Genomic DNA, 72,089 nt, shown 5'->3' on the forward strand with positions numbered 1-72,089 from the left:
TTTGATTGAAACCTAAAAATCCATCTAGCAAAGAGATTCTAGATGACCCCACTACTCTTTGTAGAATGTGGTCCATTTTTGGCAATGGGTAGTGGTCTTTTAGGGAGACTTGGTTTAAGTTTCTTAGTTCCACACATAGCCTAATCTCACCTATCTTCTTTCTTGTGGGAACAAGATTCGACACCCATTCAGAAAATCTAATGGGTGCTATGATGCCTGCTTCAAACATCCTCTTGACTTCCTTCTCAACCAAGGGAAGGAGCATGGGATTGATTCTTCTAAGTTTTTGTTTGAAGGGCTTTTGGTTTGGTTTTAAGGGGATGGTGTGTTGGATCACTGAGGTGTCATAAGACTTCAAGTCCTCATAACTCTAAGAAAATAAATATTGGAATTCTTTGAATAAATCAACATATTTGGGCTTTTGATCGGGTGGCAAAGATTGAGATAATTTGATCCTTTTGGGCTTCTGTGCTGTCCCAATGTTGTGTTATTCTATACTAGCATTTAAGGGCTACAATTTTGGCTTTTTAGGAACATCATTAGCATCAAACATATCTTCTAATGGAGTGAGGCCAACAGGCAGAAAGTTGTCCTTTAAATCAATGATCTCGGCCTCTGTTTTGGCTATTTCCTCCAAATGCATCTGTTTCAGCTCTTCTATGTTTGCATTGTCAAAAACAGTTGGGTTTAGCACTTGTTTGGCTGTTACAGCTGTTACAGCCTGCTGATTTTCATTTGTTTGCTATTGTTCATCCGTCATAGCATCCATGTCAATGTTAATATTTGAAAACTCATGCTCAAGAGTGAGGAAATTGTTAATCTGGGCATCATTTTCGAACACTTGCCAATCTTTAACATTATTTGGGACAACAGGCCTATGTTTTATCTCAGCAGTGAAATGGTGATTTGGCTCAAAGGGAAGCTTGCATGTACTAGAAAAAGTGGCTAGGATGTGTGCATGAATGTTATGATTTCTTGAAATATTGGCAAGCTTGGATTCAGTGAATGCATTGAGTATATTAGTGGCAGCAGTCCTATAGGCCCTCATTCTATTGTCATTAGTAACAAAGTTGCCTTTCATTTGTTGTATGATTAAATCGGAGTCACCTAGAATGGATACTTTTGCAGCTCCTAGAGCTTTGAGCAATTTAAGGCCTAAAAGGAGAGCCTCATACTCTGCCATGTTGTTGGTGCATTTGAAGTTCAGTCTGTAGGCATGGCCTTCCGCATGATTGTTATGTGTATTGTGAATCCATACACCTGCCCCTGCTCCTAACTTGTTAACAGAGCCATCAAACTCTAAATACCATGTGATTTCTTGCTTGTGGTTAGTATTAAGAGTTTCAGTCATTTTAGGGTTGGGGGGACCTGAGTCTTGTGTTTCGGGAGGTTCTTCTTGTGTGCTCGTTGCACTGGCTGTTGTGACAGTCTCATGGGTATGTGCAACCGATTCTTCATTGATGTGTGCTTGTTGTTCTAGAGCCAAAGGCTTGACATCAGTTAAAGGGTAGCTATCATCATTAAACAAAATAAATGAATCCATATCAGTATGGATTGAGTAGATGGGGAAGTTTTGTGGCTTATCCTCGCTACTCACCATATATTTCATGAGTGTTTCTCTATATAGTCTTTTTGGTTGCCCAAAGACTGATATAGTGGCGTAAGAGAGGTTTAATTGGAGGGATCCTTGGAGTTTTGCACCCCAAGACCTTGATAGGAGCATGCCATACTTTGGTGGGATGTCAGCAACCACCACATCCATGAGGATTGTCTTGTTAGGATATTGGACTAAAGACACACATAAGTCTTTGATAAGGCCTAAACACTTGACTTGACTTGAGTCAAAGGAGAATAGATCTTTGTATGGCCTAGTGACATCAAGGTTTAGCCTTTCCATCACAGCTTTGGGCATAAGATTGTGTGAGGCACCTGAATCGAACATAGCATTGTGCAACACTTTATCATGTATGTGCAAACTGACATAAAAGGGTAGAACAGATCCATATGTTGATTTTCCGTTAACTTCTGGACCGAACAACAGCTCAGGCTGATCATCAAGAACATTCACATCGTCCTTATTCTCTGGGATTTGAAGTGATCTTTGAATTTGTTGCCTATACACATCATGTTTAGCAAGTTCAGATAAAGGGACGGATATCTTAAGTTTGCCAATCTCTGCTTCTAAGTTAAATGGTTTCTCCAATGGAGTCTTTGTGTTGGCAGTAGCAGATTTCCCCTTTTCAAGTGTATTTTCTGCGTTTTCCTTTTGATTATCAGCGTTATGGTGAGTGATACCTTGCGGTATTTCTGTTTTGGGAAGGCTTTTAGGAGTGCTGTTCAAATCTTCTTTTGAGGAAGAAGGTGGTAGAGGCTGATCAATAGAAGGTTGCATGTCTGTTATGTCCTCTACAGTCACTTGATGCGGGTTTGGGATAGTTATATCAGCTGGTTCAGTTATAATAGCCTTGCCTTTAATCTTGTTGGGCTGTTTGCCCTCCTTTGGTTTGCTAGGTTCAGGAATATCAATGGTCCTAGTTCTCAGCTTATATTGTTTGTGGACCTCATACACAGCAGAATCGTAGCCTTGTTTAAAGTCAAAAGACTCTCCGGTTTGGGTTTGGAAATGATTGGTATCATCACTGTTTTGGTCTTCTTTGGATAAGAAAACATGTTGCTCGTTCTTCAAACCCATTAGGTTTATGTGAGTGTCTTCTATGGGCTCACTAGAAGTGGATGCTTCTGTGTAGTTTTCTTGGAAAGGAGGTCTTATATCACGGTCTGGGCTAGACCTACCAGCATTTGGATTTTGAGTTTTCCTGAAATTTGGGTTCCTTATGGTATTGGGCTGTTGTCCTTCCCATGATGATTTCCTCTCAACGCTTTCCACTCTATCTCCCAGCCTGTGCATGCCACTGATAATAGCATCCAGCTTCTGGTCTAAGGCTGAGGGTTCTTCCTTGAAGGTGGTTCTTCTCTCAGTTCTAGCTCTGTTTCTTTTGGCAATTAGGTTTGCCTCCACACTAACAGCAACATTTTTCATGTCTGCAAGGCTTTGAGGGGCTCTTTCCCTTAACTGATAAGCCATATCAGTATCAAAACCATCAGGGAATTTATACAAAGCAAGGTCAGGTGGAGGTCTTAAGTTCTGTGGTATTGCATTATAAACATTATTAAATCTCGCACAATAGTCTAAGACAGACTCTTGAGGGCCTCTTTTGATGGTGTTGTACTCAGATAATATGTGCAAGGGGTCTTTCTTTTTCTCCCATCTGTTAAGAAATGTTTGGTAAAGGGCCTCTGGGTTAGCTATGGAATTTGCAGCAAGGCCTCTAAACCAGGGCCTTACATCTCCTGTTAAGCTTTGGACAAAGATCTTCATTCTCACGCTATCATCATCTATCTCGTAGTTCTCAAAATAGTCTTGCATCTTCTTGGTATGCTGAAGGGCTGTGCAAGAACCAGTACCATCGAAATATGTGATTTTAGTTTGGTAATCCTGAGGCATAGCCCCAGGATTAGCAGGCAGTTGTAAGGGTGCATATCTATTAGCCATATTAACAGGTATAAGTGGAACAGCAGGGATAAATGGAACAACTGGAACAGTGGCAACAACAGTAGTGGTAGTGGTAGTATGTGCCGTGAACGGAGGTGTGGAAGGAGTGCTTTGAGAGGTGGATGATGAACTAGGGGAAGCAGGGGTTGAACGAAATAAAACTTTGACAGGGGTTGGAACACAGCTTGGCTGAACTGTTTCAGGACTAGAATCAGCAAAATCTTCTTGTTTTTGTTTGCTAAGGTTTCTAGAGATTAAATTGGGATTTTCAAAAACAGCTGGTGGATTCGGGTCTGGATTTGACCTAGTATAACGAGTTTTCTTCTTTGGAGCCAGCTTCCGAATTTGTTTTTGGTATTTTCTAAAAAAAATTTGGAATTAGAAAGGAAATAATCAAATTTTTGGAACAACTATCTGTAGCTTTAAAACCAGCATGAAGATTGACTGAAGCAGCTTTTATTTACTCCTGTAGATGCAAAGCAAGAACAGTTTCAAAGGCTTCCTAGCTGACATTCAGGCTTCATCTGTAGTTTTAAGGAATAGACAACAATTTGAAAAATTCGTTCTGTCCCCAGTGGAGTCGCCAGTATGTTAACACTCAGGTTGTCCCTAAAGCTCCTTAAAGGGATACGGCCGAGGTAACCACAAACCAATCTTTGGACTGCAGGTTCTAGCCCACCTGCAATCAGAGAGGGCTCTCTCTTTAGGATTTAGCTTTGTTTTGTGAGTTTTTAGGCTAGTTATGATATACAGAGTTTTGTTTTGAATTTTGGTTTGGTTGGGTGATGTCTTCTAACAGAGGTGGTGTAGTATTCAGAAAGTTTTAGTCCATTGGGCATTGGAGTTAGTGATTTTGTGCTGCTGAAAGCGCTTACTGAAAATAGTGATACTATAGAGCCAGACAGGCATCCATGAACAAATTTTTAAATTTGAAAGGTGATGGAATGAAACCAAGCAGTGGAAGGTAGTTAAGGATTTTCCATTATGCCGACAGAGGGGAAAAGTGGGAACAATACCTAGGAGCAATTAAGAATTCCTAGATAGTATTCACCATAGAAGAATCAGTGTAAACATGAGCAATTAAGAGTTTCTGTTATGAAACCAACTCAAGAAAAGATAGAAAATATAGATCAACGCCTTAGAATTCAGCCTCTTCGAGGGGGAAACCTCCTTTACATTACATAAATGAACAATTCTTGGATGATACAAATGACAAAACCTCCTTTCTATATATAGGAGTCTAAGGAGTCACAATATAATCCAGCCGACCTAACAATAATAATATAAAGCCACAAAAATAACAATAGAGGGATTCTATGGGGCACAGAAATAACAATATGGGGGTAATAGGGGCACAACAATATAAATAAGGGGTATAACTACAATAGTAATGGGGTAATCACTAGTATTATAGGGACCCAACATGCCCCTCTCCTTCAAAAAAGTGTTGTCCTCAACGCTTGAGTAGTTCTGGATACTTCTGCATAAAATTCTCATCCTCCCATGTGGAATCTTCAGCGGATAAGTTCTTCCACTTGATAAGATACTCTGAAATTGATCGATTTCGTAGCTGTCGAGTTCTTGTTTCTGTGACTGCTTCTGGTTCCAATATAATTTTTCCTTCCTCGTCAAGTTCTGGCAATATTGTTTGAATTGGGAGCTTGTCACCTATAACCTTCTTTAAACATGAAACATGGAAAACTGGGTGCAATCGAGAAGCTGCAGGAAGCTCCAATTTGTATGCCATAGTACCAATCTTTTGCAACACCTTGTACGGACCATAATACTTTGGTGATAATTTATTATCCTTCTTAGCTTGCTTTAGGGACATTTGCTTATATGGTTGTAGCCGTAGGAATACCCAATCACCTACATCAAAACTTCTTTCACTGCGATGTTGATCTGCCTGTTGTTTCATTCTATTTTGTGCCAACACGAGGTTATCCTTTAAGAGTTGGAGGACTTGTTGTTGATGTTCGATGTGATGTTCCACTGCCTGAACCTTAGAATTTTCTCTTAAATATGATGTGATGGATGGTGGTTGATACCCATAAAGTGCCATAAATGGGGTCATTTTTGTTGCTGTATGGAAGGAAGTGTTATACCACCATTCAGCCAGAGGCAACCATTTGACCCATTGTGTCTGTTTATCAGATACAAAGCAACGAAGATATCCTTCCAAACATTTGTTTACTATCTCAGTTTTCCCATCAGATTGAGGATGATAAGATGAGCTATGAGCTAACTGAGTACCAAGACAAGAAAATAATTCTGTCCAAAAATTTCCAGTGAAAATGGGATCTCTGTCACTTACAATAATCTTTGGGTTTCCATGTAGCTTTTGAACTGTTTCCATAAATGCAGTAGAAACTGTACTGGCTTTAAATGGATGTGATAATGCACAAAAGTGTGCATACTTGGTAAGTCTGTCAACTACCACCATGATGACACTCTTTCCCTCAGACTTGGGTAAACCTGTGATAAAATCCATTGAAACCTCCTCCCAACGTTGGCTTGGAATGGATAAAGGTTGTAATAGACCCGGTGTCTTAATTGTTTCAACTTTATTTTGTTGGCAAACCAAACATTCCGCCACAAACTTTTGAATATCTGATTTAAGGCCATCCCAAAAAAATTCCTTCTTAACCCTGTGGTAAGTTTTTAAAAATCCTGAGTGCCCTCCTAAGGGAGAAGTGTGCAATTCCATAAGAATCTTTTGTTTTAGCTGGGAATTCTTACAGAGGTATAAGCGATCTTTGTACCATAACGAATCATTTTTCCAGCTAAATGTATCAGAAGTACTGGAATCTTGTTGTAGCTTTCGAATAAGTGCCCACACTTCTTCGTCATTCTTCCATTCCTCCCTTGCTTCGTTTATCCAATCTGGTTGGATAATAGAAATGGCACACAACAATGCTTCCACATCCTCATCCTTTCTTGAGAGTGCATCTGCCACCACATTTTGCTTCCCTTTTTTGTAGATGATTTCAAAGTCATAACCCAACATCTTTGTGACCCACTTTTGTTGCTCTTCAGAGGATAATCTTTGTTCTAAAAAGTATTTAAGGCTATCATGATCCGTTTTTACCTTGAAGTGTCTTCCCATTAGGTAGGGTCGCCATTTCTTAAGTGCATGGAGTATTGCCAACATTTCCTTCTCATAAATAGCTTTGCTTAAAAACTTTCCCTTGATTGGACGACTTTCAAAAGCAATGGGTCTTTCATCTTGCATTAGAACAGCACCAATTCCATTTCCTGAAGCATCACATTCCACAATAAAGGTTTTTGTGAAGTCCGGTGTAGCTAAGACCGGTGCTTGGCACATTGCCTCTTTAAGATGTTCAAAGGCCTTTGTTGCTTCCGGAGTCCATGAAAATGAATCTTTCTTCAATAATGTTGTTAGAGGTGCTGCTATTCTCCCATAATTCTTAACAAACTTGCGATAATACCCTGTCAACCCAAGAAATCCTCGCAGATGCTTTATGGATGTGGGGATTTTCCATTCCTTAATGGCTTTAATTTTGCTAGGGTCTACCTTAACTCCTTCATGAGATACAATATGACCCAAATATTCCACCTCCTGGACTCCAAAGAAACATTTGGATCTTTTTGCATATAATTGTTTCTCCTCCAATAGTTGTAGCACCCTGTCAACATGTTCAACATGATCCTTCCAAGACTTGCTGTAGATTAGTATATCATCAAAAAATACTAACACAAATTTTCTAAGGAATGGTTTGAAAATTGAATTCATCAAACCTTGAAATGTTGAAGGTGCATTGGTAAGGCCAAAAGGCATGACCAAAAATTCATAATGACCCTCATGAGTTCTAAATGCCGTTTTCGGAATGTCTTCAATCTTCATTCTGATTTGATGATATCCCGAACGAAGATCCAACTTGGTGAAGTAAATTGATCCATGCAATTCATCCAGTAATTCATCAATAACAGGAATGGGGAACTTATCTTTAATAGTGAGCTTGTTGAGCTCCCTATAATCCGGACACATGCGCCATGATCCATCCTTCTTGTGCACCAATACTACTGGAGCTGAGAAAGAACTTTGACTCGGTTGAATTATACCAGCCTCTAGCATTTCTGCAACCATACGTTCAATTTCACTCTTTTGGACATAGGGATATCTGTACGGCCTGATGTTTGGAGGAACACTTCCTGGAATCAGATGAATAGCATGATCATGATCACGCATAGGTGGGAGACCTTTGGGAGTCTCAAATACCTTGGAATGATTGTCCAGGACTTTTTGGAGATCTGGAGAAATAGATGATTCCAATGTGGAAACATCTAGCGAACATAATTGTGCAATTACACCTCTTTGCTCCTTTTTTAGAAGCTTTGTCATGCCATTAGAGCTGATTATCTTTCCTGGTTTCCCTGCAATACCCCTTAATTCAACTTCCTTTCCTTCCGTAGAAAATTTGATGAAAAGTTCTTGAAAATTAAAAGCTATTGTACCCAAGGATTGTAGCCATTGGACTCCTAGTACAACATCAGCACCTCCCATTGGAATGGAAAGCATTGGGCTAGTCAATACATATTCTCCCATGGATAGCTTGATATTATGGCACTTTCCAGAGCAATTTATTGTTCCTCCATTTGCAATCATCACTTGACACTCTGGTGCTGGATATAGGAAGCAATTCAATTCTTTTGCTACCCTACAATGAATAAAATTGTGGGTGCTTCCTGAATCAATCAACACTATTACCTTTTTCTTCTTGATTTGTCCTTCTATCTTGATGGTTTGAGGAGTGGTAATTCCCGCCAATGCATTACAAGATATGGTCGGATTTATTTTTTCTTCATCTAGGCTTTGTTCCTGGAGTATATCTTCTTCTTTTGACCTTTCTTGCTCCTTTTCTTCTTCCTCTTCACAATCTATGTAGAATAATTTCTTCTCAGCACACTTATGACCTTTAGTGTATTTGCTATCACAACTGTAACAAAGCCCTTTTGCTCTTTTTTCTTCCAATTGTTGTGGTGTCAACCTTATAGGTTGTGGAAGACTAGGGGCAACAACACTTCCGTCTTTATAGTTGTGAGTGGTATGCTTCCTGGTTGCCATAATTTTGCTTTCCATTTTTCTTGCTAACCTGAATGCCTTCTCTAATGAATCAGGTTCCCAAAGGCGAACATCATGTTGGATATTATCCTTTAAAGACCCTATGAACACATCAATCCTATGCTCCTCTGGAATATCTTTTACCCTTATGTTCAATTTTTGGAACTCCTCAATGTGCTCCATTATTGAACCCTTTTGTTTGAGACTTATCAATTGGCTAAAAAAAGTGTTGCTTTTTGTATCTTCATAATGTGCTATCAATTCTTCCGTAAAAATTGCCCAAGTGATAAATTGTTTACGAGAGCAAAGCCATTGATACCATACAAACTGATTTGGTTCCAAATATACAGTTGCCATACGTACCTTTTGTGTGTTTTGCACATTATTGAGATCGAAGAATTGCTCCATCTGTAATATCCATGTGGCGGGATCCTTGCCATCAAACTTCCTCATATCGATTTTTGGAATATGGTGATTCTTCGATCCAACATTAGCATCTATGGAATCATGATTAACATTTCTTTTGTTCTCATCATGAGTTTCCTTTACTACCTTTTCACCATTAGTGACCCTTTCTTGTAGCAACTTCTTCAATTCTTCCATGTCTGTCTTCAAATCTGTGATGTATCTCTTCAAATCTGTCTTCGAATCATCCATCTTAGCTTCCATGCCCTTTATCTTAGATTCCACGCCACTTATCTTAGCTTCTGTTAGCTTTTGTGAGCGTGACATTTGTTGCACTTGTTCTTGTAATTTTGATATATCATGTAGCATTTCTTCCTCTTCTTCATGAGTCATGCTAGAGCTTTCAGGTTCCTTACTAGGTGTTTGCATTTTCTTTCCTCGGGGCATCAGTTACCGATAATAATGCTTTACTATGCCCTTTGAATTCCGTTAAACCAAGTTTACACAAAAATTTAAAAAAAAACTACACACCTTTTTTCACTTTATAGAAGCCTGATATTGAATCTGATTTATCTCTGTAATTTCGGATCATATAGTTCTAAAATTGCTACTTGTAGTAGCCTTTTACGTCCTCTTTCCAATGCCACAAGTCTGAGCCAAATTGGATTCTCCAAGGAAGAGTTATGTGAAATCTCCCACAGTGACTTGCTTTTAGACTAGTTCAGTAGAGCGAACTTGTACGACGTGCCACGAGTCACTGTTTCAACCTTTGAATCTAAAACACACACACAAGAAACTACAGTCCGTCCTCTTTCTGTACCTTCTTACGAAATTTCAATCCGATCCCCAGAGAGAAAGTTATGACGATTTTCCCCAGGTCACCTGTTTTGAATGTAATTCAGGAGTCTGCAAAAAGACCAACTTCCTCAGATCATATCTCCGCAAATATCACGCGAAAAGCTCTGAAATTGGACCCAAGTTTCAGTACGATTTCTTCTCAAATGGGTTTTTTTTGCGACTTCTGAAACGTCACAGAAAAAAATTTATAGCGAAAATTCCACGATGACCTGTTTGGAGCAGCGAAACCCTAGAATCCAAAGCTCTGATACCAAATGTTATGAAACCAGCTCAAGAAAAGATAGAAAAGATAGATCAACGCCTTAGAATTCAGCCTCTTCGAGGGGGCAACCTCCTTTACATTACATAAATGAACAATTCTTGGATGATACAAATGACAAAACCTCCTTTCTATATATAGGAGTCTAAGGAGTCACAATATAATCCAGCCGACCTAACAATAATAATATAAAGCCACAAAAATAACAATAGAGGGATTCTATGGGGCACAGAAATAAAAATATGGGGGTAATAGGGGCACAACAATATAAATAAGGGGTATAACTACAATAGTAATGGGGTAATCACTAGTATTATAGGGACCCAACAGTTTCACATTCATAACTAATCCTGAAGAAAACATAATTAGTGATAGAGATTGAGCTTAGGGTGTACTTAAACAAAATCTGAGCTATTCCTTTTCTCTATTGCTAATACCATGAAACATATATCATATGCGAATTCTGTAAGCGAAGAAAATAAAAACATAGTTTAGGAAAACTTATTGTAGCATGAAATGACACAGGAATTCTGTAGCAGCAAGCAATCTTATCAAATTTGATCTAGACAAGCAGAAATCAGGAACTCCAACAGCTCTTTGCATTAAAGTCTGAAAGTTTACAACGCAGCTCTTCAGAGAGAATCATCAACCAACCCCAAATACATTCTATGGGGCGGTATATATACAAAAACAAGATACAAAATATCTAGATGATGAGTTATTGACTCATAAATTCTTTCACCAACTCCTAAGGAGTGGCTGATGAAGAAGTAAATTCTGTAGTAAAGATAAATATAATAGTTGTTCTTTCTGTCAAAGAAATTTGACTTTTGAGCCCAATTGAGTCGGTTGGGGCTGCGCTTCCAAAAATCTGCGCTTTTTGGGCTTGTTGTCCCAGCCCTTTGCTTTGTCATTGATCTGACCTGCTCTACCTGTTGTTTCTCTGCTTTATCCGGTGCTTGGGATTCAAACTTGCTGACCTGTAGCTGACATGAAATTTGAAAATTGAAAAAAGGAGCGAAAGGACTGATATCACCTGGGAAAAATGGCCAGCATTGCCTGCCACCAATCCTCAGGAGGAAGTTGATGCCTTTGTATCTTGATGAGTGTCTCATCAGCCTCTGTATACTTGTAATATTTGGGTGGCATTTCAAACAGATGGTTAACTTCATGTTCCATGTAAAATAAGTTTTCCAGCTTGTCATAGAGAATCTGTCCTGAAGGAGGTCCTGCTTGTGCACCTTCCAGCACTGGTCAATAGGCTGGGCAATCCTTTAGTCTGTAGTGCTGCAAGCTTTATTTCAAAATTGTCTACATCCTTTTGGATTTCCCAACATCTTGCTTCTAGAGTTTGCACAAAGCCTCTTAATGTGAGCGCCTTCTTTGCTGTCAATATGGCATCTGTTCTATTCATGATCTGCAGTGCTGCCAGCTCTTCCTTAGTCTGATGATTTAAAAAGTTGATCATTTTGTTGGCCTGCTCAGGCATGTTTCCCAATGCTTCTTTGGCTCTTTGAATTTCAAATTGAGCTAGGCCAATTAGTTCTACCTGTTCATACATAGCCTGAATTGACCTCCATTGGCCAGTGATTGACTGATTAATCTTGGCCCACAGAATCTTCTTTATTTCAGCCAGGGTTTTGTCCAAAGACAACTCTTTCTCCAAGGCTTTAATTTTGTCATTCAAGGCCTTAATTTCCCTTGTTTTTTCAGCTACTGTCATTTTGGACTTATCATATTTTCCTTCTAGGTTGGCCAAATTTTCTTTGGCCTCTTTTAACTTTGTTGCTTGAAGCTCTAGTTCCTTGATAGCTTTTATCATTTCATCCATGCTCATGCTTGATTCAGGTGTTGTTGTTGTTGCTGCTGTAGCATCTGTAGTTGTTGGGATGACTGCTGGCTGTGTAGGAGGAACAGGGACATTAGCTGGAACTGCTAGAGACGGCTGGGAGGTCGACTCTCCCTGCTTGCTCTGGGCTGCTCTTTCTAATTCTTCCTCCATTTGTATAATTCTTTGGTTCATTTGCATAAGCAAATCCAATGTATCCTCAGCTTCTTTCTATTGTACTAGCTCTGCAGTTTGAGGGTGTTCAGTAGGAAGCAACCTCAATCGTTTTTTTAATGCAGCAATATCATCATCCTTCTTTTTCATAAGTGCCCTCACACCTTTAGGATCCTTAGGATCATGTCCTAAGTCAACAATAATGTCCTCCAATGTTTTTATTCTGTTATCTTTAGCTGAGGAGGACATTCTTTCCAAATCTAACTGAGTGTTAGTGTTCTTCAATGATTACTTCAATTCATGGGCCAATGTGGCCTTGTCTGCCAGTGTGGCATAGACAATTTCCCCTGTTTGCTTGTGTAACTCTATTTGATCCATGGGGTGAATGTCCTTGGCCAGGACCTCTAATCTTGTCTTGACATAGTCTGCAGCTGACTGTGGCTGCTGAACCTTGGGCTTGAAGTGGGTGAGAATCATCCTTTCTTCTTTAATATCATATGCTGCCATCAATCTTTCCTGCTTGGCAGGTGTTGCCTTTAGGAATTGGTCATACAATTGCACTCTTAGTAGCTCATTTTGAGCTTTGATATATTTAGAAGTGGCTTTGATGCTAGCTGGTCTCTTGCTTTGTTGTGTGGAGGAAGACACCTCCATGGCATGCTGTCTGTCTTGCTCTTGCTGAAAAGAGCTTGTAGGTGTATGCTGGCTCACTTCCCTTCTCGGGCTTTCTATGACTTCTTCACTGACTTCCTCCTCAAATGGAGGATCAACTCTTTGCTTTTTAGATTCAGGCTGCTGCGTAGATCCACCAGCAGGTGTGGAGTCTTCTTGGTCTCATTTTCTGCCTATTTCATCATGGGCAGGAGTTTTGTAAAACTGGCATTTGGGGTGCCTCTGTTTGCTGTGGAGGAGCCTGTTCTTGGGAGTGTTCCATTGAAGTGGAAAGTTGTTCTGTGATCACCTGTTCTGTATCCATTGCCTCTTTTCCTTTAGCTATACCTATTGCTGATGTAGATGCTCCTTGGGCAGCTTGTGAAGCTGCAGCTCTAGATGTACTCTCCTCAACTTGGTATGGCAGCTTGAAAGTTACCTGGTCAGCAAAATCCAAGTCAAAAGTTTTTTCAAGATCTTTAGCATTGTGCTCCAGAATTTCCTCGAGAGTGAATTCTTCAACTAATGTGCCTTGTGTCCACGCATCTTGATTAGCATATTTTTCAATGTGTTGGATTTTGCAGTGTTCATGGGGTGTCAATCTATATTTGACTCTTCTGGCACTAATAAAGCCAAGTGGGTCATAAGGGACCCACTAGAAACTTCTTTTCAACTTAAGTTGTTTCTTCAGTATGAGGTCAGCATCTTGCCAACCTTCCTTCTTGTTCATGATAAAGGGGCCTAGGTGGTCTTTAAATTTCAGGTGAGCCTTCTTCTTGGTGTTGTGAAAATGAGTTAGATCTGAATTGATAAGCTGCCTATATTATTCCAAGGGTAAACAGCCTCATTGGTACATATCTTGGGAGCCTATAAGGACAAAGCTCACAGCCATAGATTCTTATGACAGTGTGATCCTGGTGTAGGTACCAATCACCTAATTTGTAGCTCTTAGATAGCTGCAATATCTTCTGCATCTCATAAGCTATTCTGGGAGGGGGGGCTTTCATTAAGAGGCAGAAGACTGGATAAACAAACTGGTCAATGAACTCATAGTAAGAGTAAGGAGAATGTTGGACTTGATGGAATACTGATGACCAGAAGACAACAAATCTTCTTTCTCCCTTTGAATCTAGTTTCTTGATGGGACATTGGAAGCTTTCAGACTGATAATACATGAATAAATGATAGATGTATGAGGAATATTTGAAGACTCCCTCCCTATCTAGCTTTATGAGCTGATCATGAATCTTGTTTGCTATGAACTTGGCATAATTATACTTGATAGCAGGAGGCTGTCCTTGGCTGAATGAAGACAACAGAACCAGCACTGTCCCATCCACATGTTCACTTGTTTTGAAGCCTAACACATAGGATATCATGTCTACAAGTAGCTTGCCCACCTCATTGAAATGGACATATAGGAATGGAGGTGGCTCCTTAGGTTGGCAATCTGCCCTCATAAATGTCTTAGCAATTCTTTCAATCTTGGGGCCGGGGAGCCAGGAGGCTTCTTCCAGTAAATGCTTCATGGAGAAGGGAAATAGTAGTTGAGTTTGTTTGAAATTTAACATCTTGTTGATGGAGTCAGGAGTGATATAAAAAAGTATGCTCCCAGATGGAGACTTGACAACTCTCTGATTTGGCTCATAGTTTTCAGCACATAGGTGAATAATCTCAGGAAAAATATTGACAGAGGGGAGGAAATAATGTGGCAAATTGGACTCCCATATGCCATACATGTCAGAGTTGTTTATAAAGTTGTTTCTTAGCTGGCAGTAGGTATGCAAATGATTCCTGTCCCCAACTAGGTCTTGAATAAGATAATCTGTGTCAGCCAAGGCCATTGACTCAAGCTCTTTGCTTGGTGGATTCATGGGAGTGATGTTTAGAGCTAATGGAGTGGCCATTACGCAACTTTTCAATGTTTGAGCTTGGAAGGAAGATCAAGGCAACAGCTGGCTAAACAAACTTGTTTGTGAGGACTAGCAGAGGAACCTGGGACTGAATTCAAATGTAACAATAGCTTTGACTGTTTGGCACTATGATGAAAAAGGCAATCTTTGCAGAGTTTTTAGGTCAACTTCCCTTCTCCTTAGCGAATTCTCTGGATTTAGGGACTGTGGGGAAAAATGCAGAGGGGAAAGGGATAATTGCAACTTAAAGGACTGACATTTCCAATGGGATGAGGCGGAATTGGGCAATGCCGGGCTGTTACAAGATTTTGTCTGGAGGCCGAGCTTTAAAAGGAGTTTTTGACGGTGAAATTGTAAACGGGCGTGGGTTTACAGGGTTTCTTTTGAGGTGAAGGCTTATCAGTGGATTTTGGGGAAGTGTTAGGTGTAGTAGAGTTGCTAATTGAGGAATTTTGCAGGTTTACAGCATGTAAAACAGAGAAAAAAGGGAAAAACAGGGGCGAAGAGGGGAAATTCGGCAAATACCTGGTTAAAACGGCGCCGAGGGTGGACGAGCTAGTACAATGGCAAGCTATGGAGTCGAATTGTAGGCTGCAATGGCTTGGTTGGTCGAATCTGAGCTTTGGGAGTGAAAACGGTAAAAACAGCGAACCAGAGCTTTACAAATTGACCAATGAAAATGACCCAAAATGGTCGTTTGCGCGCTTTTTATACAAAAAATGACATTTTGGTGCTTTTTGCGTTTTTTTTGGATGTCGTCAGCATGACATCATCGGTGGGTCCTGGGTACAGACGTGTGACATGGTAGCTGACGAGGCGATGACGTGGCAATGACACGGTGGTAGGGGGTGGGCACATAGCGGTGAGGTGGCGGCAACGTGGCAGAGCATCGGCGGTGCGGAGGTGACGTCATGGGAAGACGTGGGGTCGACGTCACATAGGGGAAGCGGTTTGTGGTTTCATATCTCACCACTTTTGCACAGAAGCGGTTTCGGCGGAGGGGCCCCCGACACAGCCGGGAGGGCGACACGTGGTGGGAGTACGGCACGAAAACCGCCCATCTCCCGGACGTTAACCCTCGGCATATCGGGACAGGAAAAGACCCGCCCATCGTAGATCTTGGATGGGCTAGATCTAACGGTCGACGGGACAGATAAGGCGGCAGATGGTTAGGAATGGGGCCCGCGCACATTTTATTATGTGTTTTTATATGGCGGGGGGGGGAAACTTTAATAATATTGGATTTTATGGGTTTTATACAGCATGGGTATGATTTGAACCGATTTATCACAAAATATGAACGCAGAGTGACATAAAAAACGGTTCATGAGGGGGGGGGGGAACGGCTATCAATTCAACCAGAGGTTAACTGATTCCAAGGGGCAAACGCGGAAGGGTTAAATATAAGTCCTAGATGGACTTAATATTTCCCCAAACTTTTGTAATGTATGGCTATAGTGCCAAGGGGTGGGGATATTATTATTTTTGGGATTTTATATAGTTTTAGTAGCAATAGGGATGGGAAAGTAGTTAGGGAGCTATATAGTAGAGTTAGGAGTTAATATGAGTTTATGAGGTGAAAGTAGAGTAGAAGGCTAAGTTTCAAAAGTAAAACTTAGACATAGGGGTAAATGAGAGTGGGGGACTGATTTTACACAAGAAATGTGGCTTCTTTTCTTTGAGGAAAGCCAACATTTAACTTGATGTTTCACAAAAATGAAGTAAAACTAGGACTTGTTGGGCAGATCCCAAGGTCCTTTAGGGGGATGTTAGTAAGAGACTTTTAGGGGGAGTGAAGGGGAATTAGACATGCTTCCAAACTTTGCCATCATAACACAGCATTGGTACTTCTGCCACTGATGAGATGAGCTTTCTTTGTCAAGGCCAAAACTGAAGATGATCTTGCTTCTGCAACCCCAGGCTACCTACCCAGCTTAATACACCTAGCATTTTTTGTTACTTCAGGAAGGGTGCACTTAGACTTGCAAACCCTAATTGCCCTCCTATCTAAAACTACCCTTATTTCTGCCAGGGGCTCAGATTAAGCTGTTGAGCGCCCAATATTCTCTACCTATCTACAAATCTGCCAAGATTAAACAGTTTGGATAGATATTCATTCTCTACATTCTACAAAAAGAAATTGAAACCTAGGGAAGCCAAGTTTAAGCTGTTTGGACCTCCCTTAACTGAAAACTCTTCAAAAATGGATTAACACATCAAAATGGAAAATAGCAGTGGCATTTAGACTAGCACACTTTCATGGCCTCCTCTTTGGCCTCTTTTGGAAATATGGAGCATTACAGCATGCAAAGTATGACATATTTGGCATGTAAAATGTCAACCATGAAATATGAACACCTGTTGCAATAGGAGGCTAACAGAAGGTGTCATTTGGGGTGTTCCAGCGGGTGGGGCCATATGCTGCTGGAAATGTATCAAGAACAAATGGCCATAATGAAGCAAAATTGGCTTCTAGTGGCCGTCCCTTTGTCTAGCAATTAGATAATAATTTAAAGACCAATATGGTGAGGCTTTCCTTGTCACACAATACAGAGTCAGGAATCAAGGAACCAAAGGCTACCACACTGGTAACTAGTATGTTACCTAATTTGCATGTAGTATGTTTCATCTTTTAAGCTTTGCATTCTCTAAATTTTCCTTTTTTTTTTTTGTTTTATACTAGAAGACTCGCTACTATTGGACTAGTACGAAACATTTTGTAGCATAAACAAGCTAATTGGACTATAGTATTGGGTTCCTTTTTTTATTTCTGGCTTTCATTTTATTGGCTGTATTATTTGAAGAAACTAAGTAAGTTATGTTTTTTGCTTTTGCTACTGCTATGTAACCACTGAAGGTATTTCTAGCACACCTCAACGGAGCTGGAATAGCCTTTTCTTAAAAGAATCTTCCTGCAAGTTCAGGTCCACTGTCATATGTCTCGACTCCAAAGAAAAACAGTACATCAATAGTGCAGCCTACAAAAATTTTTCATACCTTAAGTAGACCTGATATAGTTCCTGTCATTGTCCCTAGAAGCAATTCATTAAGACCGGACAAAACAACAGATGTTAAGAAAGAAATGAACAATGTTGGAAGAGTGGTTGCATCTACAGTATCAACCAAATCAAACGATGTGAATAAATCTGGCAGCAACAGAGATGAATCTGACAAGATAGACTCCATAAATCCGAAGCCCAAGACAGGCAATGACAAAACAGACCTAAACATTGCTAGGGCTGAGCAACACGTTTCCTCTAGACTTGACAATACAAACACTAGTTCTATTGTTTGTGATGGAAATCAACCAGGGGCAAGATGGATTGGTGCAACCAAATTCAGAAGAAATTCACCAGTAGATTCAGTTGTAAGCCCACATGATAGAAGTCCTGCTTTTCCATGGTCAAATTTTCCATCTCAATTCCTTTTGAAGATGAAGTAGAATGTGATCATAATCCCATTAGATTTATGTAAGGTGTTCTTTGGTAGCACTTATTATGTTATTTGTGGGTTTGTGATGCCACATACTTCATTACACTTCATTACACCGCATAAATATATATTGAATAAAGATGGACAACCATTTTTGTTTCACATTTTTTGCTCTGAATACTCAGAAAGATATCATTGCATGCAGTTTGAAGTTATGATACATACTTTCGCTTTCAACAACGTCCATTCACATGTTGATGTTGTTATTCTTCCGCACTTTATGCCTTACGGCGTTTCCTTTGCAACATCTGGTGCAAATGCTAGTCATAATGTATGTGCTAGTGTTCTCGAAAAAAATATCTCTCATTATAACAATTCCCTCCTGCACTACATAAATTATCCATTTTCATGAAAATCCACACAACCATAAGATAATTCATAGTTATAAAATTTTGATTATTATTTTTAAATTAAAAATAATAATTCAAGCAGTAATAAGAAGTAGAGTGTTTATTTATTTATTTATTTATTTATTAATTCCCAAGTTAAAACTTATATATATGGTATTGGTAGTTTAGGTTAACACCAACTTAGATTCATTTAATACTTGATATAGCATGCACCAAGTGAGATCAAATCCCTCAAGTTGCAAACTTTTTCTCAAATTCTACATTCCAAAAAAGAAGGTTTGCACCTCGAGGGATTTGATCCCTCTTAGCGCATGATAGATCCAGCGTTAGATGGATTTAAGCTGGTTCTAGTTGATGGAAACAATGTCACATTTTTAGATTATCATTATTATGTATATGTTTGAGATTAACTTCAAAATTGATATTATGTTTTCTTTGCTTGGCATGACCATATCATTCTCTCCATTAATTTAGTTTATGGTGCTTGCCATCAATGGTTTGTATATATGTGTTTGGATGCATTCAGTGGTTTGCGTATTTATGCATTTGGATTTGGATGATAATGTTTTTAGATGTTACAGTTGTTGTGTTATATTTTTATATGTGTATGTAATTGTCTATTAGTAATTAGTTGGTGATGAAGAAGGGAGACAATCTTGTCAATAGTTTGTAGGAGGATTGATACTGCACATCTATTTCATTTAATTTTAGGTATCACAACTTCTCACAACTAATTAATTCTCAATAGTGTCCCTCTAGGTATTACTAAATATATCTTGAAGAGTAGTTTTAATAATTTATTGCATCAATATTACTCTTGATTTTTTTTTCTTTGCTAATGTTTGAAATAATTTATTTCCTTCAAGAATATTTTGATGATTTTTTATCTATAGTCTATTCAGCAAAGTCAAGAAATAATGTATTTTTGAATTCTTTTTTAATGAGTGGCTAGAATTATAAAATATTTACATTATTTGTTTCTCCAAACAATTATCACATCTCCTTCAAGAATATTTTGATTTGTTTTGAATGTTTATAAATATATATTTTCCTCTTGTAAATATTATGAATACATTATTCTATGCAATTATATATTAGTAATTTTGAATATATTTTGAATATATGTAATTGTATATTAGTCAATAGTTTGTGATGTATAAGGGAGGAGATATTGTCAAGGATTAATTTACACTTTGCAGGAGGATTTATTCTTCACATCTGTTTCATTTTAATTCTAGGTATCGCAACTTTTGACAGCTAATTAATTCTTAATAGTGTCCTTTTAGGTATTACTAAATATATGTTGAAAATACTTTTTCTTAATAATCTACATTGTCAATATTAAAAACATCTAATGCATATATGCAAGAAATTAAATAAGATTATAAAACAATATCTAGACTGAAATCAATGCATCTAATGCAAGCAATCAAATGAGATTATAAATCAACATCTACATTGAAATTAATGCATCCAGAGAAAGAAATCAAATAGGCTTAGAAATCCAAATCTACATTGAAATAAATGCATCCAATGCAAGCAATCAAATAGGATTGGAAATAAACGTCTATACTGAAGACAATGCATCTAGAGCAAGCAATCAAATAGGATTATAAATCGACATCGACACTGAAATCAATGCATCTAGTTCAATCAATTGAATATAATTCTAAGAGAACATCATCTACATTGAAACCAATGCATCTTGTGCCAGAAATATTCTTCCTTCTCTCTCCCCTCCATCTAATCTTGAAAAATATTTTTAATAATTTATAATCTCAAGATTAACAACATTCAATCCATCTAATGTGAGCAATAAAATAGGATTAAAAAACAACATCTACATTGAAATTAATGCGTCTAATGCAAGAAATCAAATAATATTAGAAATCAACATCTACACTGAAATGAATACATCTAGTGCAAGAAATCAAATTTAATTAGAAATCAACATCTACACTGAAATCAATGCATCTAGTGCAAGCAATCAAATAAGATTAGAAATTACCATCTACACTGAAATCAATGCATCTAGAGCAAGCAATCAAATAGGATTAGAAATAAACATCTACACTAAAATCAATGAATCTAGTGAAAACAATCAAATATAATTAGAAATCAACATCTTGCATCTAGTGCAAGCAATCAAATATGATTATAAATCATCATCTACACTGAAATCGATTCATCTTGTGCAATAAATATTCTTCCCTCTCTCCTTCCTCCATCTACATCTATATGTCCCTTCATCTCTCATTCTTTGTCTCTCTTTCCCATCCCCCCAAACGTACACACTCTCTCCCTCCCTCTCTCTACCTCTCCTTCCCTCCCCCCACTCTCTATCTCTCTTTCCTTCCCTCTCTTCACCTCACGTCTATATCTCTATCTCCCTCTGCCTCTCCTTTGTCTCCATATATCACCCCTAAAGCATACACACTCTTTCTCCATATCTATCTCTCTCTCCCTCCCTCTCCCTCCCCCTCTCTCCCACTTCTATTTCTCTTCCCTCCTACTCTCCTCTCCATCTCTCTATGGCTTATCACTCCCTCTCTCTCTCTCTCTCCACCTTTATCTCTCTATGTCTTTCTTCTTACCTACCTCTCTCTCCCCCTCCAAATCCCTCTCTCTCCCTTCCTCTCTTCTCTCTCTAATATCCTCTCTTTCTTCCTTCCTCTCTATCCATTTCTCTTCCACCTCACTCTATCTTCCCCCCTCTCTATCTCTTCGCCCTCCAAATTTGTCACTATCTCCCTCCTCCTCTCCTTTCTCCTTCTCTTCCCCCTTCCATCCATCTCTTTTTCTTGGTCTCTCTATCTCACCCCAAAACATACACACTCTCTCTCTATCTCTCCCTTGTCACTCTTCCTCTCTCTCTCTCTCCACTTTTCTCTCTCTATGTCTTTCTTCTTCACTCCCTCTCTCCCCCTCCAACTCCATCTCTTTGTCCCTCCCTCTCTCCTCCTCTCTCTTGTCCTTCCCCTCTCTCCCTTTCTCTCATACCTCCCTCTCTCATGCCCCCCCCCCTCTCTCTCTTCCCTCCAACCTTCTCTCTCTCTCTCTCTCTCTCTCTTGCTGCCCTCCAATCTTGTCACTATCTCTCTCCCCTTCACTCTCCCCTCCATTTTTGCATCTCCCCCCCTCTCTCTCTTACCCTTCTCTCCCTATCTCACTCCTCTCTTTCTCTCTATCTTCTTTCCTCCTCTTCTCTCTCCTTAATTGTATCTCCTTCTCTCCCTTCTCACTCCTCCTATCTCTCCACCTCTATCACTCTATGTCTTTGTTCTTCTCTCCATATATATCTAGAGTTAATACATATCATGATATATTAATATATATTATTATATAACAAAATGAATATTATATTAATTTTAATATTGCATTAATCCAAAGTTATTAAATTCGATCATATTATTATTATAATATATTCATATTCATATTAAATATAATATTAACATTATAATATAAATATTATATTTAATGATGTTTTTTACATGGCATGATAAAAAAAATTATAATAAAACTACAAAAAATTAATATTTTCAAATATTACAACTTTGAGGTGGAAATATTTGTCTTTAAAGATTTTAATATATCCCTTGTTGAAAATAGCAACAAGAAATGCTAAATATAGAAGTGCTAAAAATAGCACTACCATAAATAGCATTTCGGGATACCTTCCTATTTTAGTTAGTCCCTGAACTAAAATAGAGAAGTAAAATTCAAATTTGTTCTTAGCAACTGTTTGATTAATAATTAATTAATTCATCTTGAGTTAATTAGTTGGAGAAAATAAAACATGAAGTCTATGTGAGGACATGCAACAATTATCCCATTGATTGAGGAATTTATCCCTTAGTTAAAGAGATAAGGATGAGTTGTAATTAGTTAGCTCAGTTAATTGAGTTAATTCTAGTTAGATTATTTCAAATAGTTTGTTGAAATAATTGTGAGTTCAGTTAGTTAATGCATGCATGCATGTAACTGCTGCACTTTAGATAACTAAATATTCTCTCATAAATAACTCATGTATGTCAGTTCAGACAGAGACCCAGTTGAGATCAGATGATGGGATAGTGTACTATCAGTTGCAGGAATATTCCTTGGAGGATATCTCTTGCATGCAGAAGGAATTCATTCCTTGGAGATTGTGCAGTTACTTTTGGGTTTGGTGAGTGTGTGATGAGGCCAATTCACACAGGTGGCAGCATTGGACCCCAAGGAAAACTGTGCAAGGAAATAGGAGGCTTGGAGGGTTGAGGGAAGGCATATCTTGTGTCTATTCAGTCTATGAGTTGTATTGTTCGATTGCAGAGAGAGTAGGATAGCTTGTGAGCTGATTCTTTGTGTAATCTGAACATATTTCCACTTGTATGATAATACAGAGATCGAGGTTTTTAGTTGAGGCTTTCCCCAGAGTATTCTTCTGTGTTCATGTGTGATTGATTTCTCATTCTCAGTTATATGTGTTCTATTTGATCTTGCTCATATTCGATTAAGCTTCCGCAAGTTTGTTGTAGAAGTAGATCTTGTATTTTGCTTTAGTATATTGCATAATCTATTGATCTATAGTGGGAAATTCTACATGGTATCAAAGAAAAGGTGATCAAAGTGAAGAACAATATACCAAGAAGGGAGAAGTTCAATATTTCAAGTTCCTGATTATATAAATCAAGTTCTCATCACATCTCAATTTCACCAATGGTGTTCAGCGGTTTAAGACTCAAGTATGTCCTTGATGGCAGCTCGAATTATATAGCTTGGAAGGATCACATGGAAGTAGTATTAGAGAAAAATGGTCTAAAGGACTTCATTGATCGAGAAGTCCCCAAGTCGGTATTAGCTAATGCTATAGAATTGGTGAAACGGAAGAAATGTGTGGCTAGAGCAAGGAGAATCCTCCTGGAGGGAGTTCGAGACCACATTGTCTCGAGCCTCCATGGGAAGGAGACATCATTTTCGATGTGGAAGACATTGAAATATCTATATCAGAAAAACAGCGACCAGAGGAAGTTGGCGTTGAAAGACAAGCTTCAAAAATCAAGTGTGAAAAGGGTGACACGATCTCTAGATATATGAACAAGCTCACCACTTGCAGGGATGAGCTTGGAAGTGTAGGGATCATGACAGCCGATGATGACATGGTGAGTCTTGCACTCCTCAGTCTTCCTAAGAGTTGGCATAGCTACCAAGACTCAGTTAATGGAAGAGAGAAACTGCTAGATTGGGAATGACTTTGGTTGGATCTGATGTAGGAGGAGATAAGAAGAAGCACCAGAGATGGATCCTCATCAAAGCAAGATGATGAGAAAAATATAGCCTTAGTGAGTAACGAAAGGAAGGGAAAAGGGAAGGCGTCCCATTCCAAATCCAATTCTTCCCATGGTGGGAAGAAGTTTGACAAATCGAAAGTGCGATGCTTTCATTGCCATGAAGTGGGCCATTATGCTATGAATTTTCCACAGAAGAAATCTAAGAAGGGATCCTCGAAGGGATGTAATGGTGAGGCACTGGCCTCACAGTTTGAGTTGGATTTCTCTCTTATCGCATTCATGGTTTCATCCAAGGTGGGATGCTCTGGAAATGAGATCTTAAAACAATATTAAGGTATTATAGACTCATGTGCAGGAATCCCTATATTACTTAGTGCAATGGATCGAAAAGATTGCGAATAATATAGACTATGAGCAGTTAGAGAAACATAATAGACACACACACACATCAACACAACAAATAATCAAGGAGTTCACCCAAAACTCTTGGGCTATGTCTCATGGTCCAGCTTTTAGTGGTGACCTCTCTATTATGTCTTCAAGAGCATATTTTTACAATTGTGAGCTCAAATCGAATCTCAACACAATAGGGACAAACAACAGGTTTTACTTGAATCCCTCAAGTCTTTTTGAGCACATGGACTCTCCCTCTCACTCTCTGTCTTCTATTTTCTCTCTGTCTCAGCAACTGCCTGCTCTGTCTCTGTCATTGAGTGGATTTTAAGCTTATCAGTGCTTGTTTGTTCATTTCCCCTTTCGGGCTCTCTGGCTCTCGACCTCTATCCGTTCAAATCCCCTCTAAGTGTTAAAAAATCATTGTGGAACGTCTTCAGGTATGGTGGCCACCTATTTTTAAATGGAAAGGACCACTGGCGTGGTTGAAACCCCCGAGAACACATTTCCATATTTACACAGAGAAATACACTAAAAAAGCGCAAAAACTCTTTCTATCGGACTTCAAAAATCATTGAATCTGCCCTATAATCCTATCGGGTCCGCTTTTGGTTGCGGTCACATGCCCACCGTTGATCTATGTGATCATTGATCCAACGGTTGATATTCATTTCGGGAAGCTTATGCATATGGAGATTACCCGCCCGAAAAGGCGGTTTTCTCTCTCCGACGCCAAGCCACGTGTCGGCCCGTGTATGGGATCGGGCAAAACTCGTCCAATACCACTTACTGCCTGAGGCCCACTTGAAATCCCGCTCATTATGGAACTCAAATAATATAAAGCTGCATGTATAAACCTTTCTGGTCCATTTTATCGCTACGGATGCATTTCCTTTGTATTTCATTTATTTAACGAAAATGCAAAAATACATAGAAAAACCCTTTTTAACGGAACTCAAAATATATTAATTTACATCCATAAACCCTGTCGAGTCCAGCTTATCACAAGTCACATTTATATCGGCCCCACTCCTCTGTATCGCTCTGACGCGATATTGCGATGCGATATATCGCAATCGCATATCGCATGGTCTTCGGGCCTCCCGTAAGTATTTCCCTTTGTGTTTTAGAAATGAAATATTGTGATGTAATATAGGCCATTGATCTACGTGCTTGATCAACGATCCTCGTTAAATCTCATTGATCGCTATTGCGATTTCCATAGGGATGCCTCCGATGTGCTCTACTAGTCTCCTCCGATTGCGATATGTTGATTAGATCTGGACCATTGATCAGTCCGATCCGATGGCTCCTGTGCAATGTTTCTTTAACCTCTGCTTAACTCTATTTTCGCCATTTTTTTATGTTTTTCCTGTGCGATAGCGTTTTCCACCATTTGCTAATGTTTTTCCCTTGTGATAGTGTTTAAGTATATGAAGACTTATAGGGTTTTAGGATCCATTTTGGATCACGCCTTCCCACTAAAAAGCTTTTGGACCACCAAAAGTTGGTTTTTAGGCATCGATCAAGTGAGGATACAACTTCCTCACTTGTCCAATTTCTATCCATTGTGCACTGGTTGGTTTTGAACCTTTGAGTCTGATTCTCAGGTACTCAACATCCCCTCATCGCGTTGTTCTCACCTTCCTGTCCAGAACTATGTCTTCCTGCAACTCATTGAGATATCCAGGCAACAGATCATTAATAGAAGGCAACTAACTTTTCTCTTCGGGATCTTCAATTAATGAAGGTTCATACAGTCTCAAGTTTTATGCATTAATGACTAAATAGATATGCATATAAGTTGGCAAATCAAGGCGAAAAGCGTTTTCACCAATTTTCTCAAGTACCTTGAAAGGCCCATGCCTTATTGGTTTTAGCTTCTTACCTACACCTTGCATTCTATCTTTGCTGATGTACAGCCAGACTTGATCACCAACTTGGAAACTATGCTCAACTCGATGCTTGTCATGTCTTGCCTTGTACTTGGCTTGACTTCTTTCTAGCTGTTCCTGCACTTCCTGGTGAATTTCCTAGATTTGTTCAATGAACTTGGTTGCTTTATCCACATCACTGTGTCCAACAACTGCTATGTCTTTACCAAAGATAAAATCCAAGGGAGACATTGGTATAAAACCAAAAAAATTCTCAAAAGGATATCTCTGAGTAGAAGAGTACTTGGCATAGTTGTAAGCATGTTGCACATAACACAAATGCTCATCCCAAAGCTTGGAATGCTTGCTGCAATAACCTCTAAGCAACTAGATCACTATCCTTTTGACCACCTCTGTTTGACCATTTGTTTGTGGATGAAATGTTGTGCTCTTCTTCAAATTGGTGTCCATCAACTCCCATAAACTTGACCAAAATTTCCCAACAAATCGAGAATCTCGATCAGATACAATAGAAGTAGGTAAACCAAAATGAACCCATACATTCTGAAAGAACAACTTTGCTATTTTTTTAACTGTAACCTACTTGTTACAAGGTATCAAAATACACATTTTACTGAACCTATCCACAACAACATATAAATAATCACGACCATTTCTAGATTTTGGAAATCCCCCAACAAAGTCCATGGAAACACTTTCCCAAGGACGAGAAGGAATTGGAAGTGGAGTGTACAAGCCTAATTTTCTATTACTGGGCTTGCTTGTAGCACACATAGTACACCCTTTCATATATCTAGAAACTATCTCATGCATTCTTGGCCAATAACAGAACCTTTGCAATTGTGCAACTATTTTACTTACACCAAAATGACCTGATATTAGAGAAGTATGTGCTTATCGAATCATGTTAACTCTTTCAGTTTTAGGAATGCATAAATTTCCCAAATGATATAAGAGTTGGTCCTTTACATAATAATCCAATTCTTCTACTTGTTTTCCATGACTTAAAGTTGGATATACATCTTTAAAATCTACATCTTGAGCATATTGTTCAATGTAACTTTCATGCATTATTGAGTTATGCTTAAGTATAGTAGATGCATTTATTATTGGTCTTGATAACATATCTGCAACCTTATTGTGTATGCCCTTATTATATCTGATGAAAACATGAAATTGCTGTAGAAAACCCATCCACCTATAATGTCTTGATTGCTGCTTTGTGAGCGCAAATATTGAAGTGGTTGACAATATGTATGTGTGATTGTTTCCTTACCCATTTGGTAATGTTTCCACTTTTTCATACTTTTTACTAATGCATACAATTCTTTATCATATGTGGGATAATTAACTACTACCGAAGTAAATGTCTCAGAATGATAACATATGGGTTTACTGTGTTGCATCAACACTACTCCCATGGCATAGTCATTGGCATATATTTCAATCTCAAATGGATGTTGAAGATCTGGCAGTGCTAGTACTGGTGTTGCACTAATTTTTCTTTTAAGGTGTCGAAGGCTTTCTGCTTTTTTCCTCCCCACTGAAACACCTTTTTCAATCCTGTTAAAGCATGTAATGGAGCTGCAATCAAAGAAAAGTTAGCAATAAACTTTCTCCAATATTGTGCTACTCCTGGGAAACTCCTAACCTTTGTAGAAGATTTGGGTTTAGGCCAATTCACAATGACTTCAACCTTAGAGGGATCTATCTTCAATTCACCACCCCTTACAATATGACCCAAATAATTTAAAGATGTTTTGCCAAATTCACATTTTGACAGTTTTACATAGAGATTTTCGCTTTTCAAAACATTTAAAGTCTGCTTTACATGCTTTACATGGCCTTCCCATGTCTTACTAAAAACAAGAATGTCATCTAAATATACAATTACAAAATCATCAATAAAAGGTCCGAGTACATCATTCATAACTCTCATGAAAGTGGCATTTTAGTTAAGCCAAAAGGAATAACCAGCCATTCATATAGCCCTTGCTTTGTCTTGAAACCAGTCTTCCATGCATCTTATTCTGCAACTCTGATTTGATGATAGCTACTATGCAAGTCTAACTTGGAAAAGTAAACTGCTTCTTTCAACTGATCTAATAGATCATCAATACGAGGAAGAGGATAATGATTCTTGATCGTTATTTTATTCAGTGCTCTATGATCAATGCACATTATCCACGAACCATATTTCTTTCTCAGCAGTACAATTGGAGATCCACATGGTGATGTGCTTGGTCTTATGAACCCTTTATTGAGTAGCTCCTGTACCTGCTTCTTTATCTCTGCATTCTCTAAAGTGGATAACCTGTACATTTCGATGTTAGGTAATGGAGCATCTTGCTGCAAATGAATATCATGTACTATTTCCCTTTTGGGTGGCAGACCTTTAGGTTCTTGAAATAGGATATCATATTCTAAAACAACTTTAACTAAATCAGCTTTCTGTTTAGCATCACAGCCTTCAAATACATTGGTTTTATCAAGGATCTTTTCCTTTACAACCACTAGTAAAAATTGCTTACATGAATTCACAATTCTTTTCATTTGCCCTGTGTTTATGAGAGAATAGTTATTTTTGAGTTTATGAGCTCTTACAATATATTCTATTCCATCTTTAGTGAGTTGATACTTATTTTCAGCTCTATATAAAATAGCTTTCCTATCATACAAGTAAGGACTTCCCAAAACAATACCACATATATCCAATGGAACTATATCTAACTCAACCTCATCTACAAATGTTGACCTAATAGCAAACCTAAGTTTACATTGTCTTGTTACTTGTAGCTTTGTTTTATAACATACCCAACCTAATGGATATGTGTTATAGACATTTTTGTGCCTTACACCATTGAGCATGAAATGTCCATAATCTAAGGGATCCAAAGTCCCTAAACATGTTGTTTCTACCCCTAGAGGAACAAGGCTAACAAACCACAGCAATTCACAGAAGTTCTCCACCTGAAAACTGCTCAAAAACAAGTCAATTCAGGATCATTTCAGTGGCTACACTAGCTGTCTGCATTGAATGTCAAAGCCAACACTGGCTACCTGCGTTGAATGTCAACTGGAACACTGGCTACCTGCGCTGAACGAGAGTGGACAAGTGGCAGGCTCATTTCTCAAGGTGTCAAAACCCAGGAAGCTTCCAAAATGACACTTGCCTCAGGGAATTCGACTGGTGATGAGTAAGAGGTTCCAAATCTCCAAGTGGAAGCAAGAACCTCCAAGTGGACTCAAGAACTGACAGAGGGAGAGGACACTAGTCACATCTCAAGCTGACTCATCCTCTCTCCAAACATCTATATATGGATCTCTCTTCCATGAGATCTGGAGGCTGGAATTTTGTTATTGCAAAGAATTGCTGTTGGTTTGAGACTGGAACTATTGGGTGCTTAATGCTTTGAAAGGGGTGACGATAGGAATTCCATTTGCTGGGAAGGAGATGCTGGATTGAAGCCCTCTAGGTTGTATCTCTTCCTGAACCTTGTTATTCATCAATAAAGCTATCTCGGTTTCTCCTATATACTGGTGTATTTTTGATGTATGAATGCATTAGTATGTTTAGTTTATTTCTAATCCTGAACTAGTTATGAATATGAATCCATGTCTTGTGTAGTGTTCTCTTCTTGTGATCTTGCAGAAACCTTTTGAAGCTGGGCGAGTGAGAAGGCAAATAGCCGGGAATCCTCCAAGAGAAGAGAGACCGGATCGAGGGACAAACGGAAGACACCGGTGAGTCCATCTATCTCTCTTTATTCTCAATTCATAAAGGAAGAAATACTAGAATAGCTGTCTCTGTTTGTTGCTAAGGCACTGTCACACCTTAGGTGGATAGGATCGTCCTGCATAGGCATTTTTCCCCACAACAAATTGGCGACTCCACTGGGGAGATCTGTTTAGTCATTTTATTTGTGTTTCTATCATTGTTTATTTCATAGACTTGACAGCAACAATCGAACTGCATCTGCTTTTCCCGGATGCAAAGTAGACAGTTGCTGCCTTGATCCAATCACTGGACTTGTCTATGATCTGAACAATGGATTCACAAATGATTTGATGATCCTTGTGATAGATCTTAGTACCCCTCAAAGCATCCCTTTGATTACACCTTGCTTGTTGCTTTTATTTGGCCTGAAACAGTTGATTAAATAGCAATCTGTGACCCAGAACCTGTGGGAAACGAGAGTTTCTCCTTCAGCGCAGACCCAGTGAAGGGATTCTGCATTTCAACGCAGGTCCCGTGAAGGCTACCTGCGCTGAATGTCAAAACCCCTGTGTTGAGGTTGCGCTGAACTAGTGTGTCCTAGTGCAGCTGGGGTTCTCTGCTCTGTTTTGCCTTGTTTTGATCTCTGATTTTTGCAGCCTGTAACCAGCATAGGTACCAGTCTGATAACTCCTTTTATCTGCTTAGATTCCGCCTCCTTTTGTACAAAAAGACTGTGAGTGTTTTTATGTGTTTGTGGCGTCATTTGCAGTCTTCCTTTGCATGAGTGAAATAATCATCCTGTAGCCCTTGATTCAGATCTGTTGATTGTGATCTTAGGAGAGAGTTCATTGGCTGTTTGCAGATTGATTATACATTTACTTTTGCTTATTGGTTTGAGTTTGTCTCTTTTAAAGTGTCGAAACAAAATTTTATTTCGAAAATCGTTAAGTGTTGTAATCTCTTCTACCCTTTCTGATTTCGAAAAAGTAAACTTGTTTGTATGTGTTCATTTAAAAGCAAATTCAAAGTTGTACAAAAAGCTTTCTTTGTAGGCATCAATACTAAGAAAGCGGAAAAAAAACACCTGCATTGTGCATTTGCATTTTGATAAGTTTGCATGCTTGATTTAGGAAAAGTGCATTAGAGTGTGCTGATTGCTCTTTGAGAAAAGATGGTGTCTTTCTTTTCCCTTAGTAGCTAGGATTTTCAAAGTTGAAAAGATAAAAAGCTTGCTTATCATCTTTAGACTGCATTTAGGAATTTGTATCATACATCTCGTGGTGAACCTTGAAAGGCAAACTTTAAAAAGATCAACCTAAAATAAATTGAATGAACTTAACAACGCTTTGTAACATAACGCATAACATAGAGGTCTAGGCTAGAGACGTGTTCCGGCGTCGTTAAGCCTGGTGACTGTCGATCTCGTGGATGGTGGGTGATTCCTCCTGAGGGACGACAGTGCCAGTACGGATTGTACTCCCACGTACCGTCGCGTATATATTGGGAGACCCCTATAGGCATAAAACCTTTATCCTTAGGAAGCCGTGTCGGCCGCCCTACTGATCGCAATGCACTGAACACAGCATTCAGGAAGATCGACCGCCCGTACCCTAAAAAGTATTCTGCGGTTTTGCGAAAAGTTTGGCACACCCTCTGCCTAGAACTCCAGAGCAGTTCCTTTTGGCCTTTTTCAGACTCTATAATGGAAAAAGTCCATCCGAGCATTTGTCACTTCGGGCTCGTTAAAACATCGAAGGAGACTAGAGTCATCTTTAGCTTTTTCTCGACTCTTTAAAATTGAAAAAGCAAGTTGTGTCTAAAGCATCGTTAAAATTTATTTTAAACGGAACAATCACCCCTTATTCCTGCGTTGATCGTTAGGTTGAAAAAATGGAGCACACCAACCAAGGAATTCCCCTTGGTGGAAATCCTAGTCCCTTCTCCTCTTGGGGAGATGTTGGTGCGCTCCATATGGCCACATTGTCGCTTCCAGGACTGACGATTGGCCTGCCGGTCTGGCTCTTTTCAACCAATGTCGTTCAAACCACCACTATCCCTGAACAGTCGAGTCAACAGTTAGATCAGACCAGGGTTGCCAACCAGCCTTCTACTTCATCCAACTCTTCCTCTCCTCCTTCCTCTTCGCTTGACGGAACTGGTAAAACAAAAAACCAAGTTCCTAAGGAGAAGAAGGAAAAGAAGAAGAAAGAGAAGAAGAAGAAGGAGCCAAAAGCGACTGGGGGCAAACAAGTGTCGTCTGACAAAAATCCACACACAGCACTGACAAGGCCTAAATCGCCATGTGTCATATGCAAGGGAGACCACTTCCACAGAGATTGTCCTTGCATCCCTCGGATACTAAGGGACTGGTCTCCCCGTTTGCACAATTCGGTAGCATCAACCTCTGATAGCCATGTTGACTGCTCACCGTCAACTAGTGAAAGTGAAGCCCCAGGACAGAGAGGGAAAGCTAGATTTCCCTGCAAGTGTGAAGGCGATTACGCCATTCACCGTTGTCCCTTCTTAGACGAGGCGAAAAGAGTTTTGGAAGATCGCCCGATTTTACGAGTACAACTTCCTCCTGGATATCAAAAACTCCTGCCAAGTCCTTCACTAGTTGAGAACCCGGCTGGCCCGCCCAGGTGGTTAGTCGAAGCACCTATCATTGAAGATGAACCGTCTGGATCCATGCCTGATGAAAGTCAAAAGGTTGATATGGCAGTTGACCCGGTTTTGCCTTCAGAGGCTCTATCTTCGAATGATACCATCACAGAGGAGAATAAAGACGACACCGTCCAAATTCTCTTCATCAACACTCACTCTGATGAACAAGGGGGCAATGCCCCCATTCCTTTATCGCAAGAAGGAAGTTCGTCAGAGCGATATCCGGCCGTTTATTCGGTCCCACCACCAAGCAACTTGGTTGTGTCCTTTGACTGGAACCAACTAGGCGGACCCCGGTTGCCAGCAAGCATACCATTCAGGATTATCGTTCAAATATACAGAATGGTAATGGCTGGCACTATCATTGATGAGGGGGCATCTGTGAGTATCCTTTCCTCTATTGCTTGGAAAGCGCTTGGTTCGCCAGCGCTTTTGCCTGAAATGAGAAATCTGTCAGGTTTTGATAAAGGAACCAGTCGACCTTTAGGGATCCTCCCCAATGTGCCTATAACATTGAAAGGGAAGACCGTTCAAATGAACGTGATGGTCGTTCAAGGACCCTTGGATTATAACCTACTCCTTGGACGAGACTATATATATTGCATGGGAGCTATAGTCTCCTCACTCTTTAGAGTAATGTGTTTTCTGCATGAAGGAAGAGTGGTCAAGCTCGTGGACCAACTTTCATTTCCCGGATCACGCATCGTAAATAGTCATATACCATCCCTAAATGGTCTATTCACACAAGAAGTGTCTCAACCCACGGTCCGTCCTCCTGATGAGCACGAGTAATCCGGGAGGATATGGCTGGAACCCAGGGGGCATGCGTCCTGGTCTACTTCGGTAGGAAAAATTTGGGTATAGGGTAGGTTTCCGCGGGAGAATATGACTAGTCTGTACCCCATCCGTGGTTGGAAGAGGGTTATTCTAGAATATGATTCTCTTGTCAAAGTTATGTGAGAGGGCGGGTCTCGTCACTCACCTTTGTTTATCTCGGTAGACATCGCCAAAGAAGTGTTCTGTTGAAAGAATAACAGAACAATCTTTGGGTAGCCTGAAAGAGGTAGGCCTCTCCCGGTAAAACAAATGTTTTATCTGCAAATTGAGGGGTAATCTTGAGATCGTACTTTATGCCTGGGGGCATGCAAACCTTTTGGAGTGCAAGCAAGGGGCGGCTATTTATTTTTTTAAATTTTTAGGACCTCTAACCCTTTAAACTCGTAGGATTAGTCGTTTCCGAACTTGCATAACGAAAGGATCCGGAGCAAAGCTTAGTGAGATGAAGCTCCATAAAAAATAGAATCTTGATGAGACACTCTTATCATATGACTGGGTATTCGAGCAGTTTTAGCACAAAGTTCATGCTCGTTAAAAAATAAACGCAAGATCCGAGCAGTTTTAGCACATAGTTCATGCTCGTTAAAAAATAAACATAAGACCGAGCAAGTGTTTCCACCCGCGTTTAAGCTCGTTATAAAATGAACTATCCCGGTAAATAACCACTGTGAATGTTATATCATCAGCCATTAAAGCCTTGGTCGTGTTTGCACCGTCACCTCCACTTTTCATTTGGCCGATTGTTCACCTCCATATGATTGTTTACCCATTTTGAGGAACAGCTGCGAAGAGTGATTTCACCTAGCCATCCTTGTGACACTGCCGTGATTGGAAAATTCCAACCTGTACCTGGGATCAGCTGCTGACCCTGTTTATCACTCGTTCCTCAAAAGACGAGTCTTCTTTAAGCTCTTTTCATCTGACTCGTAAAATATGAAAAGATTGCTGAGTTTTGGCCTTCCAACTCGTTAAAGCGACCGGAAAAGCTATCCCTCCTCTAGATTTTAATCTTTTTGGACCTGAGGGATTATTGCACAAAAAGATCGAGCGCTTGTTTTATTCGGCTCGTTAAAACTATCGAAAACTCATCCCTTCTGTATTGTTTTATACTTTTTCGGACTTAAGGGATTAGATGACGAAAAATGACTTTTGGAGTTAACTTTATGTACCTTTTCAGACTCTCTAAAAATGAAAAGGACCAAGTTATCCTTGTCGTTAGACTCGTTAAAAATCATTAAATAGCGACAAACTTGTCTTTAGACGAGAACGAGTTTCACTATCGCTAGGCTCGTTAAAACATAGCGATGGGCTTGCCCGAAGGGCAGGTTATAGAACAAACATATGTTATCCTCCTCAAGCTTGACAAAAATAAATAGGTACTGGTCAGCAATGACTGGGGAAAAATTGGGAGAAACTAAAGAAAACTTTGATGGTAGCAAGTCGCTCTTGAACATGACACTTTTCCTCCATACCACAATCGGGTTGGGTTGTTTCATTCACCGGTCACATCCATGGTCTCGCCATACCATCCATCTTTGGGGTAATGCTACCGATCCATCGCATCAGTGTCGCCATATGTTCAAGAGAAGTCGTTCAGAAAAAGTCAACCGTGTCCCATCCACTGCCATACATTATCCTTCATCCTTTCATGACCGCCACCCTGAATCATATGTCACAGATCGTTTTCACCTCCATTAAAATCATTAGCTCCGTTCCGTGTCACTGATGTGGGATTCATTAAGGCCCTCCTTTGACAGATCGCTTCTTGTCGACATCAGCTCATTATCCAGGAAGTTGATCTAGGAACACCCCCTTCAGTACTTTGAAGCTTGCATGCCACAATGGCAAGTTTCTCACTTCCGGCGACAGGTATACATCAATGACCTTCGACCGAAAGATTTTGTGTGGTGTTTGACGCCAAGTCGTTTATTCACACCACGTGAATTGTACTGCAGTACCTTGAGGGTCATTATCATTATCGGTGATTCCTCTCGCGCTTGTTAACGGTTTACATCATTGACCGGTAATCAAGCGATGTCTTTCCATGTTCGACTTCAGAACAATTCTCACATGGATCAACTTGTACTTAGAATGAAGATCGAACGAGTTTGAAGACCCCGGATCTAGTTTCATCCATCTGGGCTACGATATATATTCAGGAAAGATAAAGACATTGACATGTACATCATTGCAGCAGATGATCATCCTACTCAAAGGATGATAATTTCATCAAAATTATCAGTCTACCATCAGACGATTGTCTGTTCTATGTACAGAAAAATGAATTTATAAAGCTGAGCATGGGAATGCCTGCCTCAGCTAGATCATGAAAGCAGTATGAAAAATAATGTATTGTATTGTATTGTATTACAGGTCTCCTCCCAGCATTGGATGAACTTCGGATCCCCCTGATAAAGCATTTCACCTGATAAACAGCCTCATACTTTAGGGGGCAACTGTTATAGAAATTTTTGTGCCTTACAGCATTGAGCATGAAATGTCCATAATCTAAGGGATCCAAAGTCCCTAAACATGTTGTTTCTACCCCTAGAGGAACAAGGCTAACAAACCACAGCAATTCACAGAAGTTCTCCACCTGAAAACTGTTAAAAAACAAGTCAATTCAGGATCATTTCAGTGGCTACACTAGCTGTCTGCGCTGAATGTCAAAGCCAACACTGGCTACCTGCATTGAATGTCAACTGGAACACTGGCTACCTGCGCTGAACGAGAGTGGACAAGTGGCAGGCTCATTTCTCAAGGTGTCAAAACCCAGGAAGCTTCCAAAATGACACTTGCCTCAGGGAAGTCGACTGGTGATGAGTAAGAGGTTCCAAATATCCAAGTGGAAGCAAGAACCTCCAAGTGGACTCAAGAACTGACAGAGGGAGAGGACACTAGTCACATCTCAAGCTGACTCATCCTCTCTCCAAACATCTATATATGGATCTCTCTTCCATGAGATCTGGAGGCTGGAATTTTGTTATTGCAAAGAATTGTTGTTGGTTTGAGACTGGAACTATTGGGTGCTTAATGCTTTGAAAGGGGTGAAGATAGGAATTCCATTTGCTGGGAAGGAGATGCTGGATTGGAGCCCTCTGGGTTCTATCTCTTCCTGAACCTTGTTATTCATCAATAAAGCTATCTCGGTTTCTCCTATATACTGGTGTATTTTTGATGTATGAATGCATTAGTATGTTTAGTTTATTTCTAATCCTGAACTAGTTATGAATATGAATCCATGTCTTGTGTAGTGTTCTCTTCTTGTGATCTTGCAGAAACCTTTTGAAGCTGGGCGAGTGAGAAGGCAAGTAGCCGGGAATCCTCCAAGAGAAGAGAGACCGGATCGAGGGACAAACGGAAGACACCAGTGAGTCCATCTATCTCTATTTATTCTCAATTCATAAAGGAAGAAATACTAGAATAGCTGTCTCTGTTTGTTGCTAAGGCACTGTCACACCTTAGGTGGATAGGATCATCCTACATAGGCATTTTTCCCCACAACAATATGGCTTCTCATGAGGTTTTATTAGTAATCCCAACCTCTTTACAATTGTTTCAGAAATCAAGTTTACTTGTGAACCTGTGATCCACTATCAAATAAAGTATCAATCTTTTGGTGCTTGGAAATAACTATAATACGAAAAAGCTCATGTCATTTCCTCTCATTATCTTCATTATCAATAGATTGTGCAGAATTACTTGTGGATGCTTCATAATTTTTACCTTTTATACTTGTGGCTGTGACTGTTGTTTCATCACCTGAGTCTAACCCCAAGTCTTTCTGAATAGTAGCAACAGTCCTTTTATTCGTACCACCAAACTTCTTAGGTTTCAGCTCCAGATGTAAAGACCAACAGTGTGCATCATCGTGTCCATCCTTCTTGCAATGAGTGCAGGAAGGTTTGTCCTTCTGTACAGTGTTTATCTTCCTCTCCTTCCATTTCAATTTCTTCTTTTCCTTGTTTTTGCTTACAGAGTGTTTAGATGATCCCCCAACCTCTAGGTTCACATTCTTGCCTCTTGCTTCTAGATGTGTAGCCTGAACTGATACATCATCTAAGCTAGTGGGATTAAACATGAGAATGGTATGCTTCAAATACCTATGTAGACCACCTATATACTTCAACAAAGTTTCAGGTGAGTCTAGAGATATGCCTAGAGTTAAAGCTCTTTTATAAATTCCTGGGTATAACTTTGTACACTTTGACCCTTTAATTGGTGAAGAGTTTGCCAATTCACCATTGCCTACTGCATATAATCTAAAGGATAAAATTGTTTTTTGATGGCAAAAACAAATTCATTCTAGGTAGAAACAATTTTACCATGTCTTTTCAGATCATCTTGTGTCTTTCCTTCCCACCACACTAGTGCAGTTCCTCCAAGTCGAAGGCTAGCCAGTTGAATCTTTCTCCTTTCTAAATCAATGTTCTGCACCCTGCAATATACATCAATTTGTCTTATCTAGTTATCTAGCTTTTTTCCATTTAGTTCTCCATCATAAATTGGCAAATCAAATTTCACATCTAATTTAATCAAAGAAGTTTTCTTCTTTTTCTTATCAGGGCTAGGAGATGAGGATGATGAAGGTGATGGTGGAGGGGATGAGGGAGGGGGCTTTTCCCCTTTCCCTTTGTGCTCTGGAGGGTCAACTAGAGAAGGTTCCTCTGCTCCTTTGTCTAAGTTGGGTATTGAAGTGCTTTCACCTCGACCCTTCTTAAATTCTAGATACATCTCTTCCACCATGGCTCGCATGGCCATGAAACTGTCCATGAACTGAGATTCTGATTCCAATGGAGCTTCTTCTACCATTCTCCTATGAGGATAGACTCTTCCAATCTCTGGATTAGCCTCAACAAGTTCTCCTTCTCCTAGTTTGAGCTTTGACCTAGTTAGCATTCAAAATCCAGCACAAGCTTGTCTAACCTTAACAAAACCTAAAGCTCTGATACCACTTGATATGAAAATGAGATCTTAAAACAATATCAAGGTAATACAAACTCAAGTGCAGGAATGCATATATTACTTAGTGCAATAGATCGAAAAGATTGCAAATAATATAGACTATGAACAGTTAGAGAAACATAACAAACACACACACATCAACACAATAAAGAATCAAGGAGTTCACCCAAAAATCTTGGGTTATGTCTCCTGGTCCAGATTTTAATGGTGACCTCTCTATTATGTCTTCAAGAGCGGATTTTTACAAGTGTGAGCTCAAATCGAGTCTCAACAAAATAGGGACAAACGACAGGGTTTTACTTGAATCCCTCAAGTCTTTCTGAGTACGCAAACTCTCCCTCTCGCTCTCTGTCTTCTATTTTCTCTCTGTCTCAGCAACTGCCTACTCTATCTCTATCATTAAGTGGCTTTTAAGCTCATCGGTGCTTATCTACTCGTTTCCCCTTTCGGGCTCTCTGGCTCCTAGCCTTTGTCCATTCAAATCCCCTTTGAGCGTTAAACAATCATTGTGGAATGCCTTAAGGTATGGTGGCCACCTATTTTTAAATGGAAAGGACCACTGGCACAGTTGAAACCCCCGAGAGCATGTTTCCCTGTTTACACAGAGAAATACACTAAAAAAATGCAAAAAGTATTTTTATCAGACTTCAAAAATCATTGAATCTGCCCTATAAACCTATCAGGTCCGCCTTTGGTTGTGGTCACACGCTCACCATTGATCTGTGTGATCATTAATCCAATGGTTGATATTCATTTTGGGTGGCTTATGCGTATGGAGATTACCTGCCCGAAAAGGCAGTTTTTCTCTCTCTGGCGAAAAGCCATGTGTCGACCCGTGTATGGGATCGGGCAGAGCTCGTCCAATTCCACTTACCACTTGAGGCCCGCCCGAAATCCTACTCATTATAGAAGTCAAATAGTATAAAGCTGCATGTATAAACCTTTTGGGTCTATTTTATCACTCCGGGTGCATTTCCTTTGTATTTCATTTATTTAACGAAAATGTGAAAATACATAGAAAAACCATTTTTACCGGAACTCAGAATATATTAATTTGCATCCATAAACCCCGTTGGGTCTGGCTTATCGCAAGTCACATTTTATATCCTCCCCGCTCCTTTGTATCGCTCCGATGTGATATTGTGATGCGATATATCGCAATCGCATATCGCATGGTCTTCGGGCCTCCTGTAAGTCTTTCCCTTTGTGTTTTAGCGATGTGATATTGCGATGTAATCTGGGCCATTGATCTGCGCGCTTGATCAATGGTCCTCGTTAAATCACGCTGATCGCTATCGTGATTTCCATAGGGATGCCTTTGATGTGCTCCGCTGGTCTCCTCTGACTGTGATATGCCGATTAGATCTGGACTGTTGATTGGTCCGATCAGACGGCTCTTGTGCAATGTTGCTTTAGCCTCTGCTTAACTCTGTTTTCACCATTTCTTCATGTTTTTCCCATGCGATAGTGTTTTCTGCCATTTGCTAATGTTTTTCCCTTGCGATAGTGTTTAAGTATATGAATACTTAGAGGGTTTTAGGATCCATTTTGGATCATGGGATGTGTGTGGTACCTGGACAATGGAGCTTCATTCAACATGTCAGGTGACAAGAATCTTTTCAGTACCTTGGAGGAGAAGGATCTCCAGATGCGGATCGAGATGGGCGATGATGGAAAGTATCGTGTTTCAGGTGAAAGTACGGTTGTGTTTCAGAGAGAGCATGGAGCTCCTCTCACCTTGATTGATGTAAAGTATGTACCAGGTCTAAAGAAGAATCTTGTGTTTGTTGCTATGCTAGAAGATAAAGGATAGGATGTAGTCTTTAGTAAAGGAAAGGTATTCCTGAGGCATATCGGGACTGGATAGACCAAGTGAATTGGGATTTGAGTAAAGAATCTCTACAAGCTGGAGGTAGACGACTATGTTGCATTGAGTTCCAAAGCTGAGATGGTGCAGAGCCAAGATATTGGCGAGCTATGGCATAGAATTATGGGCCACTTGCACCATGGAGCCCTGAAGATCATGCAACAAATTTCTACCGGACTTCCCAAGGGAAAACTGGAGTAGATGGATACAAGCAAAGGTTGTAACTTGGGTAAGTATGCAAAATATTCCTTTCTGGATTGAAATAGTAGAGCTGGAGCAATCCTGGAGTGAGTTCACTCAAATGTTTGTGGACCATTCTCTACAGCCTCCACCGCTAAACAAAGGTACTAAGTTATTTTTATTGATGATTTTTCTTGTAGATGCTGGATCTACTTTGTGCAAAAGAAGGATCAGACCTTCTTGAGGTTTTGTGAGTTTAAAGCCTTGGCAGAGAAAGAATCTGGAAAGAAAATAAAAGCCTTGTGTAGCGAAAATGGTGGAGAGTATGTCTCCCAATAGTTTAAGGACTTCTGCGCTACAGAAGGAATTAAATGGGAGTTGATGGCACCCCATAACCCACATTAGAATGAGGTGGCTGAAAGCAAGAACAAATCGATTATGGGAGCAGCTTGAGCGATGTTGCATGACTAAAGCCTACTACTACATTTGTGGACTGAGGCATGCAATACAGTAGTATACTTGCAGAACAGAAGCCTGCACTATATATTGGGAATGAAGACACCTATGGAGGCCTTTTCCGGGAAGAGACTAGATGTGAGTCACTTTCGAATATTTGGATCATCGGTTTATTGTCATGTGACCAAAGATGCCCGGAAGAAGCTAGATACAACAACTAAGTTGGGGATACTTGCGGGTTACACTAATACACCCTAAAACTATCGAGTGTTCCTACCTACCAGTCAAAGGACAGCAATATGCAGAGATTTGAAGTTCGATGAGCAGAAAGCCATGCGAGTATCACTTGAGAGGGAGCTCAAGTTGCATGCAAAGGAGGAACTTTCAGTTCCTAAGGAGGAGGAGCCTCAGATTGATGTGGAGCAGCCACATGCAGAGGATCTGGGAGTGGAGACATCCACTCATTCTGAATCTTCCAGAGATGGGTGGAAATGCTCAAGGGAAGCTGACAGGTTGATGTTGGATGTGCGAGAGAATGTGGGACAACCATCTTCTCAGCACAAATAGAGGAGGTTGCCCGAGTAGTACACTGATTACATGGCCCTGGTTGGGGAGTGTGTAGAGTCTGAGCCTTCTTCATTCGAGGAGGCAGTGCAACAACCAGTCTGGGTTGATGCAATGGTGGAGGAGTACGACTCCATTGTTTAGAACTATGTTTGGGATGTTGTCCCAAGACCTTATGACAAGTCAATGGTGAGTTCCAGATGGCTTTACAAGGTAAAGTAGGCAGTTGATGGCAGTGTTGAGAAACATAAGGCAAGGTTTGTTACTCGTGGTTTCTCACAGGTCTAGGGGATCAACTACGATGAGACCTTTTCTCCTGTAGCAAGGTACTCATCTATCAGATCGACGTTGGCACTATCAGCTCAGATGGATTGGAAGATCCATCAGATGGATGCGAAGACAACATTCCTCAATGGGAAGATTGAGGAGGAGGTGTACATTGAGCTGCCAGAAGGTTTCGAGACCTTCGATCGCGAGTTTCATGTGTGCTGACTCAAGAGGGCTTTGTATGGGCTAAAGTAAGCACCCTGTGCTTGGTACACTAGGATCGATAGCTATTTCACCAGGTTGGGCTTCACCAAGAGTGAAGTAGATGTGAACCTTTACCACATCATGGTAGAAGGTAAGCCATTGATCATTGTTATTTATGTTGATGATATGATTTTGACAGGTGATGATCAACTGATCAAGTCTTGTAAGGAGGACCTTGCAAGAGAGTTCGAGATGAAAAACATGGGTCTTATGCACTACTTTCTAGGCATGGAGGTGTGGCAGAAAGATGGGGAAGTATTTATGTCTGAAGGCAAGTATGCCAATGAGATACTCAGGCACTTCCACATGGAGAAGTGCAAGCCCATGCAAATTCCTCTAGCTAGGAACTGGAGGAAGGAGGATGCTACTTCAGGTGAGGTAGTAGTTGCTACTATTTATGGGCAGTTTGTGGGTTCACTTATATATCTGGTGAACACATGACCAGACTTATGCTTTGTAGTGAACCAGCTAAGTCAAGCTATGGTTCAGCCTACCAAGCTATTTTGGAAGGCAGTGAAACATGTGCTGAGATACCTTAGAGGCACATCTCAGTATCGTTTGTGGTATAGACGGACAGAGGGAGTGAAGCTTCAGGGCTTTAGAGATGCGGACTGGGCAGGGATTCCATCAGACCAGAGGAGCACTTCTGGAGGAATCTTCAACCTTGGTTCACTTTCTATTTCCTGGTACAGTAGGAAATAGAGGTCAGTTGCATTTAGCTCAGCAGAGGTTGAATACATGACTGTTAGTTAGGCTGCATGTGAGGCCATTTGGATGCGGAAGATTCTAGTGGGATTATTTGGTCAGAGGATGGATCCAACTGTGATCTACTGCGGTAATCAGAGTCGTATCAAACTCTCTAAGAATCCAGTTTTTCATGAGAGGTCCAAGCACATTGATATCTGGTATCACCATCTTCGAAACTGTGTGGTCAAGAGGATCATGTTGTTGCTGTATGTTTTGATCGAGGAATATGATGCAGATATTTTGACTAAGGCATTTTCAAAATGCAAGTTCGAGTTCCACAGAGACAGGATTGGGGTTGCTGATAATCCCTTTATTGTTGAGAGGGAGTGTTGAAAATAGCAACAAGAAATGCTAAATATAGAAGTGCTAAAAATAGCACTACCATAAATAGCATTCCGGGATACCTTCCTATTTTTGTTAGTCCTTGAACTAAAATAGAGAAGTAAAATTCAAATTTTTTCTTAGCAGCTGTTTGATTAATAATTAATTAATTCATCTTGAGTTAATTAGTTGGAGAAAGTCAAACATGAAGCCTATGTGAGGACATGCAACAATTATCCCATTGATTGAGGAATTTATCCCTTAGTTAAAGAGAAAAGGATGAGTTGTAATTAGTTAACTCAGTTAACTAAGTTAAGTCCAGTTAGATTATTTCAAATAATTTGTTGAACTAATTATGAGTTCAGTTAGTTAATGCATGCATGCATGTAACTGTTGCACTTTAGATAACTGAATATTCTCTCATAAATAACTCATGCATGTCAGTTCAGACAGAGACCCAGTTGAGATCAAATGATGGGACAATGTACTATAAGTTGCAAGAATATTCCTTGGAGGATATCTCTTGCATGCAAAAGGAATTCATTCCTTGGATATTGTGTAGTTACTCTTGGGTTTGGTGAGTGTGTGATGAGGCCAATTCACACAGGTGGTAGCATTGGACCCCAAGGAAAATTGTGCAAGGAAATAGGAGGCTTGGAGGGTTGAGGGAAGGCATATCTTGTGTCTATTCAGTCTATGAGTAGTACTGTTCGATTGCAAAGAGAGAAGGATAGCTTGTGAGATGATTCTTTGTGTAATTTGAACATATTTCCACTTGTATGATAATACAAAGATAGGGGTTTTTAGATAAGGTTTTCCCCAGATTATTCTTTTGTGTTCATGCATGATTGATTTCTCATTCTCAGTTATATGTGTTCTATTTGATCTTGCTCACATTTGATTAAGCTTCCACAAGTTTGTTGTAGAAGTAGATCTTGGATTTTGCTTTAGTATATTTCATAATCTGTTGATATAGAGTGGGAAATTCTACATCCCTAGGACATGGCTTTTCCTTTTAAAGATTCATTTTACAAATGTTTAGTTAAAAGAAATATTAAAAGATTTTGCAGCAAGATTTTTGATTCTTTGTGTTGAATTAACCTTTTTCCTTTGATTTAAGAAATGACATTGGATTTACTAAAGAGTAAAAATGTTTAAAACTTTACCTAATTTGGAATTTTAATGTGGTAAATAATGTTGTTAAAGGTAAATTTATGATCCATTCAAATTCACGTAAATGATAAAAGAACTATTAAATACACAAATACATAGTTATATTTTAATAATTAATCCTAGTCCATTAATAAGATTAAGAAGTTACATTTAATTAAAGATTGGCTGATATTAGTGAAAATTATTTTTATTATTTTTGAGGACGTGACATACTTACACATTGGGGGGTCATAGTGGGCTGTAAAATGCGCATCTAGACACAATCATTATTATAACCAAAATTAGATATTCGATTTTTATGCGATACCATTCATTACCTTTAAGTGGTCATCTTACATTATAATTATATCTATGGTATCAACTCATTGTTGGCAGCCTAGAAATATATAAGTTTCAAGACCTACTTTCACTAAGCTTTGACATGACTATATATATATTTGAAGAATTGAGGCTTCTGTGATCCATAACAATTTTATAAGAACAGATTTCGAAGATAATCACATCAAAATTCATTTGTCGACGCGTTTCGAACCAGCAAGTGTGGTTCATCGCCAGGAAAAGATGAAGAACCAGATCATGGCAACATATTAAATAGAGACTCCTCATTCAAACGACTAGAAAGAAGCAACTAATTTGGACCACAAGAAATGGCTACAATTGACTGGACTACAACTAAATTTGACTAGATCAAGGGTAGGGGAAGTTTACTACTAAATTAGATAATAAAATTTGTAATATTTAATTATTTTGACTCAATTTCATAAGTATAGCCATTAATAATTATTATTAAAAATTCATTTCAATTACAAACTAAATAAAAAACCATTATTATGGGATTAAGAATTATTGAAATTGAATTAATTAATTCTTCCTATCACTAATTAGTTAGTTAGTTTGTTAGAATAAATTTGATTAAATTTTATATCTAACTTAATATATCCGTAGTTAATTATTAAAATATTATTTTTTCTTCTCTTTTTAATTTAAATGATTATACTATATTTAGGATATGAATTTTTATTATTTAATTTATTTTTTTTAATTAGTAATTAAAAAAAACAAATAAATAAATTTTGAGATTAAATGTATTTAACCTATATCGGATATGAATATATGGTATTTAATTTCTTTTACTTAGTTAATTTTTTTTTCAATATAGTAATTTTGATTTAGTATGCTATGTGTAAACTTTTGTTAAGGGATAAATCCATGAAACATTAAAGTTTAATGATTAAATAATTAGTAAGTATAACTTAATGGTTAACTCATTTTTACCAAGTATATTTACTTCAATTGATAAGCATTATGAAAAATATATATAAATGTTTAATAAATGACCAAAGATTATTTGCTTACTAATTATAATTGATTTCTTTTAGATGAATGAGTTACTATTAAATATGGAATAAATGGAATCAAACAATTAGTTAAAACCAATAATAAGATTATATGATATAAATAACCTATTTATAACTCTTTATGTTTATAAATAAAATTAATAATTTTAATATAAATATTTTGAATTAATTTTTTTATTATTTTATATTAATATAAAGAACCTAACTAATCCCAGGTCCGAGTGTGACAAAGGACCTTTCCAAGACCTTTTACTTTCGTGATGTGTTAACTTGAATTTTTAAAAGAACATAAATGAATACATCTGCATGTTGTAAAGAAAAGGAATGTGACAATCATCAACACATGAAAACATAAGCTATTGATAACGGAGTTTGTCCAAGAGGGACTACATCTCCGGGCCCTAGTGTCAAGATGGAGTAGGCCACTACATTAAGTGTTGTCAATAGTGATGATGTACATAAGAGGTGATGTCACTATCATACAAGGAAAATGCCCTCACACAGGAGTGGCTCCAAGAGATGTTCTGTTACAGGAACTCTTAGTCAAAAAGGACTCCTATCAGTATGACATAAACTCATGCATGATGATAATGGACATCCCACCAACATGGCATAAAAGGGATCTCAATGCAAACATACATGGTGACAACATGAGTATTTCATCAACATACAACAAAGGGATCTCAAATAAAACATGACGAATCATGACAACATGTACATCCCACAAATGATTCCGTGTCACATCAAGCTGGAATCATGAAATAAGTAAGAAAACAAGATCCAACATCAAACATCAAGCAGGGATCTGTGCAACATAATGCATAGTAAAAAAGTACATGAACACACTACATATACCTCACATCCAAGGGCCATTTGAAGAAAAGGATGTCAAACTACTAAGGTTGTTCATTCCATCAATCTCATGGCATCAAATCGCATGGAAATGGCTGCTCGCACATGTATGCCGATACCTGCACTCAACTTAGAAAAGTGATTGAAAAATGAAATGAGTAAATGGAAAATATGAATGCACCATTAGATTTGTGGCATAGAATAGTGCAAAATCAACTGTTAAATTTCTGAATTATGAGAAAGTGAAAATCTAGGCTCAAGGAATCTTTTAGATTCCCCTTAGATTCCTCAAAGATTCCCTCCTCCGAGTCCTCTACAAATCTGTTGTTTAGATCAGGAAACTGACTGTACCATCTGTTTCGTGTTGCTGAGAGGTGTAAGATCGACATAAAATTTTCCAATTTGGACACTGTAAAAATTTCACCCTCCTGGAAATTTCACTTAGTCATGGTTCCACCTGCAAATAAATTAATTAAAAATTCACCTTGATTTCCATGCCCACTCTTGGTGCCTCCATGCTTCTTGGGTGCACTGTGCAAATGAAGATTTATATAAGTTCTTTGGGCAGATTAAACAAGAATGCATTTAGGTGGATTGGTGAAAGATCCGAATTAGAAGGAGGAGGTTGGGTGGTCAAATCCTGACCTCTCCACATTTAAACACAATTCGTTATTTGAAAAACCGCATGATTTTTTTGTTTTGGGTGGGGGTCGGGTCTGCATTGGGCGGCCCACCCCATAACCCCCACAGACTGTTGGCATATTAATATTTTTTGGAGCGCCGTGTGTATTGGAGTACCGTGGTTGGTATGTATCATGGGGCCGCCCGCTTGGGGGCCGGCCACGTGGGTCAGGCGGGTTCATCCCCTGCCGAAACCCTTACTAAATTTTCCGACATCATTAATTGGTGCGAGGTTTTTGGGGGTGTGGGCCGGGTCCACTGGAGGTGGCCCGCGCCCATCCTATATAACATTATGGTTACACGTGGATGGAGGAGCGTTTGGCGAGGTCATGGCCACCAACCCACATTTGATTTTTTTTAGCATAATGTGGTGCGGTTTGGCCGGCAAGGGTCATGGCACGTCGACCTTTTAATAAAAAAAATTGTTATGCAGTTTTGGGGTGGTGGGGGTGGTGGCCCACCACCTCATTCATAATTATTTTTTACTTTTATTAAGATAGAGGTGTTTCTCAAATCTTTAGAAAATAAGGGATATTGGGCAAATTAACGAGGCCACAATTTCCACCATTTTTGGGAGTTATGTTTCATGCCCCAGGGTCAGTAAAATTGTAGGAAACTTAAACTTGGACCACAACCCAACTTTGAACAGAACTTTGACTGGCTTGTTCTCCCTCATACGAGCTCAAATTGACGAACCGTTTGCATCACCATGATTAGGACGATGAGATCTATGCTATGGTCCTGGTTCGAAAGCATTCTGATCACATTGATTTTTGAGCTTTCATAAGCCCTCTTTGTCCTCTATGTGTCTCTGGAGCCACCTAGAGCAATCCTTCCCACTGAGGAGCTTTTGGTCCTCCAAAAGCATAAAAAAATAATCTGCAACTTCTTTGTACCTTGTCTACATCACAAGCATCCTGAAAGGTCTCGCTTCCATCTCCTTCACCTTTTTTCTTCAACTCCTTAAGTGATGAGCCGACACCTGTAACCTCTGCAACTTGTAGTACATTGTTTTGCAAATTACATGTTGAATTTACATGACCAACTAATGACCCCAACATCCCATACTTTCCACGAGTTTATAAAACATACTCGATGGTCAAGTTTACATCGAAATGGATACAATACCTCAACTACAACAACAAGGCCGAAATATCATTGTTGCTTCAACACATGATAGAAAACACTTCATCATTGCAACACATGATTTACAAAGATAAGGCCAAAGATAGTTTTTTCTTTCAACAAGTGATGGAAACACGACATCACTTTCATAGTTTATCATGCAACACAAAATAAGACTAGACATCATTGTTGCTGAACAAGTAATGGAAAACACATCATCACTTTTACATTTTAAAATGCAACAAATGATTTACAAAATCACGGCCATGACAAGCTAACATTTTTAGAAACTATTTTTCACTTATTAATGCGAATGGGTCATCTCCTTGTGGCACATTCGCTGGTCAGACAACCGTTTTATCTAGTTCATGCACCGACACTTTGTCTTTAAGGCACTGCTCTAGATGGAGCCTCCAACAAGTGGCTCTTTGATGGCCACTTCTATCGCAATCACTGCAATAGGTTTTCTTCTTCCAGATCTTCTTAACATTGTTCTTTACCTGCTATTGAGAGGGTCTTTCAAGCCTCTTCTTTGTTTATGCTGCTATTATTTTCCAACACTTAGAAAATGTATGGTTATGTAATCCACAAAAGGTACATGTTTTTCGATGCCATGTTTTACATTCATCATTAAAAACATGATTAAAATCGAAATGAACATTTGAATATCGAAACTGGTTATACCTTTCCTTGTTGTCTCTGATGTCATTATGGCAATGAGGGTTTGCCTCAGCTCTTTCCCTGCAATGGCCACTGCCATGGGATGATGGGGATGTGTTCCCATCATTCTCTTTCCTTGACGATTTCAACGATGTCTCGGAAGAATCTGACACCTTCGAGCATTCTCCTTTGGTGTATCTCAAGCCTGAAAATTGAGGTCTCTACACAACCTCCAATGGTTGAGTGATGCCTTGGTTATTAACACCAAGTTATTTTTCCTCCTTGTGCCTTTTCTTGGTAAGGAGCCTCTTTTTGTCCCTGTAATTGGTATCTCCACATCTCCAATAGAAATCATACTATGTGAAGACAAAACCGAAAGTAAATCAACATCTTTTACCTCCTCTGTCGATTTGGAAAGAACTAATGAGGGCTGCTCATCATCTATTGTTGGTGGTTTGTTGGCTGTCTCGGTGCATTCCCCAACTTCCTCTCTAACATACCCAAGTCTTGCCTGACGGGTTAATTCTTCTACTTTGATGTGGTTGACTATGCCTTGGCAATTAATGCCCAAGCCTTTTCCTTCATTACCCATTCTCTTCAATAGTTTGGAGCAAATTCCTGTGATATGATTTTCAAAAACAACTAAATCATCATCAGGACACATACATGAATTTAGAGAAATACTTTTTACCTCACATGGGTCACGCTGCAGCTTTTCCAAGGCCTCATCCTTTGCTTGTAGTTGTCGTAGCAAACTATGTTTCTCCTCTTTCTCTTCACGTAGACACATCTTCAATTCAGCGTTCTCTATTTGAAGATTCTGGCTATTGTGCTTCAGTTCTTCCAGGGCCTCTTCCGTGGCTGGAAACTGAAGCTGCAATCGCTCCTTTTCCTTTGTCTCTTTTTGTAGAGTTTCATACATTATTTCCACCCTTTTGGAAATTTTGAGCATGGTTTCGTACATCACTTTTTCATCCTCTATTGCTACACGTTCTCCCTCATACGAGCTCAGATTGATGAACCGTTCACATCACCGTGATTAGGACAACAAGATCTATGTTCTGGTCCTGGTTCGAAAGCATTCTGATCACTTTTTATTTTTGAGATTTCATTAGCCCTCCTTGTCCTGTGTGTGTCTCTGGAGCCACCTACATCACTGACCTAAGAAAATTTAAAAATAAAGGGGGAATTCAAACAATATAATAGCAGAGAGGAAAACAGGAAAGAAGCAAACTAGAATGAAGAAGGGAGAAGGTGGGTGGGGTAGGGAGGGTAGGGATCCAACAACCACTAATCTTCCAACCGTCATCCCTATTGAGATTGCTCGGACTTCTTTCGACTTCTATGGCCTCCCTAAATTTACGATGGTGAGAGTGAGTAGTCTTAGCAATAACCTCGTTCTGCTCAATACATATATGATGCTTGGTCTTCTCTGCATGCTCTGCCAAGGCTGAAGATCGAACCATCCCATGCTTAATGTTAGTTGCGTGCTCATGAATCCAAGGTTGTAGCCTCATCTCGTCTCCTTCCTAAGTTGTGGAAAAGATTTGTTGATGACACTTGTTTCATCTAGACTCATGGCCAGGATGAGTTGGATAAATTCTTCCAGCATATCAAAAATCAATCTCCCTCCATAAAGTTTACTATGGAGCAGGAGGTTGATGGGTGTGTCCCCTTCCTTGATGTTCTCATTTCGAAAAAGGACGATGGTTCTTTCTCCTACCAGGTATTTCAGAAGAAAACCCATACTAAGCAATATCTTCAAGCCAACTCTCATCATTTCCCTGCTCAAAAGCTAGGTGTTCTCAACACACTTGCCACTCGTGCACTGAGAATATTTGATGAAAAGAACATGGAAGAATAAAAAGCCCATCTCCTCGATATCTTTGTTAATAATGGATATAGTAGGCACCAAGGTTTGAAATCTTTCCTTAAAGCAAGAAGAGGTCTCGAGGTTAAAGAAGACCCCAAAGATCGAATCTCAGGGGTGCATCTCCCTTTCATTCAAGGGACCACTAACAGGATTGTTAGGATCCTTAGGAAACATAATGTTCCTTCAACCTTTAGACTCCTTAACACCATTCGTAGTTCCCTTAGATCTGCAAAGACCCTGTAGATCCCAAAGACATGAAAGGGTTCTATGTTATTCCTTGTTCTTGTGGGACCCCCTATGTTGGTGAAATTGGGTGCTCTATTAATTAGAGGATTCATGAGCACGTAGCTGACATTAAGCATGGGAGGGCTCGATCTTCAGCCTTGGCAGAGCATGCAGAGAAGACCAAGCATCATATATGTATTGAGGAGACCAAGGTTATTGCTAAGATTTCTCACTCTCACCACCGTAAATTTAGGGAGGCCATAGAAATTGAAAGAAGACCGAGCAATCTCAATAGGGATGACGACTGGAATATTAGTAGTTGTTGGATCCCTACCCTCTCCTCCTAGCCCACACCCTGCTCTGCCCCCCTTCTCCCTTCTTCATTATAGTTGTCTCCTTTCCTGTTTTCCCCTCGGCTATTGTATTGTTTGAATTCCCCCTTTTGTTATAGATATTTTTGGGCCCTACAACCCCTAGCATGAAATTTCCATAAACCAAGGGCTCCTATGTCCCTAAAAGTGTTGTTCTAACCCCTAAAGGAACAAGGTCAACATATTACAGCTTATCCCAGAAGTTCTCCATGAAAAACTGCTCAGAATTGGTCAAAACAGGATCATTTCAGCTGCTCCACTGGCTAAGTGCATTGCATCTCACCTAAATACACTGTGTGGGTGCATTGCATTTCAAAAATCCCTTCTGTGGGGTGCGATGGGCGAGAAATGACAAATGGCAGTGTCATTCCGCGAGGTGGAGAGGCAATGGAAACTTCCAAAATCTTCTCCTGTGACACTTGCCTCACTGAATTCAACCAAGGATGAGTAAGAGACCATCAATCTCCAAGTGGAAGAAAGAACTATCAGAGGGAAGACACTAATCAAATCATGAGCTGACTCATCTCCATTACAAACATCTATATATGGATCCCTCATCCCAGAGATACAGAGGCTGGAATTTTGCATATTGTAAGGAATTGCTGTTGGTTTCTTGAGACAAACATCGGATTGTTGGGTGATCTAAGCTTTGTTTGAGGTGAAGAGGGGCTTCTTTGCTGGGAGGTTGATGCTGGGTCAGAACAACTGGTTGTAACTCCTCTTGGCTCTTTTCTTGTTTATCAATAAAAGCTATTCGAGTTTTCCTACATGCTTTTGTGTCATTGATGCTTGCTACATTTGTATGGTCACATCTGATCCTAGATTGTTTATGATTATAGATCCATGTCTTTGTATAGTGCTATGCTTCTGTGATCTTACATGTACTTTGTGAAGCTGGGCGTGCAAGGGAGCAGGTAGCTGAAGACTATCAAAGAAGAGAGGAATCAAATCAGGAGATTAGCGCAAGATAGAGGTTGGTCTTTCTGTTCCTCTCTATCTATAATTCATAAAGGAAAAACGAAAGTAGTTTTTCTCTGTTTGTTTCTAAGGCAGCTGTCACACCTTAGTGGGATAGAGCAGTTTCATATAGACACTTTTCCCTGTAACAAAATGGCGACTCCGCTGGGGAAATAATTAGTTTGCTTGTTTATCATTCTTTGTTGTCTATTTCATACACTTACGGGTAGCATTCGAACTGCATTTGCCATAGAAAATGCAAAGTAGATAACTGCTACTTCAATCCATCTATTGGATCTGTTTATGATTTAAACAGCTGATTCACAAACTATCTGATTGCCCTTGTGATAGCTCTTAGATCCTCCTTAAATCTACCCCTGATTGTTGCATTACTGATTGTCTTTTGCTCGGCCAAAACCCAAGAACTGAACTGCAAACTATGACCCGGAACCCGAACAGAGTCTCGTTTCTGGCCCAGCGCAGGTACTGTTCAGAGATTCTGAACTTCAGCGCACTTCCCGAGTGGACAAGCTGCGCTGCATTTCAAATTCTCTGTGTTACAGGTGCGCTGATTAGACTAGCTCTGTGCAGTTGTGGCTTCTGTGATTCATTCTTTCTAGTTTTATTCCTGAATTTTGTTGCCTGTGATCAGTATATGTCTGTTTAAAACTCCTTTTCCTTGCTGTTATTCCACCTCCTTTGTACAAAAGAACTGCAGATGTTTTTGTGTGTTTGTTGAGTCATTTTCAGTTCTCCTTTGCAAAAGTAGCATAATCATACTGTCGTCCTTTGATTTGAAACTGTCACAAGTGTCGATTTCAATCATAGGAAAGAGTTTGATTGCTGTTGATGGTCGATTATCCTGTTACTATTGCTTTTGGTCTGAATTTGTAATTTTCTAGTGTCGAGAACAAGTATTCAGTTCAAAATCGTAAAGTGTTGTGATCGTCTCCATTTTTTGATTTCGAAAAGAAACTTGTTGATATTTGTCGCTTGAAAAGAAATTCAGATTTGTGCATCAACTTTCTTTTTAGCATTCATATACTAAGAAAGTCGAAAAAAAATACATGCATGTGCATTTGCATATAGACAGTCTGATTGGCTTGATTTAAGAAAGTGCATTTAGAGTGTGCTCTTTGCTCTTTGTGAAAAGATTCTGTCTTTCTTTTCCCTAGTAGCTAGGATTTTCATTGCACAAAGAAGATAAAAAGTTTGTTTATCATCTTAGATTGCATTTTAGGAATTACATCTACATCTCGTGGTGAACCTAAAAGGAAAACTTCATAAACAAGATCAACTTAAAATAAATTCAATGAATCTAACAATGCTTTGGAACTTAATGCACAACATTTAGAAGTCTAGGCTAGAGACGTATTTCGGCGTCGTAAAGCCTGGTAACTGTTGTTCCCACTGATGGTTGGGTGATTCCTCCACTTTGAGACGATAAGTGCCAGTACGGAGTTGTGCTCCCACATACCGTCGAGTATATTTTGGGAGACCCCAATAGGCTTAATCCTTTATCAATAGGAAGCCGTGTCTGCTGCCCTATCGATCGCAATGCACTGAACACAGCATTCGGGAAGATTGACTGCCGTACCGTAAAAAGTATTCTGCAGTTTTGCGATTGGTTTGGTAATCCCTCTACCTAGATTTCCAGAGCAGTCCCTTTCGTTCCTTTTCAGACTCCTTAACATAAAAGGTCTATCTGAGCACTTGTCACTTCAGGCTCATTAAAAATTGAAGGAGACTAGAGTCATCTTTTGTTTTTTCTCGACTCTTAAAAACTGAAAAAACAAGTTGTGTCAAAGCGTCTAAAATTCATTTAATTCTGAAACATACTTCCCCTTTATTTTAGTTGATCGAGTAATCCGCAATCGTGGAAGAAAGTCAATTGAAACCCCGTCGTTCGTGGAGGCTTACGAGTCAACCGTCTTTGTCTTCGGAATCGAAGATAGTACGGACAAAGCGAACTCATTTAACCGGTTCCAAATCTCCTATTAAAGTTAGAACAAGTGTTCCAACAACATCAGAGACTCCGGTTACTCCAAACATTTCTGGAATCCCTGCCTCTACAGAAGAAGTTCAGCAGCCACAGAAGGACAGTGATACTGATCCTAGTCTGAGAGTAAACACTTGTGTTACTGAACCAGTTCCATTTTCAACCGGTTCAGAGAGTCTTGCTCTTCAAACATTTGTCGCTGTCGATTCCATACCTTCTTCGGCACCAAGAATATTCTACAGACCTGACGGTCTTCCCCTTCCACCTGGTCTGATTGCCATAGAAGAAATTGTGGAAGATCCTCCAATGAGTACTCTATCACAATTTGGAGTCGGGATCACTCTATATCCTTCTTCATCAGAAGTTAGTCTACCGCCAGCGGAAGCTCCTGAAGAATCGCTAGGTAATCTTTTGGATAGACTAGAAATGTATGAACAACCGTCAACATCTAGGACTGTGTCGTCTGACACAGCGACAACAGAACTCCCTGCTATCACTCCAACAATGTTTGCCGGTATACCATCTGTCCCGACTAGCTCTCGACCGCTAGAAGGAGCCCACTCAGGGGCCATTTCGACAGTATGGTCTGTTCCTGTTTGTTCATCCGGAATAATATTCAGAAACTCTTATGTTGAGTCTCAACAAATTGATCCATTTAGAAGTCAATTTGGGCAGTCCGGCCCCCAAGGGCAAACCATTCCCTTGAGTTCTGGATTACCACCGTATGGGGGGCAGTATACCCTTTCATTATCCCCTCTGGGAGGATATCCATACGGGAGTTCACAACAACATTCGGGTTATACTTGAATTACCTCAAGTGGTTGGGTACCGATACTACCTCAACAACCAAGAGTTGTATATTCAATGCAACAATGTTTACCTATGTCAAATATACCAACTACGCCAGCTATTGTGACGGTGTAGCAGGTTCAAGCGCTGCCTGTTGTATGCCAACCTCAGGTTTCACAGGTTGTAATGCAACATCCCCTTGACCCTGCGACTCAACCACAATTGCCGACTGGTGGAATGACACAGGTTCAGACAGGTACAATTACCCCTCATCTTGGTCAAACTGTTAGTATCGGGCAACAGCACATGGCTTCACAACCATGGCTAGTACAATACCAACAACCGCAATTCCAACAAGTATACCAAGGTTCTGAGCAACAAATCTTTGCAAATAGTGGACAACCGTATATTCAAAACGGTCAAAATCAACCATTTTACAATGGTCATGCCCACCAACCTTACCAAAGTTACTAGCATCAAATGCATTATGCCGGTATGCAAAGACCAACTGCTCAGGCAATCCCATCTTATCCTGGGTATGCTTCACCTAACCTGAATCAGCAGTTACCCTTTGTGGCAACTTTAGAGTTACCTGATTTAAATCGGTTAACAAACGATCCAATCGCTTACGCCCCTTGATGGCCAGCGATTCCGCATAAACTTCCATCAGATATTCCTATATTTAATGGAAATTCGGGTGAAGATCCATCGAATCATGTGATGACCTTTCATCTATGGTGTTCATCAAACACCCTAAATGATGATTCGATAAGACTTCGACTCTTTCAGAGGACGTTAACGGGTCCAGCGGCAAAATGGTATATCGAATTGCCTAGAGCTTCGTTTGACAACTTCAGTACCTTAGCCACAACCTTTTTAACCCATTTTCAGTTACCAATAAGGTACGAAACAGGAACAAAACTTCTTACCAACTTCAAACAGACAACGGCCACTCACATATCTGATCATATACATATGTGGCGACGTCGTCGTAGAATGGTAAAAACGTATGTTCCCGATCAGCTCTTAGCTGAATGGTTTATCAAGTCATTACTACCTTCCATCACGGAAGATGTGGCAAAAGGGGGAGTCGTAACAGAAGAGCAAGTTATCGCTCGTGCGCAATACTTGGACTTGATTTACACTCAGTCTGGCATGCTCTACGATAAAATACCTGACACCCCTAGACCGGAATTCTCAATTCCTCCTCCTCCTAAATCAAAAAATGACTCTCATGCCGGCGATGGCGTGATTGGCACAACAGACACAAAATCGACAAAGGCTACATCCAAAAAGGCCCGTAAGATTTCAGGTCAAAATGAAAAAGATGAACTTCTTGCCTCGAAAGTAAATGCCGTATCGACAGATAAAGGCAAAGAAACCAAACAACCAGGGGGCAAGAAGAAAAGCAAAGGGAAGAAGAAGAAACAAGAAGAATCTTCTGAAAAATCTTCTACAAACCCTCCTGGAGATAGGAAACTAAAATTTCCTTGCATGATATGCGATGAGGATCATTGGACTGCAGACTGTCCACACAGAGCTGAGCTTAAAAAGTTCTTCAAGAATTCAAAAACCTCCGCAGTGTTAACTAATCCATTTCCAAATCCAGGAACAAATCTGGTTGAGAGTGAAGATGCTTCTCGGTGTCAAGTGCTAATGTTGTCGGTTTCAAAACAACAAAATGATGCTTTGATATCGACAAGGAACAAATATTATGGGAATCCACAGCTGTCGAACAACAAGGATAAAGATCAACCTAGTAGTTCGACAACAACTTCGACAGAAGTTGCGCCGCCCATCATTCCTGAATTGACAATAAAACTGCCAAAGGGAGTAGTACACAAGTCGACGTTTAATCCCCGCGCTAGAGCGGCACAACATTATAATATAGTGTAAGATTTGGCCCAATCGCCATCCGCTATGTCGACTCTTGAAGTACTACAGAATTGCCCATCCCAAAGGCAAGCTTTATTATCAGCCATTGGTGGGATAGACTCAAAGGATTCGAATCTTGTATACTTCGACCATAAAGGATAGGATCCTCAATTACCAGCTCAACTAGCTTTCCTTGTTCAAGTGAAAGCCCTCAACAAAACTGTTCATCGAACAATTATTGATGAGGGGGCATCTACATGCATTATGTCGATGAGTTGCTGGAAAAATTTAGGATCTCCAACCTTGTCACGATCTTCGACAACATTAAAAGCATTCAACGGAAGGACATATACCCCATATGGTATTCTAAGTAACTTGAAAGTTGAACTAGGAGGGAAAATGGTAGAAATAGATGTTGAAGTAATCGATGGAAACCTCGATTACAACATCCTGCTGGGAAGACCATGGATATATGCTATGGCTGCTGTTGTGTCGACCTATTTTAGGAAGATTGCATTTCCCTTTCAAGGAGGGATTACAATCGTCGATCAACAAAACTTCCTACCCAATGGTTCTCAAGTTACAGGAAGCATTCCTATGATTCATGGGAGCCCTCATTCGCTTCAAAATATCGGAGTAGGCCTACTAAAAGATCTTATATTAATGGGAACTTTCGCCCTTCCACCTCCAATCAATCTGGCGGAAGTAGCGTTGATAGGAACCTGCAATATGATATCTTCTAAAAAGATCTCAGAAAACGATATCGACATGGATCATGCGATGATTTTTCCTCCAAGCCCAACAGAAATATTGTAGCAATCAATGTTCCTAGCATGGGAGGCAAACCCAAATCAACGCTCATTGAGTATTTGGATAGATAGGTATAAGGAATATGGCACCTCTTCAGATCCTTGGTCGCATGTACATTCAACAGACGAAGGAATCATTCATTCAATGATAGGAGAGGCACCATGGGAAGATTACCACCATTGATCCCGTCTTCCAAATTACCACGAAGATTATTCCAGCAACCTTAATCATCCTTCATTTTTTTATTCTCTATCAAATACTGTAAATATGGTGGATTCTGAGGACGGTTCTTATCTTGTGTTGACCTCGTTAAAAAATGAAACAAGGAGTCATGAGGATAGTTCTTTTACTGTGTCAACCTCATTAAAAAATGAAACGACTCCCTTTCCAAATCGAGTCCTTGATTACGATCTCGTAAAATCAAAGTCAAGTCTTTCAAAGATCTCGAAGGTAAACCTTCATTCCAACCATCGAGATGAGTGCAATGAAGCTTGGGGGGCATGCACCTCGACTTGCGTTATTATGCTGGGGGCATGCAAACCCGCATCGAGCAGTTTTAGCACATAGTTCAAGCTCGTTAAAAAATAAACATAAGACATGAGCAAATGTTTCCCCCCGCGTTTAAGCTCGTTAAAAAATGAACTATTCCCCCGTAAATAACCATCGTGAATGTAATACTTCAGCCATTAAAGCCTTGGTCGTGTTTGCACCGTCACCTCCACTTTTGCATTGGCCGATCATTCACCCCCATTTGATTGTTTAACCATTTTGAGGAACAGCTGCGAAGAGTGATTTCACTAGCCATCCTTGTAACACTGTTGTGATTGGAAAATTCCAAACCTTACCTGGATTCAGCTGCTACCCATTTTATCACTCGTTCCTCAAAAGACGAGTCTCCTTTAAGCTCTTTTCAACTGACTCGTAAAATATGAAAAGATTGCCAAGCCATTGGCCTCTCCAGCTCCTTAAAGGGACAGGAAGTGCTATCCCTCCTCTAGATTTTAATCTTTTTGGACCTGAGGGATTATTACACAAAAAGATCGAGCGCTTGTTTTGTTCGGCTCGTTAAAAGTATCGAAAATTCATCCCTTCTGTATTGTTTTATACTTTTTCGGACTTAAGGGATTAGATGACGAAAAAGGAATTTTGGAGTTACCTTTACGTTCCTTTTCAGACTCTCTAAAATTGAAAAGGACCGAGTTATCTTTGTTGTTAAACTCGTTAAAAGTATAATAGCGACAAACTTGTCTATAGACGAGAACAAGTTTCACTATCGCTAGGCGCGTTAAAACATAGCGATGGGTTTGCCCGAAGGGCAAATTATAGAACAAGCATATGTTATCCTCCTCAAGCTTGACAAAAATAAAGAGGTACTGGTCAGCAATGACTCGGGAAAATTGGGAAGAAAACTTGAAGAAACCTTGTTGGTAGCAAGTCGCTCTTGAACATGCACTTCCACTTCGTGTCTGAGTCAGGTTGGGTTGTTTCATTCACCGGTCACATCACCATGGTCCCATCATACCATCCACATTTGGGGTTAATGCTACCAATCCATCACAACAATGTCGCCAATATGTTCAAGAGAAGTCATTCAGAGAATTCACCTGTGTCTCACCCACAACCATACATTATACTCCATTCTTTCATGACCGCCACCCTGAACCTTATATCACAGATCGTTTTCACCTCCATTAAAATCATTTGCTCCATTCTGTGTCATTGATGTGGGATTCACTAAAGCCCTCCTGTGACGGATCACTTCTTGTCGACATCAGCTCATTATCCAAGAAATTGATCTAGGAACACCTATTCAGTACTTTGAAGCTTGCATGCCTCAATGGCAAGTTTCTCACTTCCGGCGACAGGTTTACATCAATGGCTTTCGACCGAAAGATTTTGCGTGGTGTTCGACGCCAAGTCCTTTATTCACACCATGTAAATTGTACTGCAGTACCTTGAGGGTCATTATCATTATCGGTGATTCCTCTCACGCTTGTTAACAGTCTAAATCATTGGCTAGTAATCAAGCAATGTCTTTCCATGTTCGACTTCAGAACATTTCTCACATGGATTGACTTGTACTCCGAGTGAAGATCGAACGAGATTGAAGAGCCCGGATCTAGTCTCATCCATCCGGGCTGCGATATATATTCAGGGAAAATAAAGACATCAAATGTACATCATTGTTGCACAGATAATCATCCAATCAAAAGGATGATGGCTCTATCAGAATCATCAGTCTACACTCAGACGATTGTCTGTCCTATGTACATGAAAATGAATTTATAAAGTTGAGCATGGGAATGCCCGCCTCAGCTAGATCATGAAAATATTATGAAGATAATGTATTGTATTGTATCTTATTACAGGTCTCCTCCTAGCATTGAAAGAACTTCGGACCCTCATAATAAATCATTTCACCCGACATCAAAAGATTAACAACCTCATGCTTTAGGGGGCAACTGTTATAGACATTTTTGGGCCCTACAACTCCAAGCATGAAATGTCCATAAACCAAGGGCTCCTAAGTCCCTAAAAGTGTTGTTCTAACCCCTAAAAGAACAAGGTCAACAGATTACAGCTTCTCCCAAAAGTTCTCCATGAAAAACTGCTCAGAATTGGTCAAAACAGGATCATTTCAGTTGCTCCACTGGCTAAGTGCATTGCATCTCACCTAAATACACTGTGTGGGTGCGTTGCATTTCAAAAATCCCTTCTGTGGGGTGCGATGGGCGAGAAATGACAAATGGCAGTGTCATTCCGCGAGGTGGAGAGGCAATGGAAACTTCCAGAATCTTCTCCTGTGACACTTGCCTCACTGAATTCGACCAAGGGTGAGTAAGAGACAATCAATCTCCAAGTGGAAGCAAGAACTATCAGAGGGAAGACACTAATCAAATCATGAGCTGACTCATCTCCATTACAAACATCTATATATGGATCCCTCATCCCAGAGATCCAGAGGCTGGAATTTTGCATATTGTAAGGAATTGCTGTTGGTTTCTTGAGACAAACATCAGATTGTTGGGTGATCTAAGCTTTGTTTGAGGTGAAGAGGGGCTTCTTTGCTGGGAGGTTGATGTTGGGTCAGAACAACTGGTTGTAACTCCTCTTGGATCTTTTCTTGTTTATCAATAAAAGCTATTCGAGTTTTGCTCCATGCTTTTGTGTCATTGATGCTCGCTACATTTGTATGGTCAATTTACATCTGATCCTAGATTGTTTATGATTATAGATCCATGTCTTTGTATAGTGCTATGCTTCTGTGATCTTATAGGTACTTTGTGAAGCTGGGCGTGCAAGGGAGCAGGTAGCTGAAGACTATCAAAGAAGAGAGGAATCAAATCAGGAGATTAGCGCAAGACAGAGGTTGGTCTTTCTGTTCCTCTCTATCTATAATTCATAAAGGAAAAATGAAAGTAGTTTTTATCTGTTTGTTTCTAAGGCAGCTGTCACACCTTAGTGGGATAGAGCAGTTCTATATAGACACTTTTCCCTGTAACACCTTTGTTCCCTTCCCCCTTTATTTTTAAATTTGCTTAGGTTTTTTGTTTTTGTAAGTCAGCTTTTGATATTAACTAAATGAAAATATAGTACAAAACTTCTGCTTTAGCATACTATGGGCCACTAAACAGCAGGCCTTACCACAGGAGACCAGAAGAGAACAGAGTAACTGAAAACTAGAGAAGACAGATTAACAGAAAACTGAAAGCCAACACACCATGCAGGGCGGTAGAGGACTAGAACTAACAAAAAGACATAAACAGAGGAAACTTGGACAGTGAACATATCAACCCGTTGAGAAGAGGGAAGCGAGGATAGCAAGCCGCGAAACAAAAGAGAAGTCTGCCGAGGACGAGGAGTCTGAGAGACTTCAGAGTCAGATATGTTTAAACATCTCCAGGACCGGTGCAAACCTTGACATGTTGACCTGTCCTGGCTTGGGAGGATTGCCCTGCTGATCTCCAGTCGGATCTCCCTTCTGCATGTCTGAAGGCTTGCTGTCTTGACCAATGACTTGTTGTAAAAGTTTAATCAGGACCGTGAGTTTCTTGTCAATCGTGTCGACCTGTTGGTGCAACGCACTCAGCTTGAATTCACTGCTCTCCACGACCGCCATATGATCATGCGTCATGGCTTTTGTGAACCGCTGAAGCTTTCATAGCTGCCCGCGTGTTCACCCTGAATATCCATTGCTTTCGCAAGAAGGGTCTTCATACGCCAGCTCTCAGCTTGAGTTCTGACAAATTGAGTGGCGCGAGTGCTGAGTGTTCCAAGGTCCTGGATCCAATCTACTTCTTTCTCAATTTGCTGGTCTGAAAGCTTGATTTCCTCTTCCTGGACTATGGCTTCTAAGTCGATAATCTTACACTTGTTCCTTTGCGAGGTTCGCGTCTCATACATCTCTCTCGCTTGCCGAAGGTCATTGTTGGCAGACTTATTGCGGCTGCCCTCCCCTGCCATTGTATTTCTAACTCTCCTAGCATTATCCTGAGCTCTATCTGCAGAGTGAGGAGGTTTTGTCTTGCTACACGCTGAAACAATGTTTTTCCTTTGGCCTTTGATAGTGGTTAAATAACAAATTCTGGGGAGATTACCGGTGTGTGATCGCTTATCTCTGTGCAACTTGCACGTCAGATCACCATAATTGCTGCGTGATGGAATTTTGGTTGGGTTATGGAATAATTGTATCCCCTTACGGTCACCGCTCCCTGCTTGCTCCATATTTTGCCAAGTGTCCCTCTTCCTTATTATGTTTCGGCGGCTCATATCACCACAGATCATGAAACTGCAAAAATCTTTGTCACCTGCTTCTGTCATAGTTGCCCTCATCCCGCTTGTCCTTCGAGGTCTACTGGAAATTAATGGAGCGTGTCTAGTCAGCCTGTCTAATCAATTATGGCGCTGAGTTATTCGACCCTCCGGTCGGACTCCTCTGCCGTCACCATATCTAACCCGGAGAGTTGCATGCACTTTTCTCTTAACTGTGGGTTGTCAATATGCTGCCAACAGCTGTCCCACATTGTGTTGGGGTGTTCAATCCCATGATTTGCCAGGTGGTCAGCAACCGAATTGGCATTTCGCTTTACTGCTTGAAAGATGAGGCCTTTCGTTTCTCCTAACAGTTTGGCAATATTTTCTGTGACCTTGGACAGTCGCCAATGTTTTGTGACCCTGCTGGCTGGCGTTCCCCCGTAGATTTTCCTGGCCGCTGTTATGGCTACCTCTGAATCTCCTTCAACCACTGCGTTGCTTGTTTGGTTCATTCTGAGAATCCTTAGTCCTTTTTCCATGGCTGCAAATTCCATTTCATTATTGGTGCCTTCCCCTAGAGCTTTACTGTAAATGTGAAGAATTTCCCCTTCATGATTCCGGATGATTCCTCCAATGCCTGCCGGGCCAGGATTGCCTCTCGAGGCACCGTCAAAATTTAGCTTTAGAAACCCTTCCGGCGGACGACTCCAGCCCTTTGGCACAATGTTTAGTTTTTGCTGGCGCTCAGTGGATCCCATGTTTTGTTCGTTGATCAGGTTGAAGGCGTTCAGAATTCTCTGGTCGTCAGCCAAAGCTTGGTTTTCAGGATCGGCTCTGCATTTTACCAAGATTAATTGACGAATATTTTGGGTTAAGGTAATTTGCGAGTGCTCTATATTTCTGTGCTCATTTTGAAAAATTCTTCTATTTCTTTCTTTCCATATGGTCCAAGTTATGAAGCCGGGCAGGACTTTCCATATACTGTTGATTCTTAAGTTGTTAGAGTACTCGCTTGGCCAATTCATAATAGTATTTTGAATGGATTCCCTATCTCTGTTAGTTTGTTGCATTATAGTTTCCATCCCTCGCCAAAGGTGATCAGCCCATTCACAGGTGTTGAATAAATGGTTCATAGTTTCTTCAGCTTGATTGCACAGAGGGCATTTGGAAGGGCCCTCGAAACCTTTTTTGCGCAGGTTCTCCAAGGTGAGAGTTTTTCTCCGCATTAGGAGCCAGAGAAAGGTTTTTATTTTAGGCCAAAACATGGGATCTCAGACCTTGTTACTCCATTGCATAACCTCCACCTGCTCTGAATGTTCTAGCTGCTCTCTGGCCTCTTTAAGAGTGAAATTACCACTCCCTTTCATACCCCATCTCAGCATGTCGCTTTCTGTGGTCTTTCTGATTTTTCTTTTGTTTAGATGGTTTAGTAGATCCCTTGTATTATTGTTTTCCTCAATTGGGTTTTCAGTGTCATGGAGTGTCCATTCTCTCCATTCCTGGTCGCTGCTGCTATGACTCCAGTAGTGGTGGACGGTGAACTTTCCCCTGTTCTGGCATTCTCTTTTAAAATCTTCGAGCTCTGGTTTTTCCAGCTTTGGGAGTTGCTGCCAAGCATCTTCCCAGAAGAGGGTGGTTTCCCCATTGCGGATTTCCCAGAAACTATGGTCCTGAACTAAGTTGCAATTCCTTCTAGCTAGATTCCATATTGGAGAGCCCTCAGGCACTTCCTGTAACCTTATTAAGTCCTGTTCATTGCAGTTGGGAGTGTATTTCTCCTTCCAGTGTCTGGCCCAGGGCAGATTGGTTTCCTTCAGCTAACGCCACCACAACTTGGCTCCGCATGTCATATTGATGGTGTAGGGATCTACTAAATTTAAGCACCCTGCTGCTTTCGATTTGCATAATTTGTTCCAGGCCACCAGTGCCCATTTCTTTTTCTCAGCATTGCCACTCCACAGAAAGGATCTTTGAATAGCTCTAATTTTATGTAGGATTCCACTAGGAGTCGGCATGATGGAAAGCAGATACTACGAAATGGCTTGCAGTATTGCTTTGGTGAGGACCAATCTTCCAGCAAAATTAAGAGCCCTATGAGTCCAATGCTTACATCTTTTCTCCATTTTCGCTAATATTTTTTCCCAATGAATTTTTTTCCAAGGTTTAGTCGTGAGCAGGGCTCCCAGATACTTAGAGGGTAGATTGCCTTTTCGAAAGCCGAGAATGTTGGATAGCTGGTTCTGAATGGCTAGATGAGTATTAAAGAAGAAAATAGTAGATTTAGCATGATTAATCTCCATACCTGAGGCTTTGCTGAAGACGTTTAGAATGTTCTTGAAAGCCTTGGCTTCTTTCACAGTTGGAGTGCCATGCAGCATTGTGTCATCTACAAACTGCTGGTGCGTTGTTGCAGGTATGGATGGGAGAGGATGTAAGCCTTTGATTTTTACTTCCTCTCTTGCTTTGTGAATGAGCCTACTAAGCCCTTCCATATGGATCACAAAAAGGAATGGGGAGAGATGGTCTCCTTGCCTGATGCCTCGGGAGGTGGAGAAAGGTTCAGAGGGGGAGCCATTGACCAATATGGAAAAATTGGTTGATTTAATCAGAGCAAGGATCCATTTGGTCCATTGTTTGTCAAAGCCAAAAGCATTCAGAATGGTCTCTAGATAATTCCAGTTGACTTTGTCGAAAGCTTTGGAGAGATCTAGCTGCATCAGCATGCCTGGTAATTTCCTTGTCTGAAGGGTGTGAACCATCTCCTGAGCTAAAAGGATGTTGTCTAAAATTTGTCTGCCCTCCACGTAGCCTGACTGCTCTTCCGAGATTAAGTCAGGAAGAATAGGCTTAAGTCTGTTGGCTATAACTTGAGATATGATTTTATATATCACATTACATAAAGCTATAGGTCTAAATTTTTCCGGGGAGTTGGCTTCTTCTTCCTTAGGAATTAGAGCTAGGAAGGTGGAGTTCAGGGATTTGAGAATGGAACCGAAGCATCTGGAGTCTTCGACAACTTCCAAAACCTTTGCTTTAATAGTAGGCCGGCATGCTTTGTAGAAATTTATTGTAAAACTGTCAGGCCCAGGTGCCTTATCATTTGGCATACTCTTGACAGCGTCTTCCACCTCCTCCATCGAAACCTCTCTTAGCAGAGCTGAGTTTTGCTTAGAAGTTATGATGTGGGGTATAGCTTGGGTTAGTTCCTCTATGGCCTCTGATATTTCTTCTTGCGTTTCCTGAACTATATGCTTGAAGTGCCTGGTGAGAAAAGTTGATATTTCCTTGTGATTTTGAAGAGTTTCCCCTGCTTCATTGTTAAGCTGAAGAATTTTGTTTGCCCCCCTATAGTCCAACGTGGATCTATGGAAAAACTTGGTATTTTGTTCTCCCTCCTTTAGCCATTGGATCCTTGATTTTTGTTTCCAAAGTGTCTCTTCCTGCTGACAACGGAGTTGCCATTGTTGCATCAATGCCTTCTCCTATTCCCTTGAGTCTTCACTGCAGTTCCCCAAAGCCCATTCTTTATGAATTTGATTTAACTTGCCTTCTATGATGGTTTTTTCCTGGAAGATGTTCCCAAATTCAGCTGCATTCCAATCTTTAATTCTGTTTTTGATGTGTTTTAATTTGCTTTGGAGCTTGAACATTCTGGTTCCTCTGATATCCAATGGTTCACACCACCATTTCTTCAGCAAATGTGCAAAGTTGGGGTGAGTTAACCAGAACTTTTCGAATCTGAAGGGCTTGTTTCTAGGGGTCCCTAGGAAGGTTGCCTCCAAAGAGATTGGCCAGTGATCTGATCCTCCACTGGGAAGAATGTCAGAATCCACTGTTATTCCTTCGAGTAAAATGCTTTCCGAGATCAGAAATCTATCCAGACGAGAGGCAATCAACTTCTCTCCTCCTCTCCTGTTGTTCCAAGTGAAGGAACCATTTTTGGGAAGGATGTCTACTAGTTTGGCAGATTCAATGAATTCAACAAAGAGTTCTGTATCTTTATTGAGCCTTCTGATTCCTCCTTTCTTCTCCAGGAGAGAGGTTATCATGTTAAAATCCCCTCCCATGATTATCTTTGAGGTGGGGTGTCTAAGCTTTAAACTCATGAGAGAATTAAGAAAAGAAAATTTATCTTCTAATCTTTGTGGTCCATAAACATTTATGCATAGGTAAGTTTCAGAATTACCTATCATTTGAACTTCTGTGGCGACGAACGATTGTGTAGCTTCCATTGAGAGGATGCCTACTACTCTGGTGTCCCAAAGAGTAACTATGCCTCCTTCCCATCCTTGACTGGCTACGTCTATAAATTCTATAGGTTTACCCAGCCTTTTGCTGATGTTCTCCATTTGATTAATGGCACATTTGGTTTCCTGTATGAACATAATATCTGGCTTTTCTTTTTGGAACTTTCTCTTAAGAAGTCTTTGTTTGGCTTGGCTATTGAGCCCTCTTGCATTCCATGAAATGATTTTCATTTATAACTAGATATATTATTGGTAAGACGGGAAGGCATTTAGGGCCTTCATTTTACCTGAGTTTATCATTAGAATCCCCAAGTCGTGCAATACCTCCCCATTTGTTCTTCGGCCTCTTCTCTTTCTTTGCTTCCGACCTGTTGGATTAAGAGAGATGCTCTTTGAATGATTTCATGTGCCTTTTGCTATTCCTAATCTTCTGTTTTGCCTGTCAAGTTCCGCCTTTTGTCTTGCGATGAAGAGATCACTAATCTTCCTTATTTCTTCTTCCGGAATCTTTTCCAGTCCTTGAGTTCTCCAATTTTTTTCCATATCTGGGAGGTTCACCCCTTCCTTTTCTAGAACTTCATTGAGCTCCATCTCCTCACTACCCCCATCGCTGGTTAGCATATCAGTATCTTCATCGCGCTCGTCTTCTAACTCTTGCATTTGGACTTCTGTTTTGATTATATTTTCCTCCCCGTCCTTTGTTTTGTGTCCTTGCTTGTCTTTTGGTTCTTCATTAAGTTTCGTTTCCCTGTTTGTTCCTTCTGAATCTGTATCGGTTTCCAGAATACTGAAGGTGTTGTTGGTGATGCCTGGGACTGCCTCTACTCTGTACATTCTTTTCCTGTTAGCTCTTTGTCTTGTTTTCGGCTTTGTGAAGGCTTCTTTGCTCTTTGCTGCTTGCTCTGGTTTATGCTCTTCCCCTGTTCTATTTAAAGGGCATTCTCTGACTAGGTGTCCGTGTTCATGATACCTTCTGCATCGGAAGGGGATTTGCTCATAATCAATGGCTTGATAATAGTCCTCATCTCCGAATTCCAGCCATAGGCCTTCATGCAGGGCTCCTGAGACATCAATCTCCAAACAGATTCTTGCACAGGAAGTGTATCTTCATTGCATCGTTGCTTCTGAAGCTTTGATGAAGGTTCCGAGACGGTCTCCTATTTGCTTAAGCGTCGCTAGTCCCCAATAGTCTATTGGAAGGGAGAATAGGCGGATCCACACAGGAACCTGTGTGAAGGTTTCTTTTTCGGGCACAAAGTTTGCTTTCCAGGGTCTCATATAGAGTCCTGCTGAGGCAAAGAAGTATGGACCTCCATCGAACACTCTATCCTTGTCCTCTAAGTTCATAAAAACAACAGTAAAAAAACCTTTTTCCCCAAGGTGTTAGTTTAACATCACCTTTAGGTTTCCAATGTTGCTTGATCCATTGACAGAATGCTCGTTCCGTTGGCCACAGTCCCATAAACTTGCATATTATTGCATGTTTCGTCATGTGGTTTCTATAAGCTTGAATGTCCGGATCTGAGAAGACCACTCAAAGGGTTTCGATTTTTTTCGGTTTGCATGCTCCTTGCGTTGCTTTGTTGGAGCTGGGGTTTGAGGCCTTTGCTTTCTCCTCTTCCTCTCGAGGGTGCTTCTCTGCCCCATGTTCCTCTTCGCCCTCTGTTTGGATAATTATTGGTACTGTGTCTCTTTGGCTTGCATCTGCCCTTTTGTCGTTATTCTCCTGTCCATTGTTTACTTTTTCTTTCATTTTTGGGTTGTTTCTTGTTTCTTTTTGCAACATCTGTGTCCTTTCTTTGCTGGTTCCACTATTTTCCTTACGCTTTCCATAACCAGTGATTTTAAATCCTTCCTGCGCTTTCTGCTTCTGCATTATGACTTGCTTGAAGGATGGGGTCCCAGTGGACCCCCCGTTTACCATTTGTCGGGTCAGTCCTCGACCTCTGTAAAGTAGATCCACTAATCTGTCTCTATGTGCTTCCAGAACTGTTGCTGAGCCTGCAAGATTGCAGCACTAAACCCTAGACCTCGAAGCTCGCTCTCAGTTCATCTTCCATCCTGAAAATCAGAAATTTGCTTAGGTTAAGTTCTTTGTATTAATATAAAATAATAAAAAAAATAATTCAAAATATTTATATTAAAATTATTATTTTATTTATAAACATAAAGAGTTATAAATAGCTTATTTATATCATATAATCTTATTACTAGTTTTAACTAATCGTTTGATTCCATTTATTCCATATTCAATAATAACTCATCCATATAAAAGAAATCAATTATAATTAATAAGCAAATAATCTTTGGTCATTTATTAAACATTTATATATATTTTTCATAATGTTGATCAATTGAAGTAAATATAATTGGTAAAAATGAGTTAACCATTAAGTTATATTTACTAATTATTTAATCATTGACCTTTAATGTTTCATGGATTTATCCCTTAACAAATGTTTACACATAGCATACTAAATCAAAAGTACTATATCTGAAAAAAAAAATTAACCATGTAAAAGAAATTAAATACCATATATTCATATCGATATAGGTTAAATACATTTAATCTCAAAATTTATTTATTTATTTATTTTAATTAACTAATTAAAAAAGAAATTAAATAATAAAAATTCATATCCTAAATATAGTATAATTAAATTAAAAAGAGAAGAAAAAATAATATTTTAATAACTAATTATGTATATATTAAGTTAGATATAAAATTTAATCAAATTTATTCTAACAAACTAAATAACTAATTAGTGATAGGAAGAATTAATTAATTCAATTTCAATAATTCTTAATCCGAAAACAATGGTTTTTTATTTAGTTTGTAATTGAAATGATTTTTTAATAATAATTATTAACGGTTATACCTATGAAATTGAGTCAAAATCATTAAATATTACAAATTTTATTATCTAATTCATTGGTAGACTTTCCCTACCCTTAATCTAGTCAAATCTAGCTGTAGTCCAAATTAATTGCTTCTTTCTAGCCATTTGAATGAGGAGTCTCTATTTAATATGTCACCATGATCTAGATCTTCATCTTATCCTGATGATGAACCACACTTGCTGGTTCAAAACACGTTGACAAATGAATTTTGATGTGATTATCTCTTAAATCTGTTCTTATAGACTATATATATGTTTTAGATTATTCCACCCCGACCTGTTGGTAGTTGATCACACATTGCGTTGATTTCGTGGCTAGATCTAACATTTCAATCTGGCCTATTCTCCTTCTTCAATACCTGAGGTTCTAATCGGATGACTTAGGTTTGTGCTAAACGGTTTAGGGGTAACTACCCCTTTTCTCATCTGGGCTATCACTTATTTTCATGCGTCAGCTTCCTAGATACGCTCTGCAACAAACTCTAATAGGTTGAGGTTACTTTCGGTCGTCCGCCTCTGCGAAACCCAGGTACTACAAGCCTTCAAGAAATTATTGTCTCATTCTACACTGATATTGTATAGAGTTAATCCGCTAATCTCCCTCTGGTTTATGGGATTTTTTATCCCAGATTCAATCTATGGTGGAAAGGGTCAAACTGGAGGTATTTTTCAAGGAAGGGGTATTGATACATTATTACCTGGTAAAAGGGAACAGTATTATCATTTTTTTGTTGGCATAGCTCTCACAGTAATTTTTTGCTCGGTATTTCGGATACTGCTTCTAAATTTTCTTATTTTCTTTCTGACTCCTAAAGAATGCAGATTATGCGTATGGCAAGGTTGCGTTAGGGTAATAGAACCCTAACCCAGTATTTTTTCCTTCATGTTCAACTCCATTCCCGTCTTATACTAACTGGCTGGTCAGAGCACAACCATATTCCACTCAAGGTTTTCAACATCATACAACACCAACCACTTCCATGTTATGTATAATCCTCGTCATACATTTTACCACTTTCCTTATCTGTTGCAGCCCCCTTTTGGTTTGTTTTGGTCAAGATTCATTCGATAAGTATATTCCTTTATTTATCTCCGTTTAAGAATATACCCATGAGTTATATATGTTGAGTTCCATGTGCTCTGCTCATTACTAGCGTGTTTGTATCCAACTGATAGCCCTGAAATATATCACTTGCAGCTTTGGGTGAATTCATGGCGAAACAAAGTTCATGCTCTGTACATAACACTTCCCTAACAATAATATGTATCATTATTCTTTTAACAAGCTCGTCCTCTAAAACCGGGTCCAAGTTCGAGTACAAGTTAGTGAAAATTATTGAATACATCATGTTGAATCAACGTAGAATTGTCTTAATGAAGTAAGAGTTCAAACCACTAGATTAGGATTCTGTTCCTGTTTTTAAGGATTCTGTTAAACTTTTTTAAATGTGTGTTTCCTCTGTTCAACTTCCTTAAATATGTGTTTCATGTATATATGTATATATTAAATATGTGTTTCATGTATATATGTATATATTAAATATGTATTTCATGTATATATGTATATATTTCTCATGTAATTCATTGTAAGATGTAGGTGTTCTGGGGATGTAGGTGTTGTGCAAAGACAGTCTTATAGGTGGTGTTTCACACCTGTAAGCTGATTAGTTGATTTAATAAAGTTTGATTCATATTTTGACATGGTATGAGAGCTACAGGGCTAAGGACGCATTTACCTTGAGGGGAGAGAGAAATCGGTGCGTTTGAGGCCAGATCGACGCTGAAGTTGGCGAGAAAATTGCGCTGATTCACTTTTGCCTTTACGCGATTTTATATCTCAAGAACGGCACGAGTGCGCCATGGTTGAATCGCACCGATGTTGACTCGTTGCGTTTTGTTTCTTTTTTGCTGTTGTGCGAGCTTCTGATTTGAAGGAGCTCGATGGTGTTGAAGGAACTCAGGAGCCATTGAGGAGGCTGGTATCGCTGTTGCGTGAGGTGAATCGCTGCCGGATTGCCGTGAAGGAGATCTCTGCGAATTTTGATTGAATCGCTGCTGGGAAGGCGTTTGATAGCTAAGTTTGGTTAGCCAAGTGGGATAGGCGTTTGATTGAAGGCGCCGAGAAGACTGAAGAACGCTGCCGTAGAGGGTGAAGCTTTTGTTTGCTGCTCCTCTTGAATCTGTTGGGCTTCATATTCAATCGGCGTGTATGTTCGGTTGCAACCTGCCAAAGGTTTGTGCAATCCTTTTTGATCACTGCAAAATTGAATCGAGTTTCTAAGCCCTGCCTGTTTGTTAAGAAGCCAGATCTTGGCATCGGTATTGTTGTTTAATGATTCGTGTGATCTACGGTTGATATGCTGCTGCGATTTCGTTTGAGCTACACCGATCGATTGAGGCACAATTGAGCCAGATCTTCTCCTTCGGAATCGATAGATGCTGCGTGGAGGAGGCAACTATCTGCT

Source organism: Pinus tabuliformis, chromosome X (genome assembly GCF_031772625.1).
Source record: "Pinus tabuliformis cultivar Carrire ecotype Pingquan chromosome X, CPIR1, whole genome shotgun sequence".
Lineage (NCBI taxonomy): Eukaryota > Viridiplantae > Streptophyta > Pinopsida > Pinales > Pinaceae > Pinus > Pinus tabuliformis.